This window comes from Primulina tabacum, chromosome 11, assembly GCF_025594145.1.
Source record: "Primulina tabacum isolate GXHZ01 chromosome 11, ASM2559414v2, whole genome shotgun sequence".
Taxonomy (NCBI): domain Eukaryota; kingdom Viridiplantae; phylum Streptophyta; class Magnoliopsida; order Lamiales; family Gesneriaceae; genus Primulina; species Primulina tabacum.
Genome location: NC_134560.1, coordinates 12,852,731 through 12,924,819, shown reverse-complemented (window position 1 = coordinate 12,924,819; position 72,089 = coordinate 12,852,731). Strand labels below are relative to the sequence as shown.

Sequence of the window (72,089 nt, the reverse complement as noted above, 5' to 3'; positions counted from 1 at the left end):
TAATGATTCCTCATCTCTGGCTCAGACTCCCACGTAGCTTCCTCCTCTGAATGGTTGAGCCATTTGACTTTCACTCGCTTAACTAGCTTGTTCCGAAGCTTCTTCTCCTGTCTGTCTAAGATCTGCACTGGTCTCTCCTCATAAGACAGGTTAGGAGTAAGCTGCAACGGCTCAAATTTCAAGACATGCGAAGGATTTGCCATGTAATTCCTCAGGATAGAGACGTGGAACACATTGTGTACTCCGGCCAGATTCGACGGAAGAGCCACACGATAAGCTAGAGTCCCAACTCTGTCGAGGATCTCAAACGGTCCAATGAATCTCGGACTGAGCTTCCCTTTCTTCCCAAATCGCATGACCCCCTTCATATGTGCCACCTTCACAAAGACATGGTCGCCAACGGCAAACTCTAGGTCTTTCCTCCTCTGATCCGCATAACTTTTCTGTCGACTCTGAGCAGTCCTCATCCTATCCCGGATCTTGATTACTACATCGGCAGCCTGCTGAATAATCTCCGGACCCAACTCTGATCTCTCCCCTACTTCGTCCCAATGAACAGGAGATCTGCACTTGCAACCATACAGTGCTTCATACGGAGCCATACCAATAGACGACTGAAAACTGTTGTTATAGGTGAACTCCACTAATGGCAAGTTCGACTCCCAACTCCCAGAGAAATCAATAACACAAGCGCGAAGAAGATCCTCCAAAATCTGAATAACTCGCTCCGACTGTCCATCTGTCTGCGGATGGAAAGCTGTGCTAAACAGCAACTTCGTACCCATAGTCTAATGCAAACTCTTCCAAAATGAGGAAGTGAATCTGGGATCTCTGTCAGATACGATAGAAACTAGAATACCATGAATTCGGACTATCTCCCGGATGTAAAACTCTGCATACTGAATCATGGTGAAAGTCGTTTTAATAGGCAACAAGTGCGCTGATTTGGTAAGACGATCTATAATCACTCAGATAGCGTTTGATCATCTGACTGACTTCGGCAATCCGGTCACGAAGTCCATGGTAACATTCTCCCACTTCCACTCGGGAATGGGAAGAGGCTTGAGCAAACCTGCTGGTCTCTGATGCTCCGCCTTCACTAACTGGCAAGTCAGACACTCAGATACAAACCGTCTGATGTCTTTCTTCATTCCTGGCCACCAATACAATAACAGCAGATCTCGGTACATATTCGTACTCCATGGATGAATAGAGTACGGCGACATGTGGGCCTCTGATAAAATATCTGCTCGGATAGAACCACTACTAGGAACCCACATCATGTCTCGGAATCTCACTATACCGTCGCTAACTGAATACAAGATACTGCCATTGGCTTCGTCTCTCTTCTTCCACTGTGTCAATTGCTCATCTGCTGGCTGACCACTGCGAATACGGTCAAGAATAGAGGACTGAATAGTCAAGGTAGATAGACGGGGAACTCTACCTTGAGGATATGACTCTAGATCAAACCTCTGCATCTCAAGCTGAAGAGGTCTCTGAATCGTCAAATGAGCCATCACTGCGACTTTTCTGCTCAATGCATCCGCAACTACATTAGCTTTACCCGGGTGGTAGCTAATGTCACAGTCATAATCCTTCACAAGCTCCAACCAATGCCTCTGACGCATGTTCAGCTCCTTCTGCGTAAAGAAATACTTGAGGCTCTTGTGGTCGGTAAAGATTTGGCACTTCTCTCCATACAAATAATGCCTCCAAATCTTCAGGGCAAATACTACGGCTGCCAACTCTAGATCATGGGTAGGGTAGTTCTTCTCATGGATTTTCAGCTGACGAGAAGCATACGCTATCACCTTCCCATGCTGCATCAATACTGCGCCCAAACCGAGCTTCGAAGCATCGGTATACAAAACAAAATCTCCGGGCCCTGACGGCATGGCCAAAACTGGTGCTGAGATAAGTGCTTGCTTCAAAGTATCGAAGCTCTTCTGACACTCCTCGCTCCACACAAATTTAGCATTCTTCTTGGTCAATGATGTGAGTGGAACGACAATAGAGGAGAATCCCTTAATGAACTTCCGATAATATCCTGCTAGCCCAAGAAAACTGCGGATCTTTGATGCATTCTGTGGCACAACCCAATCTCTGACTGCGGCAACTTTCGTTGGGTCTACCTCAATGCCACTGCTAGAAACAATGTGGCCTAAGAACGCTACCTTCTCTAACCAAAATTCGCACTTACTGAGCTTTGCGAATAACTTGTGCTTCTGCAAGGTCTGCAGCACTGTGGTCAGATGTCTGCTGTGATCCTCCTGATTCTTGGAGTAGACGAGAATGTCGTCTATAAATACTATCACAAACTGGTCAAGATACGGTTGAAATACGCGATTCATGAGATCCATGAAGATCGCTGGCGCATTCGTCAGACCGAACGACATTACAAGGAACTCATAGTGGCCATAACGAGTCCTAAAAGCAGTCTTGGAAACATCATCATCTTTAACCCTCAACTGGTGATAACCGGAACGCAGATCTATCTTGGAGAATACCGAAGCTCCCTGCAACTGATCAAATAGATCCTCAATCCACGGAAGTGGGTACTTGTTCTTCACTGTAACCATGTTCAATTCCCGGTAATCAATGCAAAGTCTCATCATGCCATCCTTCTTCTTCACAAATAAGACTGGCGCGCCCCATGGTGAAAAACTCGGGCGAATGAACTCCTTGTCAAAAAGTTCCTGAATCTGCTTCTTAAGCTCTGCCATCTCTGTCGGTGCTAGTCGGTACGGTGCTTTGGAGATTGGAGCCGTACCTGGCATGAGCTCAATAGAAAACTCCACCTCTCTCTCGGGTGGCAAACCAGAGACTTCCTCAGGAAAAACGTCTGGGAAATCTCTAACAATAGGAACATCTGCGGCTGACTGACTGGGCGCCTCGGGGACAGATATAAAAGTTGCTAAAAACGCCCGACACCCTCTATGCATGAGCTTCCTAGCCTTGAAATAAGGAATAATGCGCGGTAAGGGAAAGTACATGTCCGGCTCGAATAAGAACTGCGTCATTCCAGGCGGTCGGACTAGAACATATCTCCGCTGGAAGTCAATCAAAACTCTGTTCCGCAATAGCCAGTCCATCCCTAGGATGATGTCAAACTCTGGCATCGGTAACACGATCAGATCCGCATAAACGAGGTTGCCATGGATCTCAAGATCTATGTCTCGGATCACATTGGTAGCTGCCATCTCCTCACCAGAAGGCAATACTACTGAATAGGCTACATCTAGCCCAACGGTCTTGACCTTGAGGAAATTAGCAAAGACCTCCGAAATAAATGAGTCAGTGGCCCCTGAATCTATCAAGGCCTTCGTAGCTGAACCAGATATAAATATTCTCCCCGAAAGGTTGGAATACTAAGCTGAACCCAATAATCACAAGAACTAACTTATAGACATGCAAAAGTCAAAGTTCTTCTAACTTAAATTTCCAAAATAATACTGAGTAGAGCATGCAATCCTACGGCAATTCTATGTTCAAAAATCTTAACCCAATTCCCAAAACATTGAAATTCAAATATAAACTTAAAGCTGTAAGATACCTGTCATAAGCATGGTCTCCGGGTTTTTCTCTGTCGCATGCAAGGCAAAAACTCTGCCTTGGGTAGGCAGATTCCTCTGAGGGCACTGCAGAAGTAAGTGGTCTGGACTACCACACTTATAACACTTCCCTGAACCAAACATGCATGCTCCAGGATGGCGGCGTGAGCACTTAGGGCAAACTGGGTGCTCAAAAGTCCTCGGGGCTGGGCGTCCCCGCTGCTGCTGCTGACCTCTGTTTCTAGGTGGCCCGTGAAAAGGTCTCTTGTTCTGCTGCTGATGCTGCTGAGGAGGAGGGCGGTGCGGTACCTGGATTGGGCGCTTGCCCTGGCGATCCCGCTCAATGTCACGCTGGTCCTGCTCTGCAGCTAGAGCTCTGGAGACAGCAACCTCATAAGTAGTAGGGTCAGCTACCCTGCCATCACGGCGCAAGATTGGCCGTAGACCCACCAGGAAATGCATCAACTTGGCTTTAGCATCATTCGCGATCAGGGGCACAGAATGACAACCCCTCTCAAACTTACGGATGAACTCCGTAACAGTCATATTTCCCTGCCTCAGGCTCATGAACTCAGTGGTCAACCTGGTGCACACTTCCTCAGTAAAATATTTGGAGTAGAATATTTCCGTGAAGCGTGTCCAGCTCAGCGTAGCCAAGTTCAGGGCTACTGACGCTCCTTCCCACCATAAGCGGGCATTTCCTCCGAATAAGTAGGTGGCACATCGGACTCTGTCTGCATCTCCAAGCTCCATGAACTCGAAGATAACCTCGAGGGACTTGATCCAGCCCTCGGTAATCATGGGGTCCGTCGTTCCTGAAAACTCCTTAGGACGCATCTTCATGAATCTCTCATAGACAGCCTCGAGCTCTATCGGCCTGGTCGCCACAGCATGGTTCCCCGCAAACTGTGCGAAGAACTGAGTCATCCCAACTAGCATCTGGGCATTCATGTCAGGTGGAGGCGGAGGTGGTAAATCTCTCTCCTGCCTCTGCTCCTCCCTGTCCTCTTGGCGAGGCTCATCATTTCTAGTGCGCTCGAGAATGCGTCTAGGGGGCATACTGTTCCATACATAACCCATACATAACCACATGCATAATTTCATAATTTATTTAAATTTAAATACTGAACAATAAAAATCTGGACGTAAAACATTTCATGAAAACATGCTGTTAAATAATTCATGCTTTGAATAAAATGCGTAAATGTAAAACTTACAGACCGAAGACGTGACTTCAAGAGCTTCTCGTGGTCAGTACTAGTACAACCCTTTACAGAACCTTTGCTCTGATACCAGCTATAATGGTCCGAAAATTCGTGTTTGAAAATTTGCGGAAAAATAAAAAAAAATTTACTTTTTAAAATAAGCCTCATTCACAAAATAAACTGATAAATCAAGTTTAATGTTTAAAAATAGCAGCAGAAGAACTTATTGTTCGTAAAATAACAAGTTTAAAGTAATCCAACAACTGTTAAAATGTTTGAGCATAAAAATGGCGAATGCTGTAAATGAGGTACTCGGGTTCCACTACTGCCAACCCAAGCTAGCTCACTGGTCCCCGCCCTCGGTCCCAACATCATCAGTACCTACAACAATCAAGTCTAGTGAGTTTAAAGACTCAGCATGCATATATCGTAAATAACGAGTAAATAATATAATAAAATTACATGCAAGTGAAAATATCATGTCATGAGGCATAACGTAAAATATCGTGTCAAGATTAATTATAATACGTGCATAACTGAACTGAAAGTCATAGTGAAAATGTTTGCTCCTTGGAGCCCTGTAATGAAATAGCATGTAATAATTTTCTGGTAAGATTATGTTCTACGCAAGTGGCCCCTGCACTGAACTGAACTGACCGGTAACTGGCGACCGGGTGAAGTAATGAACGTCTGATCAGACTAATGCCACAGTATACTGGGTGGAACTGAACTGACCGGTAACTGATGACCGGATGATACAATGATCCCATGATAGTGAAATGGCCACAAACAATATCGCATAAATCTCATAAATGAATATTTTATATTTTTATGCACGTAATATAATTAAATGGCATGATGAAATATCCTGTATTATTTTACCACATGGATTGGATCGTTCCAAGGCTCGCTGCGACATAAATTTATCATGAAAATGTGCAAATGATTTTCTTGACCAAACTTTGTAATTGAATCCAAAAACGAGACAATTACGCCCAACGACTTTGTATTTAATCATTACTCCGTGCCAACCCAAACCAACACCGAACCATCATTTAGTCATGATTAAAATACACCTAAAATGATGCAAGTCGAAATTTTGGTGAATGGAGGCCAAAACATGAAATGCTCTTTCGAGAGTCAATTTGACACATCGCACCGTAATTTCTCGTACGACCAATAAATGATCCGAATCACAAACGGCCAAAAACATGACCTTCCCAACTTGATGAGGCACTGTCCAGTCCAAGGCCATAGGCTAGAAGCCAACCAAGAACTCGAACGAGCCTCTGAACCAACGCACCACTTGCTGTCCACAAAATACAGCAGCCGTGCCTTCGCTTCCTTGTGTCGTTTTCAAGACTATCGGCCATTGGGGCTTGCACCACCGACCAAAGCTCTTACCAACACCCTAGGGAATGATTTGAACCATGGATAAGGGCCCTAGGCCAGACACAATTCGCACCACACTCGAAACAAACCGAAAAGTCCCACCCGAGAGCACCCTTGCGTGCGTGTGGTGTTTTGCTTCGTTTGCTGTCTCGTGTCATTCCAGTGGCCATTTGATTAACCATGGCACAATCTAGACATCAAGAGGTAGGGTGTAAACCGTGACTAAGGGCCAGAGGCCAACCAAGATCCACACCACTCCCTAAAATCGAACAACACGTGAATTAAGGGGAAGGGGCCGAAAATCTGTTCTTGTTTCTTTTTTATTTGAAAACCGATTCACCATGGACCAAGCCTCAAAAGGGTGACTTGGTCACGTCTTAGACATGATAGGGAAGCGTTATAACCATGGCTATAGGCCCCTAAGGCAGCCAAGATCAGAAACTCCCTCCCTTGACAACAACTATACAAATCGAGACTCAAAGGGACACATTTGGGGTGTTGCTGTCGCATGCGAGTTTCCAGCATGTATGGGACTGAACGAATGGACCAAAATGGTCTTGACACACCCTAGTGCATGTCTATGAGTAGCCTTGGAAGCCTGGAATCGAACCAATACCTGAAACAATGAAAACAAGCCAACCCGTGAAGCATGAAATGGAAAGGAAACCGTGCAGAATTTATTTCTTGTTCTTGTTGCTGAAAGTTTCGGTTTTCTCCTTCATGATTGATGGCACACATGATGTTTTAAAATATTAATATGACTTGATTGAAGAGTCAATAAAAACATATACATGCCTTGGTTCGTTTTGAAAAGAAAACGAACGAAACGACGACGCGGCGCGGAGGAGGCATAGTAATCTTCTTGATCTTCCTTCTACTCGATTATTTTTCTCTAAATGCTCTCGGTTTTCCTCACTATTTTCTCACGAAAAATGTTCTGAAATGGTACTGAATTTCGGTGGTGAGGGAGAGGGGGAAATGGTTAGGAGAGTGAGGGAAGTTCCAATAATAAAGGGATTCAAATGGCATGACCAAGTCTTGCTCCCTTTTGAATTTGAAATGGTTTGATATCAAAATGATTGTTGGAGAGGGATGACCGATTCTTCATGCTAAACTAGGCTAGGATAATGATCTAATATTAATTAATGGAGTTTAATAGATGAAAGGATTATCATGTCAAGAAATAATAAAGAAAGGGTCAAAGGTGGTGAGTTGTCAAAGAATTATTTTCTCACTATGGGGTGGCCGAAAATTAGTCAAATAAGTGGAGGGGAAATATTGTTTAGTTAGTGTATTTTAAACCTTAAGAGCCTTATATATCCTTTAAATAATTTAGGGACTTAACACCTTAATTATGGAACCCAAATGAACTTATTTCCTACTTACCTCAAGTTACTTAAATAATTCCTTAAACCTCCTTTTTAACTTAAATTAACTTACTAGTTAGCTAAAATAAACTCTGTGAATGTTTTCTTAATTTTAAATTTTATCTCAAAACTCCAACTCCAGTCCGGCCTCACTGAATTACTGAAAAGATAAAAATTAAACTACTGCATAAAATAATTAACTTTAAAGAAAAGCATTTAAATACGCATGCAATAAAAATCATTTTAATTTAAAATACTAGAATTATGCATGGCTTATACGTAGTCTAATTTACGGGTTCTACAAACTTACCAAACGTGGACCAAAGATTAATAACGCCTAATTAAACCCTTTTCGACCCAAACCAAGCAAATTAGAACCTTTGAACCAGTCTAGACTTCTATTGAAGATTTCTGCACAAAACCCTTGCTTTATTTGGTTCGATCTTTGGCTTGCCTCGACTCCAGACCCTTATCCACCATGTCCAGACCGTAGCTTACCCTCCTAGGACCATGAATAACCCCTAAGGAACCTACTGGACCGAGCCTTTCACGCCTAGAAGTCGCAGCCTCGCAGCCGCGACCCTCCAAGCCATGTGAGGCCCTCTTTCATCACCCGATCGCCTAACCCCTCACACCTAGCATTGTGCAGCCTCCCTAGGTTCCTCACTCAACCCCCTAGTGTCCCTTGGTCGTGCCCTATCAGCAGAAAGAGCCACGAGCGCCTATGATGCCCCGGCCGAACCCTAACACATGCACCTTAATATTTTCGTTCAACCCTTCCCTAGCCCTTTCCAGCCTTTAGACGTGACTCATGTGAACCTTAACATGCTGGAAAATCGTCCCTCCAAGTTACCTACCATGGCAGCCCCCTTTTGCATCATTACGAAGAGTTTAGTTTCAAAAATACATGTTCTAATCATAATTTGGCATAAAAACGAAATTATTACAAAACCAACATGCTTTTCATGCAAACATGCATCAAACATATATTATGGTGTGATAGATGAGAAAAAGAGAATTAAGACGTTCCTTTGCGTTTATTAAGCACGAAAACGTTTTGGCGATTAGAAGGACGTCGACAGAGAGAACCTTGCTGAATTTTTACTCAAGAAAACGTGAATTCTTCCTTCCAAACTTTTCGTGTGTGTGTGTGTTTTTCTAGGAAAAGTCCTAGTGTTTGGAGGAGTGGGGTCTGGGTTTATGAGGTAAGGGGGAGGGTTTGTTAGCATTTTATTTTGACTAAAACTCATTGTTCAAGCTTGGGACTATTAACCAAGTATAATAGGTCCATTAGTTAATATTTAAAATATTTTTTTTAGGAAAGGTTATGAAAATATTAGCCGAGTTCTTGAAAATTTCATATTTTCGTCGAAAATCAAATACCGTTTAAAAATACGACTCATCGTATGGAAACACTTCGAAACACCTCATTTTCGAAAGTTTAATTTAAAATACACAACACATTTAACAATTAAAAATAATTATTTAATAAAAATATTTTCGCTTATATGGTCCCCGGTCTCCGTTACTCGATCGCGTCTCGAATAACCTTTTAAAACATAGTTTTATGCATTCATGTAGAAAAGTGTATTTTAAACATGTAAACATGCACACCATATTTAATTCATGCAATTAAAACATTTAATTAAAATACATAAAAAATTTGATAACTTGCATGCATGTGGTTCGCGAGGACCTTCAAATTTTCGGAACGTTACAAATTGTTTTATTGTTCTATAGTTCAATTTAATTTGATAAACTAAATTATAATTTTTATTTGATGCTTTGAAGCTTATGATGATTTGTGCCTAAAATAGGAAGAAACTCGACCTCAAAAATTCTTTTTAATTTTTTTAAATGTTGTTTCAAATTTTATCTTCAAATCCAAATTCAATCACATTTATTGTATTATAATCATTTCGTAAGAAGATTTACAGAACTAGTAACTATTTCTAAACATTATATTATATTATATTATATAAAGGGGTGTGATATTTTTAATGTAACTTCACCATCCACACAAGTGGGAATTGAATCAAAGGAAAAAAAATTACTATTGTGATCTAAATCATGTCTAGGGTGTAAACGAACCGAATCAAATCGAATATGACGAAATTTTTATGCTTGAATTCGGCTTGAATTCTTTCTATTCGATTTCGAGCTCGATTCGAACTTCAAAAATTATAAAAATTTTGGTTTTAATTCGATTAAAACTAAAGATCGGCTAGAAAGATTCGTAAATGTTCACGAACTATTCGAACTATTACTCAAAAATAAGTACTCGAAAGGCTCGAAATTTATTTATTTAATATATGTTGTATTAATAAAATATTAAGGCTCACGAGCGACTCGAGAACGATCGAAATTTGGCTCGAAAAAAGTTCGAACATGTTCGAGTTCAGCTCGAATTCGATAAGTTCGAATATGAATTAAATATTTTTCGAGCAGGCTTGAAAAGCTCGAGAACCGGTTTGGTTCGTTTGCACCCCTAAACATGTCATTTAAAATGAAAGCATTTAATACTTGAGTAGGTCTATTGTACAATGGTCTCATGAATCTATATTCATGAGACGACTAGACCCGGTTAATGCCTGCAGTAAAAAGCAATATTTTTGACATAAAAGTAATATTTTTCATGGTCGAACAAAAAATTTATCTCATAAGATTGACTCGTGAGACGGTCCCGCTTGAGTTTTGTGTTAATATTTATCCACATGATCCAGTTGTTCCACAATGTTGTTGTAAATTTGTTGGAACATTTCATGTTCGCAATCTTGATTTTGATGGTAACAAAACTTGTTATTTTGTTTCTAATGATTTACCTTAGTGCGCAGGTAGCTGGAACTGATCAGGCTTTGAACTGATCAGTTAAGCGAGGTCAAACTGAAGATATCGAGACGTAAACTGAAAACACCAACTGATCGACCAAACTGAATCAATTCAACTGACATATTAAAGAACAGTTCAACTGATTGTCCAGCTGATAGGTGGTTCAGCAGAAGACCTTCAGAAGCCCATCCAGCTGATGAAGAGCTCAACTGATGAAGAACTCAGCTGACCAGTTCAACTGAAAGAGTGAAATCAGTTCAACTGACGAGTCAACTGATTTCACCAGTCCAACTGAAGATAAGTTCAGATGACCAGTTAGGAACATCAGTTAGTGAAACGTCTACTAATTTTAAAAGTGCGGAAATATTTTTTTTTAAATCATACGTAAACATAAACGTATAAAAATCCTTAAAAATCATCACGTATTAAAATATTCATCTCATCTCAAATCTCATAAAACATAATGCGGAAAACTTGCGGTCCTCGGGTCGTGTCACCGTACCAGGTCTGCCTACTCAGAGTTCGGCACCTCCAGTCTCCTCATCATTAAGCTCACCTGCATCACACAAGCCTAGTGACTCTAAAGACTCAACACACCTGTATCAGTAATAACAAGTACATATATGTAGCACACAGCAGTGAAAAATAGCATAATCAACATACATTTCATGAGCTTAAAAACATGAACATAAGCGTGTCGTGTAAAATCGTAACGTGTCAAAACATGTCTCATCATGTTATCATATCGTATGCGTAACTGTGACCTGTCAAAACATGGTAATAGTATATATCATCGTATCAGCATATACGTGTTAAAATCTTAATTTGAATTCCGTTCATTAGCTGTGACTTTCGTATCATCATGTCAGTCGATGGATCCATCTACGTGTAACCACGGTACCAGGCGGCGGGGGACATCAACGACACTCTCACCCGTCAACTGATCCCGGGCCTATCATATCATCATATCATGTCAATGGAAATACGATCGTCGGGCTCCCTCTGGGGCCTTCTCCCGTAAACGGGCTCCCTTTGGGGCCTTCTCCCTCACGACAACTCCAATCATATAATCGTGTCATCGTGTTAGTCACAACTAAATCACTTCCTTCAAAACGTGTCATCATATTCATCACTTAAATAAAAGCATGCATATACATAATTTTTTTCTTTAAACCAAACATGCACTTTAATTATCATAATTTCATAAAAATCATAAACGTGATGCATAAACATTTAAAATATCAAAAATTTGTGCTCAGGACGCTGCCATGACCAAAATCTCACCTCGGGTGCTAAATGACCATTTTGCCCCTGGAAACCCAAAAATTACCGTTTTACCCATGGACCTCTAAAATTGACCCGAACCTTACCAAACTTTTTAAAATGTCCCAAAACATTTTTAAAAACATTCCTAGACGTAAAGTCGAGCCCATTACTAAACTTAATTGAATCATTTTAAAACTTGGACCGGGGTCCGATTTTAATTCGAATCGACTCGATAAATAATCGAAATTCTCCCAAATCTTTACCACGCCTTATCAACCCTTAAAAGGCCCTAACAACCTCAAAAATAAGCCCCCAAACCTCTCGGCAGGACCTGCAATGTGCTGGACTCAACTTCATACCCACACCCGTAATCCCCATGCAACACCAAAGTCACGTTTTCCTTCCTACCCCAAAACCATTCGAACCAGCCCTTGCTCAGCTTATCCTAGACCACCCTATGACTCCTCTGGACTCAAATAAAACATGACTCCAGCCCTCAAGAAGCCTACACGCTAAGCACAAACGCTAGGAGCCGAAACACCTCAACCGCCACTCTCTTGCACTTGATCCATTCGTGCTGTCCTAGGGTTCGACCAGCGGTGCTTAGGGTCCTTCCAGGTCAAGGTTCGGTCCCATCAGAGATAGGTTCAAGGCCTGAAACCGACCCTTCACTGCATACACTCCTCCCACCGCCGATCTCCCCAACCCCACGCGAGAAACCCACGCTACAGCCTCTCGAAATTTCTATTCCCAGCAACCACGATCGGTGTTGCCCCTACAAACCCATCATGACACCATTCTCAGCCACTTAATCAACACATCACAGCCGTCCCTTGCACAGATTACCGAAAACGTGAGTGGTTAAACAATGAAAGAATACATGACATGAGCAAAACCGAATGAAACTTCATGCTGTACGCTGGATCGAGCATTCCTTACCAAAATATTACACATATCAGCAATATATAACATGCGTGATGCAGAAATAATGGTACATGGTGTGCCTTAGAGAATAATCTTGGACGAATGGTTGAGAAACCACGGCCGAAGGGAGGAGGTTTTCGCTTGAAGTGGAAAATGGTGACACCGAAGGCTTGCAGCAGCAAAATCACGAGGATGGATTGTGAGTGGAGGAGGTGGGCGGCTGTTTAGTGGTAATTATGTTTAGGGTAGGCTTAGCATAATATTTAATTAGTTCATCAAAAGATTATGAACCTAAATTTGGTTTTAAAAGATATTAAAATGGGTTGGGGTCCATTTAGCTTAAAAGTAGGCTCGTTAAGTCCAAACACACTCCCGAAAAATATTTCGTGTTGGAAAGCTTTTGAAAATATTAGTCGAACCCTTAAAAAGTCACCCGATTCGATAAAATTCACGTACCGTTAAATATAAAATCATGCGGATAAAAATACCCAATAAAATTCCATTTTTAAAAACACCCTTAAAAACACCTTACATTAATTAATAAAAATTAATCATGTATTAAAATAATTTTCCTGAAAATTTTCGATCTCAGCTTCTCTTTCGGGCGTGAAATGCACCTAGAAACTCTAATGCATGAACTTATAAAATAACATGAAATAAATCTCTATCATGCAATAATTATGCATAAAATGTACAAAAATAATTATACACAAATTAATGAAATAAACATGTATTTAATGCTTTACAACAATTTAATAAAATACCAAAGAAATTTAATAACTTGCATGCACGTGGTTTACGTGGACCTTCAAATTTTCGAGATGTTACAGTTAGGGACCATTCAGTTGTAGATCAAGACAAGCTTGTTTTAGTGGACTCCAGCTACGCACAAAGATACAAATACATGTATAATCAAAGGTACAATAATGGAAGTTGCAGCAAAGATTAAAGCCGAAAGATTCCTGGAGGCATGTCAGAAAAGTCAAGACACATATACTAATGAACGCATTCAAAACTGCAACGATCACATGTGATGAGTCTTGAAATACGGTCTCAATGCCTCTAGATATACACGCTCAAGAGCATCAGCAAAGATAACAAGAGAGAGCACATACTAGAGTGTGTGAAGATAAAAATAAAGGGCACGTATATTGCATATCAACTTACAAGAAGCAATCAGTCCAGAGGGAACACTTCATTGTGTTATCAGATTAGTTTATAAACATATTTCTCTCAGTGTGTGAGAACACTTTCGGGTAGTTTTCAGAGATCAGTTTTCACACACATACACACCACAACTCAAATACAGTTTTGCATAAAGACAATAAACTTGTATATGTAGTCTTTCTCACATAGACGTTAAAAAAATATTGGCTGGAGGGTGCTGCCTTCAGTCTAGTCTAGGAGTTCAGTTAGGCAGTAGTGTAAGTCCTCAGTTGAGTGAGTTTGTACAAAGAGTTGTATAAATCAAAGTCTTCTAGTGAATCCTACCCGATGGGGTAGAAGGGGTGACGTAGGAGCAGTTGAAGTATCAGAATATCCATAAATATATCTTGTGTATTTTTCTGATTAACTGTTGTTTTCAAACTGTTTGGATCAGTTAGAGTATCTGTCAGTTCAGTTGTCACCATAATTGAACTGATGAATGCAAAAACTAATCTACCCTTTTTCAGTTATTCAATTACACAGGATATACAAAATATATCAGTGTTTCTTAACGAAGGATTATTTCGAGTGTTTTCCGCTTGAATTTAACTCCAAACTCGATCTAATTCATCGGTGTATACATTCCTAGAACACGAGCTATTGTAGCTCTTGGAGAATATTTTGTTTAAAGCACCTCAAAGTGCCATGCAAACAATCCTTCAAAATTACTAATATCTCACATGTGCGGCTCTAGAATCAAATTGACCCTTTTTACCCTTAATTAAAGATTGAAAAAAAATAAAAATAGAATTTATCACCCCTAACTGGGTAAACTAATCATGACATAGTAAATGGTAAAATGTATAAACAATCAAAATTAGAAAGTTGTTGCTAAAGGCCCCAACGAGCATTTAATGCATTGTATAATGGAGAGAGGTTGACAATACCAATCTGTCAGGAGACGGTACAAATGATCATTGGTAAAGTTTTCCAACTATTAGAATTTGTCGAGCATAAATATACAGGTTCAAAACTTCAAACGTACGAGATTATTAAAAGAAAAACGAATAAACACATACAAGTTTCAAGCTTTCATTATCTGCATCATACCAGATTTTGATCGGACTAATTCTTTCTAAGATATCAAGTTGTTCACATAGCACACGTTTATTTGTCCATATCATATAATCAAGGATCTTGTGATACTCAATCGTGTCTGGGCAAAGGCAAGTCCAAAATGATAAACTTTGTTCGGTCCGGCACGAGATATGAACATGATCAGCCATAAATCCAACTAGCCGGATTGTAAATTTTGAGAGCAAGGCCAAGCATATAGATTTAGTCTATGTTAAACCGGAGAGTTCTAAATCCAACTGGACATGGTAAAAATGCAGACAAAGTCAAGTTGTTCACACCAGCTTGAATTGTTCTCGAAGAAGCCAAATTCAACCAGACATTGCTCTATAAAAAAGAAACATAGTCATTACCACAATTTCAGGCCGATTCAAAAGAGATACAGACTGAATGGGAATTGAATGAACGATTTAAAAAACATCTAGTGAGATAGATAATATCACAAATTTTTGTAGAATTTCGCACTCTTTTGGATACACGCACTAGTAAGCTTTGTTAGGATAATTCAAGTGTGAGTCCCAAAAAGATTAATATGTTCGAGACCTTACTAGATGGGTACCGAAATGTCTATTTGATTGATTGCATGCCTTAAAGAAGCAGCTCATCCAAGAATCTATCTGGTATCTGGACAGTGGATATTCCGGAGCTATGACTGGTGATGTAAAGCTGCTATCTAAATTATTGACTAAAAAAGTCCAAGAATCACATTTGAGTATAACTCCAGGGTAAAGATGTGGGTAATGGTAAGATTATCCGTGAAAATCATTAAAATGTTTTATTAATTGAAAATTTGTGCTACAACTTGATTAGTATAAGACAAATATGTGACAATAAATATTCTATTGAATTCCAATGACACATATGCAAGTTTAAATCCCCAAATGGAGATGTTATGTTAGCTGGACTAAGAGAAGAAAACACTTACAAAGTCAGATTGAATTATGATAATGATTTTTTTGCATGGTAATAAGAACTGTTTATTACATAAACGACTTAATCACTTAAATTTCAAATCTATTGCAAATCTAAATAAAGAAGAATTGGTTTCTAGTTGGCCTAAATTGATTTCGCCAAATATAAAGTATGTTATGCATGTCAACAAAGAAAGCAGGTCAGATCAAAATTTAAGAACAAAAGAAGTAATTCCACAGCTCGATGTTTGGAACTTCTTCATATGGACTTATTTGGTCTAATATATGTGACGAGCTTAGGGGGAATGAAGCATTCCCTGGTGATAATCGATGATTTATCAAGATATGTCTGGGTCATATTCCTGAGTTTTAAAGATTAGATTGGTGCCCAACTTATCAATATCTTAAAGCGTCTTCAAAATGAAGGAATTCAAGAGTTCTATAGGAATTGAATTTACCAATAAACTCCTTGCAATCTATCTGGATTATAATGGAATAAAACATGAGTTTTTAGCCGCAAGATCACATCAGCAAAATGGTGTTTTCGAGAGAAGAATAGAACACTCAAAGAAATGGCTCGAACCATGGTAGCTAAATCTAGTATCTCTCAATGGTTTTGGGCAGAGGCTATAAACATTGCATGTTATATACAGAACAGATCGATGATCAACAAGAATCATGGAAAGACCCCCTACGAGAGCTGGAACTGCAAACAACCTGAAAACTTATACTTTAAAATATTTGGTTGTAAGTGTTGCATTCATAGTAATGGTAAAACACATTTAAATATCTTTGATGATACATTTGATGCTGGTGTGTTTGTAGGTTATTCATTTGTTAGTAAATCATATATAGTTTATAATTATAGAACTCTAACCTTTGAAGAATTTGTGCATATTGCATTTGATGAATCTTTCTTTTGTCATGATAATGAAATTAATAATATACATGATTTGAAAAAAATAATAAATGCTACTAACCTTGATTCAAACAGTGATGATAAGATAGATCTAAGAAGAACGGCTGGAGTCACTACTTACTTTTCAGGCGAACATGAAGAAACTACAGATAATCATGTCGCTAAAGAAGTTGAGCGGATGAATGATCATCAACCAGAAATCTTGTGTGGGTCTTTTGGTATCCCAAAGACTCGGGTTTCAATCTGGATAGTTATTCAAATGTAAATTATGCAGGTTGCAAAATTAACAAGTAAAACACCAATGGATCATGTCAATTTCTCAGAGATATACTGATATACCGGTTCAGCAAGAAGCAAACCTCAATTGCCACATCAAAGGCTCAAGCAGAATATCTAGCCGCATGTAGTTGTGTCCATGTTCTGTGGATTCAACAACAACTCAGATATTATGGCATCAACTCATCTGAACATCCAATATTTTGTGACAATAATTTCCATTGTAATTACCTACAATCATGTGTTGCGTTATCAGACGAAGCACATAGATATCATACATCATTTATCCGAGATTATGCGATGAAAAAAATTATCTGGCTAGATTATATATCTACAAATCAACAAGTCATTGATATCTTGACTAAACCATTAAAAGAGGCTAAGTTTTTTTTTTTACTTTCGTAATATTATTGTCTTAGTAAATTTATGTCTTAGTGAATTAAAATTAGATGCATAAATTTAGGGATAATTAAATTCAATCTGGCAAAAAAATATGTCAAGCTGGAAAGCAATTCTAACTGTTATGGCTGAAATTTGTGAAAACTTGACCTCATCATATATTTGACCACTTCTCTCACTAAAACATATTAATTTAAAATTTCATATATATTGCATAATCGATTGCTATTCACTTGATTTTATCTTGCGGATATATCAATCATCAAAAGTCACTTTTTGACTTTTCAAATTTTAATATCTAACATATGGACACGTGGACTGTCATGCCTATCAAATCAGATCGTATATATACTCATTATAAGTCACATTTTTTTTCTTTCGGAACACTTAGAAAACTTTCTACATTCTATATTTCTTTTTCTCTTGCACTCTAATCGTTCTGCATATCAACTCGATCTGTCCACATCAAACTTCAAAGCTCTATCACAATGACAAGCTACTCGAACAACACTCTTGTCATTCACTTTGCTTCAGTCTTGGACATGACTGATGAACCCATGGTCTACATGTTCGAGATGTTGGAAGCTTCAGGTCTACATAAGTTTATGGGTTGCAGCACCAAGATCTCTGAAACGTCTACTACTTGTTTTTTTTAAATGTACTAGAATTTAAACTTTCGGCCATATATATATAAATATATATATATATATATATATATGAATATACTTTGTACAATTTAAAATAAACTCACCAACTAATTATTTGAAAACCAAAAACGCAATTCAAAACATAAAATTGTAAATTATCAAACCAAACCTAAAACTAGTATTTTTCAAAATAAAGCATAAAATCTTAAATATCTCAAAACCACTCAAAAGCATAAAATCTTTAAAGTAATCTTAATGCGGAAAACTAGCAAAGGTCATCGAGTTATGTGAATCATCAGTCCAGCTAGTTCAACCGTCAAATCCTCCATCATCAACAACATCATGCTCACTGGTATCGATCAAACCTATTGAATCTATTGACTTAGCAAACTTTAACCATGATAGCAAGGAATACATATACATTCACAAACAATAGTGAAAGATATTTTTAATAAAATAATTTTTCATGAAATGCATAACTTTAAATATTTTTTCCTTTTATCATATCCTTTTTTTCTTTCATCATATACATATACTTTTTCCTTTTATTGAATTCAGATTGTTAATTGTGACTTTCGTATCATCTATAGTTTGATGGATACATCTACGTATAACCATGGTACCAGGCGGTGGGGACATCAACGACACTCTCACTCGTCAATTGAGCATTGGCCTTACGTATCATCATATTATCGTATTAGTCAAAATCAAGCTATCTCCTTCAATCTTTCATTATAATCATTACTTATAAAAACTCATGCATATATATCATTTTTCTTTTAAACCAAGCATGCAACACGTCTTTTAGCATTATCGTTTTTCATCATAAAATTCCATAAAATTTAAAAATAAACATTTTAGCATTCATTACAGCATTCAGGGTTCTGCCAGGATGTCTAACATTTTTCAGGTGTAAAATGATCGTTTTGCCCCTGAAACCCTAACTTTCTCAAATTACCATTGGACCCTAAAACGACGACCCAAATCCATCCAACTTAACATAACACCTTAAAATACACCTATAAATATTTCTTAGATATAAACTTAAGCTCCTCAACTAATTTCTCAATTCGTTTTAAAACTTAGACGTGCGATTCGATTTTAACCCGAATCGACTCAAAACTTTACCAAACTTGAACCATAGCTTATTAACAACTAACCATACCCTATACAACCCAAATCAAACCATTTATAACCCTTGAACAATCCTAGAACCTTGCTGGAAATTCTGCACTTATTTTTCAAAACCCTAGCTTGATCACACCTTCAACTCTTTCGTTCCTAGCCCTTGGCCGACCCAACTAGCCCCTATGACACCTTCCTAGGACCATGACCAATCCCCTTAGACCTACTTAGACCAGCAATAGCAAGCCATGCACGAGGACATGCATGGTTATCCCTACAAACTCACTTCCAAAACTAGGTTGTGTCCTAGCCGTGCGCCCGCTGCTCCTAGCCCTTCAAGCCTTCCGTGGACCACCATGACTCGATGCTAGGACCCTCATGAGCCCTGCTCCTTGCCTGGAAAGTACCCCGCATGACCCCTTCCTTTTTTTCCAAAAAAAACACAAGCCCTAGCCTTGTAAACCCAATTTTCGTTTAGCCTCTATTCCCTCATGTCCAGCCCTTATGCAGCCTTATCTAGGCTCCTAAACCCTCTGCAATTCATCTCTTCTAATAGAACTATCTTTGCAGCCCCTTTGTGCATCAATATCATGAGTTTAAAAAGATAAAAACTCTGGTTTTGTTCATATTTTTCCATAGAACGAAAATATAAGATAATGTATCATATTTTCATGCAAACATGTATCAATGCATATAATTTGGTATGAATGATGAGTGAAGGAAGATTAAGGCGTGTATTTGCATATTTTACGCACGAAAACAATTTAAGATGCGAAGAACGTAGATGGAGAGGGACGGGACTTGCTGTGTTTCCTTTCAAATCCATGTGAAAACCTTGAAGTGGCGTGCGTGTTCGTGTATGGCTGTTACCCTAAGAGTCCTAGTGCTTTATAAGGTGGTGTGCGTGAGTTTGTGTTGTGTAAAGTAGGGTTTTGGGACTTGTTTGATATACAAAATACATGATACAAGTTTAGGCCCAATAACCTAGGTATAATAGGCCCATCAGGCCCATTAGATAGTAAGAAAATTATTTTGCTTAGAAAAGTTTTCGAAATTATCCGTGTAACGTCCCGAAAATTTGAAGGTCCCCGTAAACCACATGCATGCAAGTTATTAAATTTCTTTTGTATTTTATTAAATTGTTTTAATGCATTAAATACATGTTTATTTCATTAATAAATGTTTTAAGCCATGATTTATTTAAAGTTCATGCATTAATAATTTAAGTTGCATTTCGCGCTCGAACGAGGAACGAAGACCGATGATATTCAGGAAAAATATTTTTATTGAATAATAATTTTTAATTAATTAATATGAAGTGTTTTAAGGGTATTTTTCCATAAATTGGCCTTGTATGGTATTTTTACCCGCCGGTGCATATTTTTAATCGATACACAAATTTTATCGAAACAGATTACTTTTTGAGGGCTCGGACAATATTTTCAAAAATGTACCAAAACGAAATATTTTTCAGAAGTGTTATTGGGCTTGATGAGTTGGTTTTATTATAATGGGCTCAAAAGCATTTTCAATCATTTTAAAAGTTAATTAAGGGCCCATTATTAATTTATTATATTATCTTAATCTAGTGTAATTAACCCTAATCCCCACCCATAAAGTCTCGGCCGCCCAACCCCTTCTTCAGCAACCTCTCTACGTAAATTTCAGCAGCAAGGTTGGTCCCTTCAATATTTTTCTCAAGCAAGTTCCTCCCCGCTCCTCCGGTTCTTCCCCGACATGCATCTCTTCGGGCTTTTGGTCATATAATCATCAAGACATGCTTGTATCTTCAATTTTCTCTTCATTCACGCCAATACTATGTTGGAATTTATGTGTGTGCTCGAAAATTAAAGGATCTTTCTTGTGGTTGTGTTTTTGTTACAAACTTGTCATGGAACTTGCATTTTTTGATTAAAACTCATGTGTTCTTGTATATGTGCAAGGGGCTGCCGGTTTTTGTGTTTCTAAGGTATGTACACGATGGTGAGAGGGTGTCAATAGGCTGGAGTCGACGGTTAGATGGGTTAAGCCGAGGGTCGATCGGTTTTTTTGTTGAAGTTTGTCGCAAAACACGTTACTCTCGGTTATTTTGAAGTCTGCGACTTATAGGTTGGTTTTTTGGAAATGTGTTCAACATATGCTTTGTAGCACACTCTGTAATCTTCGATTCGATAGCAAATTTGTGATTTTATGATAAGAAACAAGGGAGATATGATTTTTATCGTAAATCCGCGCAAGATTTGGAATTTATGTGTCACAAAACCCGTCACCCTCGGTTATTTTTAATTCTGCGACTTATAGATTGGTTTTCTGGAAATATGTTGTTGGAAACTAAATTTCAGTGATTTGACAAACTAAGCATCGAATTTATTGGACTAACTGATCAAGTTACCAGGCTTCGCAAATCGACTACCACTTGCCTAACTGATGATTAATGTGCTTAATATTAAAGGCAACTGATACCATCGCAACTGATTTACGCAACAGAATGAGCAGTCAACTGACTGATCAGTCGTAAACCTATCAATCGATATATTCAGCTGAAAACACTCAAGCTAGTATGTTTCAGCTAATCTCTCAGTTGTACATGTCATCAGTTGAGAACGACAACCGACAAATAGTACAACAGACTGCAACTAGTAGTGGAACGCTGCATTTCAGAGATTGCAGTGTACGAATGTCAGAGAATATTGACGTGGCAATCAACGGATATATGAATTCAAACGTTGTTTAATATTACCGTTGAGAGGAAAGCCTATAAATAGGTGAAGAGAGCAGCAGAGAAGACAATACGAAATACTATTCTATTCAAGCTTGCTGTTACTCTGCTAAAATCACAACTCGTATTCTAATATCGAAAGCTCACTCTTATCAGATATATCAGTAGCAATCAAGGCTACATTTACGAGCTTGTTAGCACTTTGAAATCTTTGTTAGATTCATTCAGTCGTGTTAAACTTCAGTCACGCACTGTAAAATTTTTTGTGAACTAAGAGTTTCAGTTTTGGCAGTGTTAAGTCCAAACTGAAGTGGGTCAGTACAACTATTGTATTCGATCAAAGTCTTTTAGTGGAAATCCTATCTTCGTGATAGAAGGGGTGACGTAGGAGTTATTCTATTTTCCGAACATCCAGAAACAAACCGTGTGCATTTTCATTTCAGTCATTACTTTCAGTTAGATGTTCTATCTCTCAGTCAGTTTACTTCCGCAACTGTTTTTCTCAGTTAAACTGATTGTTATCGATTGACGAGATACCGAGAATCAGTTTGTCACTAAACTGAACTCAACATTCGAAAAGAATACAAAATACGTGAGTGTTTATTCAACCCCCCTTCTAAACACTTACACCTTATAACCGATCCTTTCAAGTGGTATCAGAGCGGTTGTATCTCGTCTCAGAACATTTCTACTCAAACTGATTATCATGGCATCCTTCAACAAGATCCCAATGTTTTCCAGAGAAGACTTCGATGATTGGAAAATCAGGATGCATGCTCACTTAGCTGAACAAGACGATGATATGTGGTACGTCATCACTGACGGACCAATGAAGATTCTGAAAGCCAACACAGCAGTTGCAATCACCGATGGGGCACCTCATAGAATTGAAAAGCCCAGAGATGAATGGACTGCCGAGGACAAAAGAAAATAAAATTTGTATAATGTGGCAAATGATATACTGTACAAAACGCTGGATAAAATAACTTTCAGCAAGATCAAAATGTGTAAGACAGCTAAAGAGATTTGGGAAAAGCTGATCCAGCTTTGTGAAGGAAATGAACAAACCAAAGAGAATAAACTTTCTGTTGCTATTCAGAAGTTTGACAATATCAAGATGAAAATTGGAGAATCAATGCATGAGTATGATGAAAGAGTCAGTTGTATCATCAATGAACTTAATGGACTTGAAAAAGTGTATACCAACAAAGAAGTTGCCTTAAAAGTGATCAGAGGTCTTCCCAAGGAGTGGGACGTTAAAACCATGGAAATGAGGGAATCCAATGATCTAAACAAAGTTGAACTTCATGACCTATTTGCTGATCTGAAGGCCTATGAGTTTGAGCTGCAAACTCGAGAAGGAGAACCTTCTACTCCAGCAGCCACAACTGCCTTAGCTGCTGTCAGAACAAAACCAACTGGTTCAGTCGAGAAAGTTGCTGATCAACTGAGCAATGATGCTATGTCATTGTTCATCGAAAAATTTGGAAGGTTCATGAGGAAAAATCAAGGGAACTACCAGAAGTATTATCAGAGAAACAATTCTAAAGAAGAATCAAATGCTTGCTACAATTGTGGCAAACCCGGTCACTTCATTGCTGACTGTACCAAACCCAAGAAGGACAGTCAAGGCTCGACTGAAAGAAAGAAGAAGTCATATGAGCACAAAAGGAGACCCAAGGATGATAAGAAGTCTTTCAGGAAGAAGCATGAGGTACTCTTAGCTGAAGAAAGTAAATATAAATGGGCAGAAACTGACAGCGAAGAGTCAGAGCCAGAAACCTCATGCAGTTCCAGTGATGGTGAAGAGGAAGTGAAGTGTCTAATGGCTGGAGATACAGAAGTGGAGTCAAGCAGTCAACAAGTATTTGACTTCACCTCAACTGATTTCACTAGAGAAGAACTTATTTCAACTCTTCATGACATGGTTAATGAGTACCAAAAGTTTGCCTTATCTTTTGAAAAGGTCAGAGCAAAGCAAACTGATCCCATAGACAATAAAACTAAAATTGATGAATCAGTTGATGAGTTGAGTCTAAAAAGGGAGATTGCTGAGCTCAATACTGAAAGAAGCAGGAATCAATCAATGATTCAGAAGTTGATGCTTGAAAATTCAAAGCAAACTGAGCTTATTCAGGCTTGGAACAAATCATCTGCTGCATTAACTGATATACAAAACTCTCAGAAATCAGTTACTGATAAAACTGGTTTAGGGTTCAATATCCAATATGAAATGTCTTCCAATGATACTCAACCAAAACTGAATATGGTTAAAGGGAAATACATTCACTTTGTCAAATCAGTTATGGTACAAGAACAACCTGAGCCAAGTAAACTGGTTGAACAGCCTACTGAAAGTACGAACAAGGCTAGAAGATATGGTATTGGTTATAGCCCAAAATTTTTAACTGACTCACGCAGTCATTCGTCAAAAAGATTCAGCAGGAATTATTCAAATGGCTACTCCAATTACTATAACAACAAGCCAGTTCAGAAAAGATATCGGCTGAACAATCAGTTGAACAAAGCTAAATCACATGTTGTCTCACCTGCACACTACACACCTACTACACACAAATCGAGAAAGACCATCTGGAATACAGCAACTGGACAGTCAGTCAGACTAATCCAAGTCTGGATTCCTAAAGGACTAATCAGTGTAGGACCCAAATAAATAAGGGTACCAAAATCATATCTTGTGTGTGATTGCAGGTAACAGGTACAAGTAAGGAATCAATCTGATACTTGGATAGTGGATGCTCACGACACATGACGGGAGATGCAAACTTGTTATCTCAACTGATCAAGTACACTGGACCAAACATCAGTTTCATAGATAATTTCAAAGGTAAAACTGTGGGTAAGGGTAAGCTAATCCATGGTAACTTTATCATTAATGATGTTTTATTAGTTGAGAATCTTAAGTATAATCTGATTAGCATTAGTCAGTTATGCGATAATGGATTCTCAGTTCAGTTTGACAAACATTCGTGTTCAGTCAAAGACTCAACTGATGAGGTCATCCTAACTGGAAAACGGTGTGGAAACACTTACAAAGTCAGTTGGAATGATCAACCTTATGCACCAGTATGTTTTATTGCTTCAAAATCTTCTAAAAACTGGTTGTGGCATAAGAGATTAAACCACCTGAACTTTAAATCAATTGCATATTTGAGTAATCACGATCTTGTCACTGGTTTGCTCAAAATGGATTTTGCCAAAGATAAAATTTGTTCAGCATGTCAGTTTAGTAAACAAGTTAAATCTTCTTTTAAAAACAAGGGCATTAAATCTTCTTCCCGATGCTTAGAGCTGTTACATATGGATCTATTTGGTCCAATACAAGTCATGAGTTTAGGGGAAATGAAATACACCTTGGTGGTTGTGGATGATTTTTCAATATTTACTTGGGTTATTTTTCTAAAATCCAAAGACCAAACTGCTGCACAACTGATCAAGCTTTTCAAAAGACTATTAAATGAGAAATCAGTTGGAATTGATAGAATCAGATCCAATCGAGGAACTGAATTCATCAATCAAATTCTTTCAAATTTTTTAGAAAATGCTGGAATTAAGTATGAGCTCTCAGCAGCTAGAACTCCTCAGCAAAATGGTGTAGCTGAGAGGAGAAACCGGACCCTTAAAGAAGCTGCTAGAACAATGCTTGCTGATTCTGGCATTTCTCAAAGGTTTTGGGCAGAGGCAGTGAACACTACGTGTTACACTCAGAACAGATCGATGATTAATAAAAATCATTTAAAAACACCTTATGAGATCTGGAATGGACGAAAAAGTGTGGTTTCTTACTTCAAAATATTCGGCTGCAGATGTTTTATTCTTGACAATGGCAAAAATCATTTAAAAGCCTTTGATGCTAAATCTGCAGAGGGAATATTTTGGGATATTCATCAGTCAGCAAAGCTTATAGAGTGTTTAACAAAAGCACACTAAACGTTGAAGACTCTATACATGTTGTTTTTGATGAAATTGTACTAACTAACAAGCCAACTGATCCAGTTGAGCTAGTGGATAGATTTACATATATCAGTTTGGAGGATGATCATGAAGAAGAAAATCACATCAATCGAAACATCCTTCAAACACCAGAACCTGAAATTGTGGATCAATCAGTTGGACAGGAAGCTGTTCCTGATAATCAGTTGGCAGAGCCTATTGAGGGTATTCAATTACCAACTGATGCAACAACAACTGAAACTGAAGAAAACACCCAGTTGCAAACTGAAGGAGTTGCTGACTTGGATGCAACAAATGCTGAATACAGATGGAAGAAATCACATCCTCCAGAATTGTTAATAGGTAACCCATCTGATCCGGTGAGAACTAGAAATCAAATGCTCAACTTATTTATTCATTCAGCTTTCGTATCGCAATTGGAACCGAAGAAAACTGATGAAGCTCTTGCTGATCCAAACTGGACAAATGCAATGCAAGATGAGCTGAATCAGTTTACCCATAACAATGTCTGAAACCTAGCTCCAAAACCAGTTTCAAAAACTGTTATAGGTACAAAATGGGTGTACATGAATAAACTGAACGAAGATGGTTCAGTTGTGCGCAACAAGGCGAGACTGGTAGCGCAAGGATATAGGCAAGAAGAAGGAATTGACTACGATGAAACATATGCACCAGTTGCAAGACTGAAAGCTATAAGAATATTCCTTGCCTATGCTTCATTCAAGGATTTCAAAGTCTACCAGATGGATGTAAAGAGTGCTTTCCTAAATGGTCAGTTGCAAGAGGAAGTCTACGTTGAACAACCTCTAGGTTTCATCAATCACCTTTTTCCTGATCATGTCTACCATTTGAACAAAGCCTTATATGGTCTTAAACAAGCTCCAAGAGCTTGGTATGAAACTTTTTCAAAATTTCTAACTGATCACGATTTTTCTGTTGGATCAGTTGATAAGACATTGTTCAAATTTTCAAAGAATGATCATATTTTACTCGTTCAAATTTATGTTGATGACATTATATTTGGGTCAACTAACCCCAAATTATGCGAGAAGTTTGCTAAGTTGATGCAGGATAAATTTGAAATGAGCATGATGGGTGAACTGACATTTTTTCTTGGACTGCAAGTGAAGCAACTGGAGACAGACACTTTTATCAGTCAGACTAAATACACGAAGGAGTTGCTGAAGAAATTTGGCATGGAATCGTGTTCAGCTGCAAGTACTCCCATGAGCTCATCAGTTAAATTAGACACTGATCAAGGGGGAATATCAGTTGATGCGACACTTTACAGAGGTTTAATAGGTTCATTATTGTACCTAACTGCTAGTCGCCCTGGTATTGTATTTGCTGTCTGTATGTGTGCCAGATTTCAAGCAAACCCTAAGCAATCACATTTTTCAACTGCCAAACGTATTTTAAAATATTTGAAAGGCACTCAAAATGTTGGGTTATGGTATTCTAAAGACTCCTCTGTCAATCTAGTTGGCTATTCAGATGCAGATTATGAAGGATGTAAGCTTGATCGAAAAAGCACAAGTGGATCATGTCAGTTTCTAAGAGACAGACTGATCTCTTGGTTCAGCAAGAAGCAGACATCCATTGCTACTTCCACAACTAAAGCAGAATATCTTGCTGCTGGAAGTTGCTGTGCTCAACTGCTCTGAATTCAGCAACAACTGAGAGACTATGGAGTCATTGCCAAAGAATCGCCCATATTTTGTGACAACACAAGCACGATTGCTATCACCTACAATCCAGTTCTTCACTCTAGGACCAAGCACATAGATGTCAGGCATCACTTTATCAGAGATCATGCCTTGAAGAAGGACATAAGACTGGAATATGTCTCAACCAAACAACAAGCAGCTGACATCTTCACCAAACCGTTGCCCGAGAATAAGTTTTCTCACTTTCGCAATATACTTGGATTAATTGATTTATCATAATCAGTTTTACTGCTTATATGTCAGTTGTCAATTAATTTGTCTTATATATCAGTTCTTAACTTCTAACTGATGTCAGTTTGTTATTTGTCAACTATTATGTTCAGTCAGTGATTTATTTATCAACCGTTGAGACTAACTCGTCCAGGAAGATAAAAGACAAATATAAACTGATAAACATTTTATTCATCGAAAGAAATTAGCACGGAGTACATCGAAATATTCTTCTTCAACAGAAGACCTCCACTTGGTCAACCAACGGGTTAACTCTCCGGTGGAAGTCTTCAGGAAGTTATCAGAGTCAACTATACGCTCTAGGATCCTTCGTTCCTTCTGGAGCATTAGCTAGTAGACATATTCATCTTCGAAGAGGTCCACCGTATCAGCAACGTGCAAGCGTTCTCGATATTTACTTATTTTTGCCAACAGTTTGGGGGTGGTAGCCTCTCCACACTCATAGAGGAATTGGAGCCCTTGAAGCTACTCCCAGTATCGAAGAATTTTGTGGAAAACTTCATCTTCCATAGCAGTCTTCTGTTTCTCCAAAGCTGCGTCCATAAAAGCCTTGGCCATATCTGGAGTCTTCGAGCTACCTGCATCTGCCATTTTAGTTTTGATTGTTATTTGCTGATATGATTGAAACTAACCAAGTTATTTTTATTTATAGTCCAGGGTCAAGGAAGATAAAATGTCAAAGTCATTACGGCAGACGATTAACTTTCTAAGCATAAGATTTTATTTAATTCGTCTTGCTTAAATTCTCGTAATCTTTATATGCATTTATTAAGGGGGAATATTGGTTTAAAAGGTTAACTGAGAAGATAGCAGTTTGTAAATATTCAACTGAAGAGACATAGTTTTACAACTGATTGTTCAGCTGATTATTTCACTAATCTTCTCACATAAGTTAACACATTAACCATTTTTTTATTCCAAATTTAGTGACGTGACTGATTATCAAAGCATTAAATGCTATCTTTCAACAAATGATAGGTCGAGACGTGGATCCTTTTAATCCATGTATTTTCAACACACGCTTTTACCACACGTACACACGTCTTTTAAATCAAAATTTTCTGGACTAACACGTGTCCAAGAATTTAAACAGTCACGTACATAAGTACTTTGCCCGCTCCATTTTAGTTCTTCTGCCTTACGCTTACCTAAAACTCTCAGAGCAAAAGCAAATTCAAGCTTTCTTTGTCGCAGAAAATCATTTAGTTCTAATGGAAAATCAAATTCCCGCTCACATGTTGAATGTTATGGCTATCAATTTTGAATCAATTCTATCAGTCGGAGAAGCCGATGTCAAGAACGTCTTTCTGAAGCTAGAATCAGCTGGGCTGAGGACATTTTTGGGGCAATCTTCACAGGAGATCTACCCGAAGGAACTTCAGGATTTCTACTCTAATAGGAATATCAATTCTGATGGAAGCATCATCACTACTGTCAATGGTCAGTTGTTGACCATTTCTGAAGAATCGTTTGGAGAAATGTACTTATTGCCTTCTGATGGGCTGGCAAACCTTGCTGAAGTTAAGGCATCTGATGTCGAAGAGATGCAAACTCTAAAAATTTGCTGATGGACGGAAAATCAAGGTTTTCGATCCAAAGAAGGAACCGAAGCACGAAGTTCAGTTGCTGGCTGATATTGTAGCCAAGGGGCTATTAGCAAAGGCAGGATCATTTGCTGCACTAACCTTGGAGAAATTTCAAGCCATCACTGTTATTATGGCTGGTCGAAGACTGAACTGGAAGCACCTTATCTTCAATATCTTGAAGAATATGTTTCAATCCACCAAGCAGTCCAAAGGATTCGCAGTACAGCTAAGCTATTTGATGAATGCCAAAGGACTGGTGACTGATAATTCAGAGAGATCATCAAAATTCAAAGTCTTCAACGCCAAGAATGTACAACCACCCAAAAATAAACTGGACATCTCTCCTGATCAGTTTGTGAAGATCCAAAAGGAGATTGGGACGCAGCAGGATGCTCCCAAATCAGTAAAGAAGGAAAAAAACTTTGGCTCAACTGAAACCAATCAAGAGAAAACTGATCGTCAGTGGATCAGATTCTGAGGAAACACCTGTTCAGTTGATTAAAAAGAAACAAAGGACACAGAAAACCAAGCCAATAGCAATGTTGGCATCTTTCCCAGCTGATAGATTAAAGCAACCAGACGCTCAACAGCCTATTCAGGCTATTCCTTTAAAAGCCGTTCCAGCTGATGTTTCAGCTAAAGATCAGTTACCTCCACCAACTGATCCATCCAAAAAGGTCATCAGTACAGCTGGTAAAAAGAAGGAATCAGCAAAAGTTTCAGCTCCTTCGATCAATATCAATCGACCTACAATCCTTGCTCCTGCTCGACCCAAAGAATCAAAATTCAGGAACTAGTGGACGCTACTCACTCTGGATTGAGCATTCCACACATTCTTTTTGATGAGAAAGGCAAGGGCAAGTTGATCAAAGAGCCCAGGCCATCAAATGCAATTTAGACTCACATTGACCTTATATGGGAACAGGTCAACGCCTTTTCTGAATCCAAACTGAAAGTTTATAATGCTTGGACAAGTTTCAGAACTCACACTTTTGCCAAACAGTTGAAAAAAAAGTCAAAAATGAATACATTCATCACATTGGAAGCAACTATTCTCAAAATGGCCAAAGCTGCTACAATTGTTTCGGCATTGGAGAGAAAGAATTTATTTCTTTGACCAAATAAGAGCCAAAAAGTTGGGCCAACTCATTGAAAAGCTCAAAGGCAACTACATTCCTACAAGTCCAACTGCTTATAATGATCGTGCTATGCTCACTCAGTTGGACACAGTTTTTATTGCTCTGCAATCGCAGATAAAGTTTTGGGAAATTGATCAGGAATTAGTCATTTATGAAGACTCTTCCAAAGATGAAGAAGATGAATCGACTTCTCAGCACAAAGAGCCATCCCCAAAACAAGCTGCTGCTACAACAGTAGAGCCAATTCAGGATGTGCAACAATCTACTTCTGTTGCTGATCCTCAACCTTACTCGGACGCTGACTTGACACTTGCTTATATCGATGAAATCATTCAGTCAGTAGCCCAAGAACTTTAAACAAATGTGCCTTCAACTGAATCAGTTGATTTCCAACAGATCAAGCAGTTACAGATGCTCATATCCCTGTCTCTGCTGAACAAGATGTTCAAACTGATGTGCAAATTCACTCAACTGTTGAACCAAATGTAGAAAATGTTGTCACTGAGGAGGCTCAGTTGCATGTTGATGAACCGCAACAAGTTTCAGTTGACTCACAATCAGAACCACATGTCATTGATCCTCCAACTGAAACTTCCACAGATCATCAAATCAATCAGCAGGACAGTCCATCTGCTAATCCAAACCAATCTTCTTCTCCTCATATTCAACAAGAAGTCAGTATACAAGACATTACAGAGCTGACACATGCTGAAACAGAGGTTTCTGACCGGACTTTGGTGATATTTGATCAATCTACCAAGGAACAAGAACCAGGGCCATCTGGACCTGTATCTCCTCATCCATCCTCAGACATGGATTTAGTCCTCGAAGAGATTCAGGACATTCAGAACAACATGTCACAAATGATGAAAGAAATCAAGGAGATTCAAGGCACTCAGCTTGCTCAATCTCTGAAGCTGAACTCCTCCAGTGAATTCACATCAGAAAAACTGAAATCTATTCAAACAGCTGTGACCTCCATCTCTTTTGTGATCGACGAGCTTAAAAAGAACAGAGGCTTAGCTGAGAGTCTCTCCCTTGCTCAAGACTCAATCAGCAAGCGAGTAGAATCTAAGGAGACATCTTTCTCAAAGAAAATCGACTTGCTGCAAACCACTGTATTTATCTCTCAAAGTCGACGTGCTTGACAAAAAGGGGAAAGCAGCTAGATTGATGAAGGAATAAGAGAGGATACAACTGAAGAGACAACTATTATTAGTTGAAGATTATTTGATTTCTTTGTACGAATCTGTACACTAGAAAAATTATTTTATCTACAAGGATTCTCTACAAGGATTCTCTTTACTTCAGCTGATCAGTTTATTAAATTCCAAGTTTTGTCAATCACCAAAAAGGGGGAAATTGTTGGAAACTAAATTTCAGCGATTTGACAAACTAAGCATCGAATTTATTGGACTAACTGATCAAGTTACCAGGCTTTGCAAATCGACTATCACTTGCCTAAATGATGATTAATGTGCTTATTATTAAAGGCAACTGATACCATCGCAACTGATTTACGCAACTGAATGAGCAATCAACTGACTGATCAGTCGTAAATCTATCAGTCGATATATTCAGCCGAAAACACTCAAGCTAGTATCTTTCAGCTAATGTCTCAGTTGTACATGTCATCAGTTGAGAACGACAACCGAAAAATAGTACAACAGACAGCAACTAGTAGTGGAACGCTGCATTTCAGAGATTGCAGTGTACGAATGTCAGAGAATATTGACGTGGCAATCAACGGATATATGAATTCAAACGTTATTTAATATTAACGTTGAGAATGAAGCCTATAAATAGGTGAAGAGGGCAGCAGAGAAGACAATACGAACTACTATTCTATTCAAGCTTGCTGTTACTCTGCTAAAATCACAACTCGTATTCTAATATCGAAAACTCATTCTTATCAGATATATCAGTAGCAATCAAGGCTACATTTACGAGCTTGTTAGCACTTTGAAATCTTTGTTAGATTCATTCAGTCGTGTTAAACTTCAGTCACACACTGTAAAAGTTTTTGTGAACTAAGAGTTTCAGTTTTGGCAGTGTTAAGTCCAAACTGAAGTGGGTCAGTACAACTATTGTATTCGATCAAAGTCTTTTAGTGGAAATCCTATCTTCGTGATAGAAGGGGTGACGTAGGAGTTATTCTATTTTCCGAACATCCAGAAACAAACCGTGTGTATTTTCATTTCAGTCATTACTTTCAGTTAGATGTTCTATCTCTCAGTCAGTTTACTTCCGCAACTGTTTTTCTCAGTTAAACTGATTGTTATCGATTGACGAGATACCGAGAATCCGTTTGTCACTAAACTGAACTCAACATTCGAAAAGAATACAAAATACGTGAGTGTTTATTCAACCCCCCCTTCTAAACACTTATCACCTTATAACCGATCCTTTCATGTGTTCAACATATGATTTGTATAACTCTCTATTATCTTCGATTCGATAGTAAATTCGTAATTTTTTTGGTAAGAAACGAGGGAAATACAAATTTTATCGTAAAGTCGTACAAGCTGTGAAATTTCTGTTTCACAAAATCCGTCACCCTTGGTTATTTATTTTGTAATTTTCTGATAAGAAGTGAGAGAGATATGATTTTTATCGTAAAATCGCTCAAGCTGTGAAAATTGTGTGCATATGCTGGATATTTCCAGCAACCTTTGGGCTTGTTTTGTGGGTCATAAATGGTCTAGAATGGGTTGTTTATAGGCTGGTCATCTAGGTTTAATTCACGGTTTAAGTTGGAAAATTTTGGTTAAGTTTCGGGTTGATTCGGGCTAAAACGGGACTTCGGTCCAAGTTTTAAAATGAATCGGTTAAGTTTTGAAATGAGCTCGAGTTTACGTCTAAGAAGCACTTTTAAATATGTTTTGGGATGTTTTAAGGAGTTTGGTAAGCTTCGGATCAAATTTTAGAGGTCCAGGGGCAAAATGGTCATTTTGGGTTTCCAAGGGCAAAATGGTCATTTTGCACCCAGGGTGAGATTTTGGTCCTGACAGCGCCCTGAGCACCTTTTAACATGTTTTAAATATTTATGCATCATGTTTATGATTTTTTTATGAAATTATGATCAATACGATGCATGCTTGGATTTAAGAAAAAAGTTATGTATATGCATGTATTTATTAAATGGTGAATATGATGATGTTTTTGAAGGATGAGAATTGGTTGTGACTGACGATGTATATGTATACGATGACATGTGATATGATGAGCTAAGGCCAAGGCTTCAGTGGACGGGTAATGTCGTCGCTGATGTCCTTGCCGCCCGGTACCGTGGTTATACGTAGATGGATCCATCGAATAGAGCTGATAAGATAGAGTTGATACGAAAGTCACAACTAATGAACTGAGTTTAATTGAAAGAAATGTATACATATATGATGACATGAGATGACATGTTTTGAAACGATATGATTCTACACGACACGTTTATGTTCATGCTTGTAAGTTCGCGAAATATATGTTGAGTATGGTATATTTCACTGCTGTGTGCCATGTATATGTACTTGTTACTTTCGGTACAAGTGTGTTGAGTCTTTAGACTCACTAGGCATGTGTGATGCAGGTGAGCTTGATGGTGAGGGGACTGGAGGTGCCGAACTCAGAATAGGCAGACCTGGTGCGGTGACACTACACGATGACCACATGGTTTCCGCATTATGATTTATGAGATTTGAGAGGAGATGAACATTTTCATACATTGTTGATTTAAAGATTTTTATTCATTTATGTTTGCGTAAAAGTTTGGATGAGTGTGGTTAATCTAAACTGCCCTATTTTTACTATCAAATATTTAAGGTCATTTTTAAATGTTATATTTTTCTATAGAGTGCATGTATGCAAAACGTTTTCATAATTTTAAAAATATGAGCTTTAAAAAAAATATTAGCAGCATTTTAAAATAGTAGACGTTACAATCCGATTTTCCAAAAAGTCCATATTTTCGTCAAAACTCGAATACCGGTTTAAAATACGACTCGACGCAGAAAAACACCTTACAAGTTGTCATTTTCGAAAATACCATTTAAAATATACTATATGTTAAATAATTAAAAATAATCATTTAATAAAAATATTTTTCCTTTACGGTCCCCGTCTCCGTTCATCGATCACGTCTCGAATAACCTTTAAAACACAGTTTTATGCATTCTAATATATACCACGTTTTAAACATGTAAACATGCCTATCATATTCAATAAATGCAATTAAAATAATTTAATTAGACATTTTTCATTTTTCCTAGATTTGCATGCAATTGGATTACGTTATCGCATTTTGGACATTACAATCTCCATCCTAGTGCTCAACTAGTTCTTCGTCGATGAGAAGATGGATCATGGAATATAATTTTCACCATTCAAGGAATGAAACTCATTATCTCTCGGAAGCTCTTCGCTGATGCGTTTGATATTCCAGCTGCCAGTTTGGATAACTGTACAAATCTTCCAGATGGAAATGCTTCATATTGGATAACTGAGTTCTCTCTTTCAGGTACTCAGCTCTCGTATCCCACTTTTTTGAATAAAGATCTCAAGGCAGAATCCCATCTGCTTGCTTATCTGGTGAGCAAATCTTTGCTGAAAAAAGCTGGAGCCTTTGAGAAAATAACAACAGAGAACTTTATGGTCATGACGACCATTACGTCAAATATCAACGTTAACTGGTCATATATAATATTCAAAATCTTCTATGCTATGGTCAAGGGAGGATCTCAATGACATTTGTATGCTATTCCCATATGCTATTTTTTTGGAACAACACAACGTCAATCTCGTTGATGTTCCTAAGCTTCACACAGTTAAGACGATCAATTTCTCTGTCGCTGAAGCCTACAAGAAAAAGAATGTACCAACCAGGGTTGAGTTGTTGGCCATAAAATCAAACAAGGAGAAAAGGAAGAAGATAAAATCAAAAGAAATTCAAGCTGGCCAATACACCGACTCGAGAGACCAAGAGGAAATTGACTCTCTCTTCAGATTCCAACTCAATAATGACAGGGAAAAGATCCCTCTTACTGAAGTATTCAGTGTGACCAAGAAAGTGATTGAGCCTAAGCCAAAGCAAAATATCAAATTGACAAAATACGTATCAAAACCACTCGGACAGACACAAAATCTAACGTTCCTATCTCAAATCTGAGTGGAGTGAAGATTGTAGAAAGAGAAGAAGTGGCTACTAAGTCTGGCTTGCCAACCATCGACCCCGAGGCCAAGGGGAAGCACATTTTGATGGAGCCGCCGAAGTCTTGAATCAGTGAGACTTCACTGGATGATTCCACAATAAGTGTGAAAATTTTTATGCACACTGCCCAACAGACAGAGACGATGTTGCAATACGTAGAACCCGTTAAATCAGACTACGTATAAGCCATGTATAATTATTATTATTTAAATTAAAATAATTTTTATGCATGAGGATTTAAATTCTTTTCTTTAAATTTGTTGAGTCATTTTATGCAGTAGTTTAGTTGCATCTTTTCGGATTAATAAGCGAGGCCGGACTGGAGTTGGAGTATTAAGATAAAATTTAATGATAAGAAAATATTCATAGAATTTATTTAAGATAAAGAATAATTTATTTTAATGAAAAAGAATGTTTAGGGATTTAATTAATTAATTAGAGATAAGTAGTAAATAAGTTCCTTTATGTCCAATAATTTAATTAAAAGTCTAAATTAAAATGTTTGACCAATTGAGATAGATTAATTTAGGCTTATTTTATTTAAGAAATTGTAACTTAACATGTTAGTAATTTAATTTAAAGAATTAGACATGCATGCAAGAAAATTACCATCCTAAATTAAATTTACTATTTCACTAAAATACATAATTAGTGTTTAAAAATTTAAGAAGATAAAATTCAACATTTAAGCAATATTTTACCTCCAAATAAAAGCAAGATTTCGGCCATTCACCTTGTAGGATTTAATTAGTTTGACAACCCACCATTTTAATTCCTTTCCTTATCCCTTTCTTGGTAAATAATCCCTTCATTTTAATCACCAATAATTAATGATTTAAGCAATATTTCTACCTTAGTTGACAAGAGAAAATCGGTCATCTCTCATCCCATTAAACCTCCCTCAATCAAATAATATCATATCATTCCTTACCTAACAAACACTAGGATAGAAAGATTTTGGATCTTGCCATTCTATTCCATTTAATTAGTAGACTTTCCCTTCACTCCTAGCCATTCCCTCCATTCATTCTCTCGAAAATTCTGAGCATTTCAGCAAGAAAAATCGTGAGTCTCCTAGAGGAAATAAGAGAGAAATCAAACAAGAAAAGAGAACTCCGTCTCCGCCGCGCCGCGTTCGTCGTAATTGATTTGTTTTCGTTTCAAACAAATTTCAGGCATGTATATACGTTTCTTTTCTCTTCGATAAAGCCATATAAGTAATTTAAAACATAATATGATCATGTTTCATGGAGCATAAACCGAAAATTGACAGCAAGTGTTATAAAAATTCTTCACGGATTTTTGGCCTTCCTTGCACTTCACGTTTGGTATTGTTTTTGTGGTTTCAGGGTTTGGCTTGGTTCCAGGCATTCAAGGCTACTTATGGTCATGTTATAAGGTGTGTTAGTAAGGGATTAGTCTATTGGTTTGAGCACTTTCGTCCCAGCAAAACCATTTTTGACAGCAACTCTCCATGTTGCAATTTATGAGTCTCGATTTGCATGGTTTATTGCCTAAGGTGAGGGTTCGGATCTTGGCTGCCCTAGGGGTTGTATCCATGGTTAGAACCCCTCCTTAGCATGTCTAGGACGTGACCAAGATGACCTTTCATGGCTTGGTTCATGGTCCCATTGATTTTTAAAATAAACAAGACAAGTGCCTCTTCGATCCCCTTTCTTTTCCCTGCATGTGTAGTCTCGGTTTCGAGGTTGGTGTGGATCTTGGTTGGCTTTTTAGCCCTTAGCCATGGGTCACACAATGCCTCATGATGTCTAGATAATGCCATGGTCGATCACATGGCCACTGGAATGATCCACGACAGCAAAATAAGCAACATCCCCACGCGTGCCATGTGTGGTTCTCGGGTGAAGCTTGGGATCATCGTAGGTGTTGGCTTGGATTGTGGTTGGCCTAGGGCCCTTAGCCATGGTTCAAAACATACCTTAGGATGTTGGTAAGAGGCTCTGGTCGGTGGTTCAAGCCCCAATGGCAAATAGCCTCGTAAACGAAGCAAGAAAGCACAACAGTTGCTGCTGTATTTTTGACAGCAACTCTGCCTTCGGTTCAGAGGCTTGTTTCGAGTTCTTGGTTGGCTTTTAGCCTATAGCCTTGGACTGGACAGTACCTCATTGAGTTAGGAAGATCATTTTTTTGGCCATTTGTGATTTGATTAATTTTAGAGGTCGTACGAGAATTTACGGTGCGATGTGCCAAAGTGACTCTCGAAAGAGCGTTTCATGATTTTGGCCTCCATGCACAATTTTCGTGTACTACAGCCCTTGGTATTTATTTTCCAGTATTTTAGGCGTATTTTAATCATGACTAAACTATGACACCCCAGATTCGACGACTGTCCTCACTGTATCAAGACGGGTCTTTCCAGCGTGCTTATGTCCTCACTCACACGCACCTTGGGAAACCCATCCCAAAATTGCCCCAAGTCAAGCACGCTTAACTTTGGAGTTCTTATGTGATGAGCTACCGAAAAGAAGATGCACCTTCGTGATATGAGTAGTACAAATCAAATCTTTTAAGCCCTCTTCAACTGTACAATCCATTACATTGAACAGTCTCGGAATCCCTCTCATTCCCGTGTGGGTCGGTTCATTCACGTTCCCTCTACCTAGAAGCCTGCCAGGAGCCGCTCATTGTCCGTGCAACTGATGGCACCGGCGATCACCCCCCGCCCTCTTCGGCCCCGGGCCTCACATGCCCACCAGCTTTCGCTTTGTTCGTCCCCGAACCACACCGTACTAAGAGAGGTCGGCTCTGATACCAACTGTAACGAATCGTACTATTTAACTACTTTAAATTTGCGGAAAAATAAAAATTTTCTTAAATAAGTAGAAATTATCAAACTTCGTTAATAAATAATTGCACATCTAAAATATTTATAATAAAACAACTACCAACAAGTTGCGATAAGTAAACGTTTAAAACATTGAAAACACAACTCCTTAAAATCATAATAATTGAACATGCATAAAATCTTAGAACATGGGCGGTCCTCGGATTTAGCCTCCCGCTCAGTCCAAGCCAGCTCACTGATCCTCACCCCTCCTCTCCTCAAATGCATCCTCACCTGCATCGATCAAGTCTAGTGAGTCTAAAGACTCAACATGTATAAGCTGGGAGTAACGAGTAATACGTAATAAAATCACATGCAACTTTAAAATAGAGCGTACGTACTTGAAACTTGAACTTGCATACTTAAAAGCCTGAACGTAACATACTTGAAACTTTTGCATACATACATAAACATAGAAGTGCCATCATCATAAGACTTTTCTTAAACATGCTTGCATACTTGTACATACTTGAACATTCATAAACTTCATCATTTTGCGTAGAGGCATGTTTCAAAGCAAGTGACCCATACATAAATACGCCTGATCAGACTAAACCACAGTACTGGGCTGACAGGGAAGATCCACTGTCACATACATGAGATCCTTGTTCATGCTTTAACGGGTGGATTGGTCCCCGTTCATGCTTTAACGCTTCTCAATCCTGATCTAAACCCGTTCATGCTTTAACGGGGTGGAGAGGTCCTCGGCCACGTTCACCGACTTCCAAACCCATTCATAATTTGGTCACGAGACATTTAGCATACCTCAAAAACTTAAAATATTTTCTTTTGCACGTCGAACATACTTACTTGGCGTTGAGGGATTCATCGGATCTCGCTTGGGGCCGTTGCTGCAACATACTCACATGAGTTCAAACACTTATCTTTCATAGCTTAGACGTAGGTACTAGTTCTCACCACCGAAGTAAATAAATGGCTTATGACATTCTAAATCTCTCAGAACTTGACCTCGTTTAATAATCGTACTAAGCCATTATATAGAACCCCAAAACAAATCCTATATTTTTACATAAATAAATTTTAACCATCGTACTAAACCATGACATAGAACCCCGAAACAAATTCTAAAATTTTTTTTTTAAAGATGGGGTACACGGACCCCGTGTAGGGGTCCGGGTAGGCATGAAAATTTCATGTTTTCGAAGAAAAACGGACACGGACTCCTTGTCGGGGTCCGGGAAGGGGTCCGTGTAGCCTCTAGACGTGGAAATTCACTAACTTAATGATTCATTCTTCCAACCCAAGCCTAAGGACCATGAACCAACACCTCAAAACTCATCCTAGGATGCTATTACATTGATTCAAACCCGTACAAACACCCCAAACATCCCCAAGCATCGTCAAACAACTTCAATACACAATAACCCGTAATTCGACATCGTTTTGCTTCCTACGGCTTCTATTACATCCCAAGCCAATCTCGACCCAAACGAACCACCAAATAACACCTAAACACATCTCACAACATATCTAAATGTAGTAGCACAAGCCCGGCACTACCCAACGAAGCCTGCAACAAATAACTTCAAGAACATGATGAACATCATTTTCATAAGATCAAAGGTTTGAGCAGTCACACGAAAATAACCATAACTCACTCGTTTCTTGTCCGAAAATTACGAATGTTATATCAAATCGAAGGTATCAAAAAGTTCTACATTTTATATGTTGACAGTATTTTTAGAAAACGAACCGAAATTACACAGGAACCGAAATGACAGTAAAACGTCTTTTTGAGATCTAAAATACTTCAGAAATCGATTCAATGCATAATCGCTCAAACTTTGCTCATAATAATTAAACTTTTATGCATAACATACATCAAAATATCTACTATGACGAGATCGATGCATAAAACGAAAGATTATACATGCCTTTGGTCTTGAAACGTAGGAAATCTCGTAAATCTCGACGATCCGGACACGAGGAAGAAATTTGGAGCTTCTTGCTATTGTCTAATGGTAGAATAGATGGAAATGGAGCTCAAGAACACTTGAGGAGAGAAGGGAAATAAATGAGGGGAAATGGAGGAGAATTGATGGGAATGAATTTTCTTTCGGAGAAGACTTGGACAAAGTCTTGCAATTGGAGGCATGTGGAATGGATTGAGGGTAATTTAGGAATAATTTAAATATATTGATTAGGTTTAAACTAATTAATCAATATATGGTGTAGTCCAAATAAAATTTAGACTACTCGAGGCTTGAAAACAAATACATAAAATATTCCTAAATTTACAAAAGTTGCACCACAATTAAGGGAAAATAAAATATTAATTGTCATAGAATAAATACTCCATAATTTAAAAATTCCTTTTAAACTTAAATAAATATTTTTTTTTAAATTTAAATAAATGCACGTGTTTTACGTGTACTGATTTTGGGTTTTACAGTTTCTCCCCCACTTAAATAAATTTCGTCCTCGAAATTAAATCTTACCAAACAGTTCCGGATAGTGACTTTTCATATCTGCTTCGGTCTCCCAAGTGGCCTCCTCTACTGATTGATTCAGCCACCAGACTTTGACCAACTTGGTCACTTTGTTCCGAAGTCTCCGCTCTTGTCTGTCTAGAATTTGTATAGGTCTTTCCTCATACGACATATCTGGAGCCAACTGCAACGGCTCAAAACTCAAAACATGCGAAGAATTTGCAATATACTTCCTCAACATCGAAACGTGGAACACATTGTGCACTCCGGCCAAATTCGGTGGTAGGGCTACACGATAAGCTAGTGTCCCAACTCTGTCAAGAATTTCAAACGGTCCAATAAATCTCGGACTCAGCTTGCCTCTCTTCCCAAACCTCATAACACCTTTCATAGGTGTTATCTTTATGAATACGTAGTCTCCTACGGCAAACTCAAGATCTCTCCTCCTCTTGTCAGCATAACTCTTTTGACGACTCCGTGCGGTCTTCAACCTATCTCGGATCTTGACCACCACATCTGCAGTCTGCTGAACAATCTCTGGACCAAGTTCTGATCTCTCACCGACTTCATCCCAATGAATCGGCGATCTGCACTTCCTTCCATACAGTGCTTCATAGGTAGCCATACCTATAGAGGATTGAAAACTGTTATTGTAGGTAAACTCCACTAGAGGTAGCTTTGATTCCCAATTCCCATGGAAATCTCTCACACAGGCTCGTAACAGATCTTCCAATATATGAATCACTCGCTCAGACTGGCCATCTGTCTAAGGATGGAATGCAGTACTGAATAGCAACTTCGTCCCCATGGCTGCGTGTAAACTCTTCCAAAAGGACGAGGTTAATCTCGGGTCCCTGTCAGACACAATAGAAACTGAAATCCCATGCAAACGAACTATCTCCCGGATATAGAGCTCTGCATACTGAGTCATGGAGAAAGTCGTCTTTACCGATAAGAAATGTGCCGACTTAGTTAGTCGATTCACTATAACCCAAATGGCATTAGATCCTTTGACTGACCTCGGCAAACCAACCACGAAATCCATGGTGATATTCTCCTATTTCCACTCAGGAATAGGAAGTGGCTTAAGCATCCTTGCTAGCCTCTAATGCTCTGCCTTAACCTGTTGACAAGTGAGACATTCAGACACAAATCGACGGATGTCTCGCTTTATACCTGGCCACCAATAAAGCATCTGCAAATCCTTGTACATCTTGGTACCTCCTGGATGGATGGAATACCGAGATATATGCGCCTCTGACAAAATATACCCACATTCTCCCTCTGTATCTCACAATATCATCAGACACTGTGTAAAGTACACTGCCCTTGGTCTCATCCTTCAGTCTCCATTTCTGTAATTGTTCATCTGAAGGTTGTCCTTTACGGATTCGGTCCAGCAAAGAAGATTGGATTGTCAGATTAGACAGCTTGGGAGCTCTGTCCTTAAGATAAACTTCTAAGCCAAACCTCTGAATCTCTGACTGAAGAGGTCTCTGAACTGACAGCTGTGCTAAGATTGCTACCTTTCTGCTCAAAGCATCTGCCACAACAATAGCTTTCCCTGGATGGCAGCTAATTTCACAATCGTAGTCTTTTACCAATTCCAACCACCGTCTTTGTCTCATATTAAGCTCTTTCTGCGTGAAGAAATACTTGAGACTCTTGTGATCAGTGAATATCTGGCATTTCTCGCCGTACAAATAATGTCTCCAAATCTTCAACGCAAAGACCACGGCAGCTAACTCTAGATCATGAGTCGGATAATTCTTTTCATGCACTTTTAACTGTCTAGAAGCATAAGCTATAACCCGACCATGTTGCATCAAAACTGCGCCTAATCCAAGCTTAGATGCATCGGTGTACAACACAAAATTGCCTTGCCCTGATGGCATGGCTAAAACTGGCGCCGAAATAAGAGCTTGCTTCAAGGTATCGAAGCTCTTCTGACACTCTTCACTCCATACGAATTTGGCATTCTTCTTGGTCAATGAGATGAGTGGCACTGCTATCGAAAAAAATCCTTGAATAAACTTTCTGTAGTAACCTGCTAAGCCTAGGAAACTGCGGATCTCTGATGCATTTTTCGGCTCAACCCAATCCTTAACGGCTTCCATCTTTGCTGGATCCACCTCAATACCACTGCTAGATACTATATGACCCAAAAATGCTATTTTCTCCAACCAGAATTCACACTTACTGAATTTTGCATACAACTTGTGGCTCTGCAAAACCTGCAACACTGTTCTCAAATGCTGACTGTGCTACTCATGGCTCTTTGAGTATATAAGAATGTCGTCAATGAACACTATGACGAACTGATCTAAGTAGGGTTGAAATACTCGATTCATGAGGTACATAAAAATTGCTGGAGCATTCGTCAGTCCGAACGGCATTACTAAGAACTCGTAATGCCCATATCTGGTTTTGAAGACTGTCTTATGAACATCTGCATCTTTCACCTTTAGCTGGTGATACCCCGATCGAAGATCTATCTTAGAGAACACTGTAGCTCCCTCCAACTGATCGAACAAGTCCTCGATCCTTGAAAGTGGGTATTTATTCTTGATTGTTACCTTGTTCAGTTCTCGGTAATCGATACACAACCTCATGCTCCCATCCTTCTTCTTTACGAAGAGTACTGGTGCGCCCCATGGTGAGAAACTAGGGCGGATGAATTCTTTGTCTAGGAGCTCCTGAATCTGCTGCTTAAGCTCTAACATCTCTACTAGAGCTAAACGATACGGTGCCTTAGAGATTAGCACGGTTCCTGGCAAAAGATCAATGGCAAACTCCACCTCTCTCTCTGGTGGAAGGCCTGTGACGTCATCTGAAAAGACGTCAGAAAATTCTCTGACTACTGGTACATCAGATAATGACAGAGTGGTTACGTCAGGTGCAGAAACAACGCTGGCCAAGAAAGCCTGATAACCCTTGTGCATAAGTTTCCGCGCCTGCATGCAAGAGATCATGCGAGGGAAACTCCTCCATCTAGCTGGCTCAAAGAGAAACTGCTTCATGCCCAACGGTCTTACTAACACTGACCTCTTATGGAAATCAATAAGAACTCTGCTCTTCATCAGCCAGTCCATTCCCAAAATAATATCAAACTCTAGCATTGGCTGCACAATCAAATCGGCATACACTAGGTGGCCCTGCAGTTCCAGAACGATGTCTCTGACCACGCTAGTAGCTGTTAATTCTTCCCCTGATGGGACTGTCACTGTATAGCTCACATCGAGTCCAATAGACTTGACGTCTAGATGATCAGCGAATGTCTCCGAAATAAAAGAATGGGTGGCCCCTGAATCTATCAAGGCCTTTGTGGCTACTCTCTTTATGAAAATATTTCCTGAGAGACGTTGGTACAACAAAAAAACTTATATCCCAAAAATTCTAATCTTAACCTCAAGCACAGAAGAAAAATCTCTACCCAAGTCAACCAAAATACTACTAGCACACTAATAATCCAAAAAATCAAATTCAAAACATGAATGGCAAAATTAATACTGTGTTGAATTAAATAAGATACCAGTCAACAAGGTCGTGTCTGGGTTCGCCTCCTGAGCATGCATGGCGAACACCCTTCCCTGAGTCACCCTTCCCTGGGTCGGCTGCATCCACTGTGGGCAGTCCTTCAACATGTGGTCACTGGCTCCACATTTAAAGCATTTGCCCGATCCCCACAAACACTGTCCCGAATGTTGGCGATTACACTTCGGGCACACCGGGAAATTACCAGGCCTTTGAGGAGCCTTCTGCTGAGGGATAGGACCCTTGCCCTTCGGAGGTCCCTGAAATGGCCTCTTCCCCTGCTGTCCCTGGAAAGGTCTCTTAAACTGGGGTCGCTGCTATTGCTGCTGTTGAGGTGCCTGATAGGGCCTCTTGCCCTGTCTATCATTCTCGATGTCTCTTTGGTCCTGCTCTGCCGCCAAGGCTCTAGATACGCAATAGTATAGGAAGGCGGACCAGCAACCCTCACATCAAGGCGCAAGATCGGCCGTAACCCATCAATAAAATGCCTCAGCTTCTCCCGGGCATCATTTGCAATTAATGGCACGAAGTGACACCCCCTCTCAAACTTCCTCGCAAACTCTGCTACGCTGCTGTCTCCCTGTCGCAGCGTCATGAACTCCCTGGTCAGTCTGGATCGTACTTCATCAGTGAAGTACTTGGAGTAGAAAACTTCTTTAAATCCATTCACGTCAGTGTTTGCAAGTTCACTGACACTGATGCACTTTCCCACCAAAGCCTGGCGTCTCCTGACAGAAGAAATGTGGCACACCTGACTCTGTCTGCATCCTGCAGCTCCATGAAATCAAAAATCACCTCGATGGATTTAATCCATCCCTCAGCCACCATCGGGTCAGTAATCCCCGAGAACTCTTTAGGATCCATCCTCCTAAACCATTCATACACTGCCTCTGGTTTGGGCCTCGTCTCTGTGTCTACTACAGCATTGTTCCCCGCAAACTGTGTGAAGAACTGAGTCATACCTGCAAGCATCTGTGCCTGCATATCTGGCGGTGGGCGAGGAGGAGTGGCCCTCTCCCCATCACAAGCCTCTCTGTCCTCATCCCTTGCTCCACGGGCAACCAAACGTCTATGAGGCATAGCGTTCTAAAATTTACCCAACACATAACCCAGCATACAATAACCTAATATCAGTATCGTAGGATGCACGAAATTTAAATTTAAAACATGTACATGCTGAAATCGTGACTTGATGCTTACTAAATGAAAAATTTAAAACTTTAAAACTTACAGACTTGAGGTGTGACTTCGTGAGTTCTCGCAACTGGCAGAAGGCATAACCCTTTACAAGAACACCGCTCTGATACCAACTGTAACGCCCCAAATTCGACGACTGTCCTCACTGTATCAAGACGGGTCTTTCCAGCGTGCTTATGTCCTCACTCACACGCACCATGGGAAACTTCCCAGGAAGTCACCCATCCCAAAATTGCCCCAAGTCAAGCACGCTTAACTTTGGAGTTCTTATGTGATGAGCTACCGAAAAGAAGATGCACCTTCGTGATATGAGTAGTACAAATCAAATCTTTTATGCCCTCTTCAACTGTACAGTCCATTACATTGAACAGTCTCGGAATCCCTCTCATTCCCGTGTGGGTGAGTTCATTCATGTTCCCTCCACCTAGAAGCCTGCCAGGAGCCGCTCATTGTCCGTGCAACTGATGGCACCGGCGATCATCCCCCGCCCTCTTTGGCCCCGGGCCTCACATAAACGATGGTTCGATGTTGGTTCGGGTGGGTACGGCGTCATGGTTAGATACTAAGTTTGTTGGGCGTAATAGTCTCGTTTTTAGTTCGATTTTGAAGTGTTGGTCAAGTTAAGTTTATTTTCATGTTTCTCATGTTAGAATTAGGTCGTAGCAAGCCTGGGAACGATCCAACCCATTTGGTAAAAAAAAAAAATAAGACGGGATTTTTAATTATATTACGTGCATAAAATATAAAATGTTTATTTTGAGATATATGCGATATGTCTTGTGGCCACTTCACGCTTATGGGATTGCAGCTTATGGGATTATTACTTCACCCGGTGACTTACAACCGGTTCATGTTCATGTATGGGTACGGATATCCAGTCCAAGGGCTGTGATGATCCCTACCGCCCAGTATACTGTGGTTTAGTCTGATCAGACGTGCATGTTATGTTACGTTACGTTATGGGCCACTTGCGTAGAACATTATCCCAACAGAAAATTATGATATGCTATTTTATGACAGGGCTCTATCGAGCAAACATTTTTCGTACGATTATCAGTTATGCACGTATTTATAATTATTCATGGCACGATTTTCACGTTACGCTTTACGATATGATACTAGACTTGATTGTTGTAGGTACTGATGAGGTCGGGACCGAGGGCGGGGACCAGTGAGCTAGCTTGGGTCGGCAGTAGTAGGAACCCGAGGACCTCATGTTTCAGTTTATTAACTATTTTTATGCTCAAACTCATTTTGTCTTGTTGAAATATTTTTAAGTGATTGTTTTGAAACAGTATTTAATTCCGCTGCTATTTTGACATTTAAACCCTTTTTATCAGTTTATTTTATGAATGAAGCAAGTTATTTATTTTTAAAGAAAAATTTTAAATTATTCCGCAAATTTTCAAATACGAAATACGGGCCTCTACACAATAAGTCTACTTAAATTGAATGCATTGTCCATTTCAATTATTGTAAAGGTGAGGAGGTAAGAATATGAACTTCCTACAATTGAGGAAGAAGATTCCCAAGCCTCCCTTCATAAAGAAGAACTTCAACCTGGTGACCATCCAGACACTCCACAGACTCAAGCCAGAGATCCACAAACTATGACCGATGAGAAATCATCTGAGGAAGATTTGCAGACTCCAACCGCTCCTACTACTATTAGGCAGAGTCTACAGTCCCAATCTATGAACCAACCGTTGATCCACTGCCTTCATCTCCTCCAACGTATACAGTACATCAGATTGGTGAACTTATAGAGATGCCCCTTATCTCAGTTGATGAAATTGTAAAGTCTATGTTCCAATTTGACTTCGACCAATTGAAAATGGACCCTTCTTCTCATATGCCTATAGTTACTATGATCACTGAATAAGGTGTCTGATTTGAAACTGAGTTTCAGGTTAACATTGATGAACTAGATAATCAAGCCACCAGGGCTCAAGCTTCACCTGCTTTAATCCAGCCACCGAACCAACATAAGAAATTCTCGAGGGTTCTCCTCCTGCACGTCTAACCGGTGGAGAGGTCGTCATTCATACTGCTCCCATTCCTAAATAAAATCCTTTCGACATGTATAAGATTTGTTCTTCAACATATCAGGCCATCCAAGGTTCTGAACCTAATGAAAAATGTCACGAAGAATCTATGTCACAACAAGTATTGACTCAGTCGTCATATGTCTCTAAGTCCATCAGTAACTCGGAGATCAAGAATTTTTTCACATACTACGACATTTGACAACTTCAAATCACAAATTCTGAAGGATATCAGCATCATTGGACAACTCTTCAATGATCTCAGTTCTGAAAAGTTCAAGATGAAGGATTAATCAGCCAACATGAATGTTGAACTATTAGTAAAGATTACTCAAGTTAAAAATCATATAAACGCATGGCTTAATCATCTTCAGACCACCCTTGGTAGCAAACTGGGAAATTCTTCAGTTCATTTAGCGTGGTAATGCCAAAAAGGAGGAAACATATTACAAAAAACTAGAAGAAAAAATATAAAGAGAGCCAAGTATGAAGAAGCTAAGAAAACAAAAGAAGGAGAAGGCGGGAGGAAGAAGATATAAAAAGGAGAGACAGTGGGAGTGGCAGTGGCGTTCAAGTCTGATAAGATAATATTCTTTATTTTCTATGTAGGTGCAATATGTATTATTTGTTTTTATGCACATATATCAATAATTTTTCATTTACTCAATGAAATATATTTTCTTCAAACTATCTCTAACACTTAACTGTTCATTTTCAACTATTGTATTTATTCTTTCAACTTGGTTTGTGATCACATAAACTGGAGAAATTGTCAGGTTTAAAATTCCCTAAGTTTTGGCAATGACAAAAATACTATCGAGCTGTTTCAAGTCTAACTATTATTATCATGTAATTACAGGACTCAAGCTCTTGGACAAGTCAAACAACTTATTGTTCTATCAGAAGGTTAATCTGCAGACATAATCATAAGATCATCACTTCTATCTATTTCAAACTGAACCACTATATCAAATATATGCTCAGAGACCGACCGTTCAACTCTAACCGTCCAGACGTTAACTTATCAAGATGTATACATTAACTCAAGACGCTCAAAGTTTACAAGATAAAGTGTCAAGCACAATATCCTACAAATTCCCGACTGACAGAAATTTTTACTAAAATGTAAAAAGTCGATCAAATTTTCAAAAGCTAAGAGCCGAAGTCATAATAGCAAAAATGAATTTAATGAGCATTTAATGCATTGTACGATGAAGAAAGGTTAACAATACCAATTTGTCGGGAGATGATACAGATGATCATTGATAAAGTTTTCTGACCGTTGGAAGACTTCAAGTATAAATATGCAGATTCAGAACTTCAAAGCATACAAGATATTCAAGGAAAAACAAATAAACACACACAAGTTTCAAGTTTTAATTATCTGTATCATACAAGAATTCGAGCATACTAATTCTTTCTAAGATATCAAGCAGCTCACATAACACATATCTACATATCAGATAATCAAAGATTAACTTGTGCTACCCTACCAATTCTGGCCACTCAAAGTTGACTGTTGGAAAAATTATTTTCCTAGTGAAACAAGGGTTCTTAAACAAACCATAGTTTGTTTTGATTTATGCTAAGAGTTTCGACTTAGGCAATATGATAAGTTCTAGTCGAAGTGAGTTTGCAGAAAGATTGTATAAATAATAATCTTTTGGTAAATTCTTTCCTAAGTGGAAAGAATGATGTAAAATTATTTAGGTATATGAATGATAAAGATAAAAAATTGTATATTAATTAAATGTTTTATAATATAAATATATAGTTTTTGTTTTATTAAATGTTTAAATATTATATGTTTTATAATAAATTGTATAAAATATAAGTTGTTGTGTGATTATAAGTTTTTACTATTTTTTACAGATTCGATAAAACAAGAATAACCTTGACGTTGCAAATGGAATTAAGATGATTCTTGGACCTGTAGAAAGTTGATGTTAATAACTACAATATTGGTGGCAAGCATGAGATAAAAATCTTCTCACAAGTGGGATCAAATTAAGCAACAAATAAAGTTATCAAAGAAGTGACAGTTTTACGATGCTCTAGCATTTTAACCATATCTCTCAAATAACTTGGTCAAATGGTTAAAAAAATACCACAATTCAAACAACTCAGATATCTACATGTTTTGTTTTATGTGGAGAAGAAAATTCAGATGAAAAGATTTTCAAAAGTGATGTGTATTAAAACATTAATTTCTTGAAACACCAATGAAGACTTATGTGTAAAAAATAATATTTTATTTGTGGTTGTCTCCCCAAATTTGGCTATAAATAGAGGTGCATTGTAATGTATTAGGATATCCCTCATTTTATGAAAAACCTTTGAGTTCATAATATTTCTCTCGTTGTTTTTCTTTATTTCTTCATTTAAATATAATTAGCATGTTAAATTCATATTCAAAGTTTTACACTTTGAATAATGAGTAGCTAACTTCCCAAAGTTGAGATGAAAATGTGAAACTCTTGGCATGATAATAAGGTTATTAAAAAGTAAGAATCTATGTTTTATATTATTTAATCATTATTTATTTTTTATTTTATTTTTATTTCTTTAAGTATTATTATACTCTACTTATAAGTGGGAGTTTTGATTTATTGTTGCTATATGTTACACTAAATTCTTGGAACCATTTAAATGTTAGTTTGGCATTACCAACCATTTAAAGTGGATGCCTTGATTTATTATATATGATTATATCATAATATTAATTTCTTGGAACCATTTAAATGTTAGTTTGGTATTACCAACCATTTAAAGTGGATGCCTTGATTTATTATATATGAATATATCATAATATTAATTTCTTGGTACCATTTAAATGTTTGTTTGGTTTTACCTACCATTTAAAGTGGATGCCTTGATTTATTATATATTAATATCATACTATTAATTTCTTGGTACCATTTAAATGTTGTTTGGTTTTACCAACCATTTAAAGTGGGAACCTTGATTTAGTGTTTACAAATATATATATAGCACAATAAATACTTGACAACATTTATAAGTTTTGGTATATATATTATATACTTATAAGATAATAATATATAACATAATATAAATATGATTATTTAATATATATTGGAACCATTTTATTAAGTGGATTTCAATAATGTTCATTAGTGATAACTTTATTAAAATGCCAAGAGTGGATCCTTTAATCTCAACTACTTAAATTAAAATTTGAACAATTAAAAATTACCAATTAAAGATTCAAACCATTAAAAGAAAAAAAAACAAAAAGATATTGTAGTGGACTTATAATTACCTTAGCTTCCCGTTGGATACGATATTCGGATTTACTGAATTATACTACTTGTGGACAACCTGCTCTTGGGAGTGCAACAATCAAAGTCGCAACAAGTTTTTGGCGCCGTTGTCGGGGAAGTATAATTTAATTTCAAGTCTATTTAATTTTGTTTATAGTTTATTTTTCTTTATTTGAATTTTTATTGCTTTTGTGTGTTTTTATTCTTTTGTGTTTGCATTTGCATGAGTATTTGGTCACGTACACTTATTGGTCGACTCATTCGAAATAACCCTTTATTTTTACAAAACATGGCGGAAGAACCCATCCAAGAAAATAAAGATGAAATTCAATCTCAACATGATCATGATAGACGAAGAACACTTAGAGATCACATGAATCCTACACGTACTAGTGCACCTTCATGTCTAGTTTTTCCCCCTGATACATCTCATTTCAATTTTAAGCCTGGTATTATCCAACTTTTACCCAATTTTCATGGCTTAGATTCTGAAAATCTATAACATGCATTTACGAGAGTTTGAAGAAGTGTGAAACACATATAATGATCTAAATTGTAGCATGAAAACCATTCGACTTAAGCTTTTTCCTTTTTTTTTTAAAGATAAAGCTAAAACTTGGCTACAAAATCTTATATCGGGATCCATTCGAACTTGGGATGAATTGCAACAACAATTTTTGAAAAAGTTTTTTCCATCTCATAGAACAAATTCTTTCAAAAGGCAAATCATCACTTTCACACAAAAACAAGGGGAAACTTTTTATCAATGTTGGGATAGATACAAAGAATTGCTTAATCTTTGCCCACATCATGGTTTTGAAATTTGGAGAGTTGTTTCTCAATTTTATGAAGGCTTAACACCTAAAGATAGGCAAATTGTTGAATTTATGTGTAATGGAACATTTGAAGATAAAGATCCAAACGAGGCAATTGAGTATCTCGATTCATTAGCTGAAAATGCTCAAAATTGGGACACTATAGGTACAATCGAACCATCAAACAAGATTCAATCTCTCACATCTGGTGGAGGTATGTACACCCTCAAAGATGAACATGATCTCTAAGCTAGATTTACCTCTTTGGCAAGAAAAGTTGAGACACTTGAATTGAAAAAGAATGGTCAATTAAAATCTGTTCAAGAAATTGCGTGTCACATCTGTGATACAAGTGATCATTCTACAAAAGATTGTCCCACTTTTTCCTCTTTTAAAGAATGTCTCCATGAACAAGCCAATGTTTTGAACAATTTCAAAAGGCCAAATTTTGAACCATTTTCTCAAAATTACAATCCAGGTTGGCGAAATCATCCAAATTTTATTGGAGGAATGATAATGCTGCACAATTTTCACAACCACATTTCCAAAATCAACAAAATTTTCAAAATTATGCACACTATGTTCCTCCACCTAAAAGGAACTTGGAAGATATATTGAATTCTTTTATTGCAAAGCAAGAGTCTATCAATACTCAAACTGCTCAAACCATGACAGATTTGAAAGATACTCTTACTAAATTTGCATCTGCACTTAATGTTCATGAAAAAGGTAAATTTCCTTCACAACCACAGCCTAATCCCAAGGATCATCATTCAAAAACTGGAACTTCTGGAACTCAACTGATGGATCAGGTAAAATCTGTTATTACCCTTCGAAGTGGTAAGGTTGTGAAAAAATCCATTCTTGAACCTTGTGAAGATGATGATAAATCAACTCCAAAGGGTAAGGAAGTGGAACCCATAACTTGCGAAGAGGAGGTTCAACAGACAATGTCACCACCATTCCCTCATGCATTGAAAAATACAAAAAAATCAAATTTGAATTCTGATATATATGATATTTTTAAACAAGTAAAAGTTAATATTCCTTTAATAGATGCAATAAAACAGGTACCATCATATGCCAAATTTTTGAAAGACTTGTGCACTGTGAAAAAAAATTGAATGTGAAAAAGAAAGCATTTTTAGCCGAACAAGTAAGTGCAATCATTCAAAATAATAATACTTTGAAGTACAAAGACCCTGGTTGTCCTACTATTTCATGTATTATTGGAGAACGAAAGATTAAGAAAGCCTTGCTTGATCTTGGAGCTAGTGTGAATTTACTTCCATATTCAGTTTATCAAGAACTCAATCTAGGCGAGTTAAAATCTACTTCGGTAACAATTTTACTTGCCGATAGATCTGTTAAAGTGCCAAGAGGTATGGTAGAAGACGTGTTGGTCCAAGTTGATAACTTTGTATATCCTGTCGATTTCATAGTTTTAGATACACAACCTATCGAAGCTTGTAATGCAATTCCTGTAATTCTGGGTCATCCATTTTTAGCAACTTCTAATGCTCTTATAAAGTGCAGGAATGGAATAATGAAGTTTTCATTTGGTAAAATGACCTTGGAGCTTAATGATTTTAATCTTTGTAAGCAACCACATGACAAAGGAGATGAAAGTGAAGATGAAAATCTTATTGAAACTCTTGTGGAAGAAAACATTCAAGAAGGGAGTACTCGTGATCAATTAGATATTTGTTCAATTGAAACTGTTAAAGAAAATATTGAAATTGATCTTGATGATTTTATCAGGTATCACTCGTTACCAAGATCAAAGAAAGAATTTGAGGCAAAATATGATAACAAAGACGAACCACCCATATTGGAGTTAAAATCCTTGCCAGAAGAATTGAAGTATGCATTTCTTGGAGAAGATGAAACATATCTGGTGGTAATTTCTTCCAAACTAGCAAGTGATCAAGAAGGTAAATTAGTGGATATGCTTAAAAGACATAAAAATGCAATTGGTTGGACATTAAAAGATCTCAAGGGCATTAATCCACTAATTTGCACTCACAAAATTCACTTAGAAGAAAATGCAAAAACATCTCAACAACCACAAAGGAGATTAAATTCACACATGAAAGATATTGTGAAAACTGAAGTTCTCAAACTACTTGATGTTGAGATTATCTACCCTATTTTTGATAGTAAGTGGGTAAGCCCAATACAAGTAGTTCCAAAAAAATCTGGCATCACAGTGATAAAAAATGAAAAAGGTGAATTGTTAACAAGTCGAGTCCCATCTAGTTGGCAGATGTGTATTGATTATAGAAAATTAAATAACGCCACTAGAAAAGGTCATTTTCCATTACCATTTTTGGATAAAATTTTAGAAAGAGTAGCAGGTCATCCATACTACTGTTTTCTTGATGGATATTCAGGTTATTATCAAATTCCCATTGTACTCGAAGATCAAGATAAAACTACATTCACATGTCCTTTTGGAACATTTGCATTTAGAAGGATGCCATTTGGATTATGCAATGCCCCAGCAACGTTTCAAAGATGTATGCTAAGCATTTTTAGCGAAATGGTTGAAAATTATTTGGAGATTTTCATGGATGATTTAACTGCTTTTGGGAATACATTTGATAATTGTCTTGAAAATTTGGAAAAAGTTTTAAAAAGATGCGAGGAAAAAGGGCTTATTTTAAATTGAAAAAAATGTCATTACATGATTACTTCTGGGATTGTTTTGGACATGTCGTGTCATCTCATGGAATTGAAGTTGATAAAGCCAAAGTTGATGTCATTGCCAATTTACCCCTCCAAAAACCATTAAAGAAATTCGCTCATTTTTGGGACATGCTGGATTTTATAGGAGGTTTATAAAGGACTTTAGTTCAATCTCTAAACCCATTTGTAACCTCTTAACAAAAGACACTGTATTTGAGTGGACTCAAGAATGTCAAAATGCCTTTGATAAAATCGTTCGACATTTAACATCAGCTCCTATCATGCAACCTCCTGATTGGTCTTTACCATTTGAAATCATGTGCGATGTGAGTGATTATACAGTCAGTGCAGTACTGGGTCAAAGAAGAAACGGTAAGCCTTACGTGATATATTATGCAAGTAGAACTTTAAACAATGCTCAAATGAATTACTCCACAACTGAAAAAGAAATACTTGCTGTAATATTTGCATTAGATAAATTTCGTTCTTATTTGATTGGATCAACGACTATTGTGTTTACTAATCATTCTGCTATTAGATATTTGTTGACCAAACATGATGCAAAGCCACGACTGATACGATGGATTTTGTTGCTCCAAGAATTTGACATTGTGATCAAAGATAAAAGAGAAACCGAGAATGTCGTAGCCGATCATTTATCGAGACTAGTAAAAGGATCATCTTGTGAAATGATACCAATTAACGATAATTTTCCTGATGAACATTTATTTTCAGTTACTACTACACCTTGGTTTGCTAACATAGTAAATTTTCTTGTGACAGGAAAATGCCACCGCAATAGAGTTCCCAAGATAAAAGAAAATTTTTGAATGAGGTAAAAAACTTTTATTGGGATGATCCGTATCTGTTTAAGTATTGTCCAGATAAAATTTTTCGACGTTGCATACCCGACAATGAGGTAAGTAGTGTAATTAAATTTTGTCATTCAGAAGCATGCGGAGGACATTTTTCTTCAAAGAAAACGGCTGCAAAAATCTTGCAGTGTGGATTTTATTGGACCACTTTGTTTAAAGACACCCACGAAATCTACAAGATCTATGAAAATTGTAAAAATTGGGTGCGATTTAAAAAAGAAACATGATGCCTTTGAATCCTATCATTGAAATTGAAATCTTTGACTGTTGGGGAATTGATTTTATGGGACCTTTTCCACCATCGTTTGGATACTTGTATATTTTAGTTGCAGTTGATTATGTTTCCAAATGGATAGAGGCAATTCCATGTCGAACAAATGATCATAAAATCGTCATCAAATTTTTGAAAGAAAATATTTTTAGTAGATTTGGAATTCCTCGAGCCATGATAAGTGATGGGGGAACTCACTTTGTTAATAAACCATTTGCTTCATTAATGAAAAATATGATATTACTCACAAAGTAACTACTCCTTATCATCCTCAAACAAATGGACAAGTTGAATTAGCTAATAGGGAGATAAAGAAAATTTTGGAAAAAACTGTTAACTCAAATAGAAAAGATTAGTCTCTGCGACTTAATGATGCACTTTGGGCATATCGAACAGTTTTTAAAACATCATTGAATATGTCTCCCTATAAGTTGGTTTAAGGAAAACATTGTCATTTGCCTGTGAAATTGGAACATAAAGCTTATTGGGCGATCAAAACTTTTAATTCAAGCATGGATGATTGCAACAAACTGCGCAAATTGCAACTTAATGAACTTGATGAACTCGGAAATGATGAGTATGAGAATTCAAGGATTTATAAAGCAAAAGTCAAATCATTTCATAATAAAACAATTCTTAGAAAATCTTTTATGATTGGTAAAAAAGTTTTGCTTTATAATTCTCGACTTCACATATTCCCAGGAAAATTACGATCAAGATGGATAGGCCCATATGTTGTAAAGTATGTGTATCCTTATGGAGCTGTGGATATTGAAAATCCTAAAAATGGTGATGTTTTTAAAGTAAATGGACAAAGGTTTAAACCATTTTTAGACAATGAAATCTTTCAAGAAGAGTTTATTTCCCTTTCTGATCCCTAAATTTTTATGTTGCATTTAATTTGTTTGTTTTTATTTCAAGTTTCCTTAATCTTTTTATTTTCCCGGTTAAATGACGGATAACGGTACTCCGTAACTCTCATAGTCGGTTAAATCAGTTTTCCACAATTGCGGATACAAAAATAAAAAAAAATCATTTCTTTTCTTTTCAAAATGGATGAAAATCTCTTAAAATTTTTTAAATATTTTCCCTCTGTTTCTGAAAATGTTCTAAGAAAAATTTATGCAGGTAGGTGTGAAAGATTGAGATTGCTAATGAAAAAAGGAATTCCAGAAGATATTCGTCTTGTAATAGAAGCTAAGGTCCGAGTAAGAGGAGAAGTTCCACAATCATTGCTCATTCGGTATTTGCCTGGATTAGGAAAAAGCACTTATGCGAAAAAACGAAGGGCCAAAAGGTTAGGAGTTTGTCATAAGTGTGAAAGATGGACTTGTGACAAACGATGCAGATCTTTGGGATGTGTTTCCAATAACAGAGAAGATAAAATTGGTTTAATTAAGAATGGTCTGAGTAAGGAGTCTTTAGATAACATCTTATTGACTCTTGAGACGCATTCTAGTGGACATGTGCATATTGAACTTCTCCGTTTATGGAAACAATTTCAAGATGAGCGTCATAGTCTTGGGAATCCGACTAAAAAAGACCATGTTTGCCAATTTATAAGAAAAATTGGATGGGAATCATATTCTCGACTCATAGAAGGCGTTGAAGCCGTTTCTGGACGTAAAACCAGAGGAAAATTGTGAGCCACAATCACACTACTGTTTATATGTATGCGTGTCATTATTATTTTTACTGTTTATTCTGCTTACAGCTATGACCCGTAGTTTTGTCATGATAACATATTACCCCGATAAAATCTCTCATCTTTCTCTCTTTTTTCGCAGACCAAAAAGAAAGTAAAAACATGGTTGGATCTTCTGCACAAACATTGAAAAATATTTGTGTATTTTGTTGGTCGAGTCCTGGAAAAAATGAAGTATTTGTAGAAGCAGCGAATAATCTTGGAAAGATATTGGCTGAGAGAAAAATTCACTTGGTATATGGGGGAGGTAATATTGGGTTAATGAGATCTGTTTCAACATCTGCTCATCTTGGAGGTAGTCAGGTTTTGGGTATTATTCCTACAACTTTAGCTGAAGGAAATATTACAGGTGTTACGATTGGGGAGGAATTAAAAGTTTCTTCTATGTATGAAAGAATCACCAAAATGATTGAAAATTTTGATGCTTTTATCGCAGTACCAGGTGGTTTTGGTACATTAGAAGAAATTTTTCACACTGTTTCTTGGGCACAACTTAATATCCATAATAAACCTGTGGGCTTGTTGAATATCAATAATTATTATGACAGTTTGTTGACATTTCTTGATAAAGCTGTGGAACAGAATTTCATTTCAGAAAATTCACGATGGATGCTCATCGGTGCTTCGACTGCCGATCAATTAATTGATGATTTGGAAGCTTTTGTTCATAAGCCTGATCCGATGATAACAAATATCAATTGGTCGCAATCAAGCAGTAAGAAAAGAAAGTTGGATCATTGATTCAAAAATCGTGGATTGGTTTGCGTTTATTTCAGTTTGTTATCTTCAATAAAATTCCAGATGATATCTCTTTCATTATGTACTCTTTATTAATAGTTATTTTGACATTAGGGACAATGTCATATTCTGATTGGGGGGAGAACAAACTTAAAAATTTAAAAAAAATTTAAAAATTATTTTAAAATAAAAACATGTTTATTGTTTGTATCTTAGTAATTTTTGCAAAAATATCACACATTACATGTTTGAAAGGTCTGGATTAGAAATTGTAATAATCTATCTAAGGATGTTTAAATTTTTATTTGAAAAAAAGTCAATTTTAATATTTTGATCACTATCAAAATATGATTTATGAAATCTTTTTGAATGATTAACCATTGTGATAAAATCAGTTATTCAAGTATATGGCCCAAGATATACCTGATAAGAGTGCCAAAAATTTTTAAACTCACACATATTTTGTGAGTGAGTGGAGAGGATTGAGAAAACAGCTTGCGAGCCTTTATTGATCATCAGAGAGGCTATCTATTGTTTAGATCTTGAGTTCTTATTTTGAAAAAAAAAATTGATATTTCCTGAAAAAAAAAGAAAAAAAAAGAAAGATGTTGAAGATCTATGTAATTTTTAAGTTATATGCTGCGACCCATTTATCTCTCATAAAAATAGAAATAAAAAAAGAAAAAGAAAAAAGAAAGAAAGAGAGAAATACATTGTACAAATTAAATAAATATGTGGTCAAGAAGCATAAACTTAGTCTGATTCCATGATGTAAAAAAAAAGATCAGAAAAAAATATATAATAAGAACAACTGGATTTTGAATCAATGGATTTCTAATCTTTTGATTAGTTTGGCTCGTTTGTCTGTCTGCATTCTGTAAACCATTTTCCTGAGCATTTATCTGTATTCCAACTCTATGAGAGAAATCATTACCATAAATTGAAACATTTATTAACCTGTGAGGATATGACGTTGAGACTCTTACTAGGAATTTCTGAAGGCCATGTACATTTAACTACCTGAAAATAAGCTTTGAATTGATCAGTTCAGATTATTTCATAAATTATAATTATAATGATCTTGATATAACTTTGACAGTTTTCAAATTTAATTTAAACACTTGGATAGTTCTGATTACATTTCTATTTAAATTAATCAATATGTTTTTTGTTGCTATTAACGCTTAAATTGCTAGGGACTAGCAATAAGCTGGTTGGGGAGTGTGATAAAGATAAAAAATTGTATATTAATTAAATGTTTTATAATATAAATATATAGTTTTTGTTTTATTAAATGTTTAAATATTATATGTTTTATAATAAATTGTATAAAATATAAATTGTTGTGTAATTATAAGTTTTTACTATTTTTTACAGGTTCGATAAAACAAGAATAACCTTGACGTTGCAAATGGGATTAAGATGATTCTTGGACCTGTAGAAAGTTGATGTTAATATCTACAATATTGGTGGCAAGCATGAGATAAAAATCTTCTCACAAGTGGGATCAAATTAAGCAACAAATAAAGTTACCAAAGAAGTGACAGTTTTACCATGCTCTAGCATTTTGACCATATCTCTCAAATAACTTGGTCAAATGGTTAAAAAAAATACCACAATTCAAACAACTCAGATATCTACATGTTTTGTTTTATGTGGAGAAGAAAATTCGGATGGGAAGATTTTCAAAAGTGATGTGTATTAAAATATTAATTTCTTGGAACACCAATGAAGACTTATGTGTAAAAAATAATATTTTATTTGTGGTTGTCTCCCCAAATTTGGCTATAAATATGGGTGCATTGTAATGTATTAGGATATCTCTCATTTTATGAACAAACCTTTGAGTTAATAATATTTCTCTCTTTGTTTTTCTTTTATTTCTTTATTTAAATATAATTAGCATGTTAAATTCATATTCAAAGTTTTACACTTTGAATAATGAGTAGCTAACTTCCCAAAGTTGAGATGAAAATGTGAAACTTTTGGCATGATAATAAGGTTATTAAAAAGTAAGAATCTATGTTTTATATTATTTAATCATTATTTATTGTTTATGTTATTTTTATTTCTTTAAGTATTATTATACCCTACTTATAAGTGAGAGTTTTGATTTATTGTTGCTATATGTTACACTAAATTCTTGGAACCATTTAAATGTTAGTTTAGTATTATCAACCATTTAAAGTGGATGCCTTGATTTATTATATATGATTATATCATAATATTAATTTCTTGGAACCATTTAAATGTTAGTTTGATATTACGAACCATTTAAAGTGCATGCCTTGATTTATTATATATGAATATATCATAATATTAATTTCTTGGTACCATTTAAATGTTTATTTGGTTTTACCAACTATTTAAAGTGGATGCCTTGATTTATTATATATTAATATCATAATATTAATTTTTTGGTACCATTTAAATGTTTGTTTGGTTTTACCAACCATTTAAAGTGGGAACCTTGATTTAGTGTTTACAAATATATATATAGCAAAATAAATACTTGACAACATTTACAAGTTTTGATATATATTATATACTTATAAGATAATAATATATAACATAATATAAATATGATTATTTAATATATATTGGAACCACTTTATTAAGTGAATTTCAATAATGTTCATTAATGATAACTTTATTAAAATGCCAAGAGTGGATCCTTTAATCTCAACTACTTAAATTAAAATTTGAACAATTAAAAATTACCAATTAAAGATTCAAACCATTAAAAGAAAAAAAAAACAAAAAGATATTGTAGTGGACTTGTAATTACCTTAGCTTTCCTGTGGATACGATATTCGGACTCACCGAATTATACTACTTGTGGACAATCTGCTCTTGGGAGTGCAACAATCAAAGTCGCAACAATGAACATTCATATCTATTTGTTTTTTTATTTTATTTTGCAATTACCTTCTGTTCTTATGTTTTTAAAACTAAGTCCAGCCAAACCATTCTCTGTATTCAAAATTATTTTCAAGTGGTCCAATTAAATCTAGTAGTTCAAGAAAATGTTTTAGCAGTAAACAACAGTTAAAGTCAGCTCAAGTTTTCAAAGAAATTTTAAAGAGTTCTATAGGATCGAGCGTTTTCTGCTTTACCCAAAATTATAGATGTTGGTAATGGTGCAACTCAAATCTTTTAAATCGTACAACAACACAAGCGCCATGTTTTAATTGCTCTAACAAGCAGGGATAATTATTGCATCCCAAAAATATCATTCCCAATAATTATACTCCTTACAATCAATGAGAATCAAATTCATGACATTTGTACTGATGCCAATTGTAGGTCCAACTCTTTCCACTTTACCAAAAAATATAGTTGGTGGTAAAGATACAACTTAAATATTTAAAAATGAATAACAGTCCAAGAACCACGTTTCGATTGCTCTAATAATCATGGACAATTAGTGCACCTTAACAAATTCATTCCACCCCTACATTATTTTTCGATCCTAACACATGGAGTATTATTTTATGAAATTAATTATTAAAATTAATAAAATATGAGTATCTGAATAATAATTTAAAATTACTGATATTATGCAATGAATATATTTAAATTTTAAATATTATTATAGATAAAAAATGTTTATACCATTTGAGCTAACACTCAAAGGAGATTAGAAATCTTTTGCCGTCAAATTGATTTGTTTACCATTGCATTTGATGTATTGGTTGAGTGGAACTATTATTAATAAAAATGGAATATAATATTTTAAAAATCATGTATTAGTTTGTTATCAGATTTTAAAGAATAAATAAATAATAATTTTCAAAAAATAAAAATTCTTTTCATTTATTAGATGAATGAATTTTGATTAAAATATTTAGTTATTTTTAAGAGCATGTTAAAAAATATTTATACTAAAGTTATGATTAAGATACGTGATAATAATATCAATTTATGAACATTTAAATACAAAAAATTCCCGATGTAACTATCATTAGAGCACATGCTTAAAGGCTTATGATCATGTAGATAGTTGTGCAACTTAGGTATATAATTTGGTAAAACCCGCACGAACCGAAGCCAATACACATACCGTTTATGCTTTTTGGAAAGGCCCTCTCCGGAGCTCATCCCGAGGTACTAATCTCGTGCTGTCACCACAAGTACACTTGTAACATCGTAAAAATAACATTTTCATGTTCATTAATCTCAAACTCATAGAAATTTCATGCTAGTAAAAAGAATTAGCTATTTACAAGAAAAGTAAGAATGTCCCATATCTTTTCATAAAACATCATACTTTCATACTTAAAAAACAACTTTCGTGAATATATAAATTAGATCATCATACAGCATATATAGCTAGCGATCCATGTAAGCTACTCCCTACATTCCCGATGACATTTCATGCATTAAGCTAAGCACACGAGACCACGCTCGGACCCATACACCTGTGTCTTTGGATGTAACCCTTAAAAAAAGGAAAAAACTTTACTTCCTACCCACGCTCGGAGGCACGCTCACGGCGTGCCTCTGTGCCTGGTTGACCCTAAAAAATGTACTGTTCAACCCACGCTAGTAAGCACACGTTCTGCACTCGCGCAAGCTCTACCAATCTCAAAAATTGAATAATAATTTCCTTGTTCTCGTCGATAGGAAGTAATCCGAACTCCAAGAACACAATTCTAGCCTTTACTCGATTGAGCAATGTCAAAACTCATGAAAAAAATTGAAGGAAATTTTCACGTGGCTTGGGGAAGGGGGAGGCGGCTGGCATGAGAGAAGAAGAGTGAGGTTTTCTTTTCCTATCTTTGAACTCTTCTCTCTAAATCAAGTAAGCACGTATAAGACTAAAATAAACTAATTTAAAATTTCTTACACTTAAAAAAAGTAAAATACTACTTACTATTTTATAAAAACACATCTATAAACATATATATCTCACTATAAAATTTAAACACATAGATTTGTGTATTAAAAAATTTAAAATCTCTTGTGAGTGAATTTATAGATGTTGGATATTAAAATAAAAACATTAGTTTTTTTTTGTGAACTGATAATTGTGTCTAAAAAATTAGAGAATCTATTAAAATTAAGACTATAGAGATTTTTTTATTAAAAAAATTAACAAAAAAATTATGGTATTTATAATATTTTTGGATGAGAAGAAATATTATTATTCGAGTTTGGAATTCGATAACATTAAGAAAATTTAGTGTGAGAGAATCTATAATATATTTTAAAAAAATAATGAATTGGAATAAATTAAAAGTATATTTGATATAAATTAAATTAATTATATGAGATATCAACTTAAATTAAATAAAAAGATACGAGAATCCACACATTTGATGTCCTTCATGTAATTGGTAATTTCACGAGGAGTAGATCATTTGTGAGTGAGTCTTACAAATTTTTATCTGTGAGATGAGTAAAACTACCGATATTCGCAATAAAAAATAATATTTTAGAGTAATATTTTTTAATGGATACCTAAATAAAAAATCCATCTCACAAAATATAATATATGAAATTGTTTAACACAAATTTTTGCTTTGAGCAAAAAAAATAGAAGTTTCAAAGTTACATAATGCTCTCACGCAAGATTTTGTAGAGGCCGAGTTCTCAGCCCGATGGAGCAAAAAGAATAGAAGTCTCAAAGTTACAGAATGCCCATTCATTTCAGGTTATTTACCAAAATACCAAACTATATCTATGTATTTGTGCGTCCCACCCCTTCTCTCCATTTCCATCTGGTTCCTTGATTTTTCTCCAAGCAATAGAAGCAGCAAGACGATTCTTCTTTTCTTTATTCCTAAAAATTTTAATTTTAGAGAAAATTAGGGGAAAAAATGGCGAGACCTGATCAGGAAGCAATCGACACTTTTATGAGCATCACCGGCGTTTTGGAGGCCACGGCAATTCAGAAACTCGAGGCACGTTTCTAGTGATAATTATGTTATTGTTTGTCATTCTCATGTTGTGATTTTTTTTTCCTGCTGTTGTTAGTCGATTGTTGTTTGAATCATTTTTTCTTTCTTGGATTTGTGAAGAATATTTTTTGATTTATGATGCGAAGTTTTAATTTATTTTGTGGCACTGCGCAGTGCGTTGGCTGTTAGCAGCTAGGGTTCCTGATTTATGGAATTGAAAGAAATTATGGTTTTTATCTGTGGTTTAACTTCGGGTTTTCCTGTTCTTTTAAGATCCTAGTTACACGATATGGTTGGGATTGCAGTTTAGCGGATGGTTCTCACTTGTGTTTCCTGTTGACCAGTTCAGATTTGTGTAAGCTCGAACTTTTAGTAATCTATGTTTCTCATATTGTTTAAAAAACGATTTTGATCATTATTACAGTATGGATTGTCATCATAGTACTGATGGGTATGAAATTTTTTTGAATGAGTTGTTAGTTGTAGCTTATTGTGCTTGTTCTTTGAATTTTATAGCACCTGTGGCGGTGTGAAAATGCGTGTGTCAATAAGTGTATTACTTACACACTTTTGCCACTATGATTGGCATCATAGCACAGGATCAGTTATAATTTGTTTCTCAAGAAATCAATTGTTGAATTGCTACTTTCGCATTTACCGACCAGTAACAATGTGCATTTAGGGGTGTGACAATCTGTATTTTGGGGTGTGGGTGCTCTAATCTTAGATTCATAGTTTTGCCTTTTGCCATTGGTAAGGGATGAAACGAGAATAAAGCCAAAATCCTGTTCCACTCTGTTCCTCTATCTTAAAGTTCTTTTGTTTTGTTTTTTTTTCTTAAGTGTTCACGTGAAATGTGAGAAAATGCTGAAAATGGGATTTGAAGGCAAATACCCTGCAATAACCTACATGCACTTTTATGGATGTCTAAGTTGAGCTGCCATTCGTTTTTTTTTTTTTTAAATACTTTACCCTTTGCACGTATGTGGAGATCTAAATTGAGTTGTTCTTGCTATTAATCATTTTAATACCCATCTCTTCATTAATTTTTTGTTACATAGTAATATGCTGTAGTGTCAGTGCTACTTCACTTGTGTCATAAATCATTTTATATTTAGAATATTTTTTGTGGGAAAGTGAAAAAAAAGTGTGTGCATGCTAGCAAGTGTATCTGTTCATCTTTACAGGAAAAGCCAACAAGACATGCACCTTGGCCTGAGGTGAAGCAAGGCACTGTCTTTACGCCTATCATGTCAAGTCGCAACACTGTTATTTAAATATTAAAATGTTAATGCTCAACCCTCCTCTCTTTGAGTACACAGTCTCCCGATATTGCAGCTTGAGCCTTGGCTCCAAAGCACGTGTAACATATTCTCATAATGGCTATTTTTTCTTGTGAACCCATAGAAAAGGAGATTGTAGTTGATGTTTACCACGGCCGACCACAATTTTTTTCTTTTTTAAATGGAAATGGAAATTATTGTAAATCGTCTCAGATTCTTTATGATTACATGTTGTTTAACTCTTTGTCGAAGCATCCACAATCTTAATGCTAGTTACAATTGCTATCTTTCAGGACTGTAAGTTGACAATAGATCTCTGGTGTTTTAGTTTGATTATCAAGAAATAATTTTCATTTGCTTGTAGTGCGATAATCATGTTTATCAGAAAGGAATGATTTTTCTTGTTATTCTATTATGTGTATCTTATAATTTGTCATGGGTAAACATCAAACCATTTTGCTGATGGCCTCTCGTGGAACGTGTTCATGAACTTGTAATATTTTGTACTACCTGTGGTATTGATTGAATAGTTTTGTCATTTGTTGACCAGGAGCATGGTGGAAACCTTAATGAAGCTGTTAATGCACATTTCACTGAAGGGGATAGAAACATGTTAGTATTTTGACATGTCTTCTCAAATCTCTCCCTCAGTTATTTTGCATATTTTTGTTTTTATACTTCACATTTTGTAAGTCATCTGTGTTTCTGTACACTCAGAACTCAAGAGGTATCATTTACTGCTACATCAGAGGATGTTATGGACATAGATGATCCAACACCTGTTGAAGTTCCCAGACCATCTTCGTTGCTATTCCCTTCAGCAAGAGATTTGAATCCTTTCTCTCTCCTGGATCCTAACTATTCCAGAAATATTTTTGATAGTGATATTGGCATCGTGTCTCGGTTACCTTTTGTCTCACATCCAAGAAATGTGAGAGAGATTCCAATTGAAGTGAAGGACGGAGATGGGGAATCAAGGGATCCTCACAATGATCCTATCATAGAAGAAGTCACTGATACTGAACATGATTTGGGCAGAGAGATACATGGGACCATTATAATAGACGATGAAGATGATGAGAAGGATGTGAATACACCATCTATTGGTGCTTCTAGGTATGGGAAACACATTAGTTCTGTGAATGCTGGACCAAGTGCTCCTACTGTCATGGATGTACCCGACTATGACAATGATATAGAAGAGGAAATGATACGAGCTGCGATTGAAGCTTCAAAGCAGGATGCTAAGCTATCAAATCAACAACACGGCGAGCATCTTGTACGTAATATTTTGACACTTTATGTGCTTTTATCCTTTAACTTTGTGATCGTTTATTTTCCTGTATATGCTTTTCATATTGGTACAGGATCTCATGGAATCTAACCCTCGACCTGAGCAATCACGCCAAGAAGATACTGAGCTTGAACATGCAGTCTCTGTGTCATTGCTGGTATGCTCTTTTTTTTTTTTTTTGGGTGTCTGCACGCACAATTTGAAATGATGGCAATTACTCCATTTAAAATAATGTGAAAATGTAGACTGCAGAGCAAGAAAAGGCACTAAGGGAACTAGATGGGAATGCTGGAGCTTCAGAAGTAAGAGCTGAGAAACATTCTGGCATGGAGGAACCTGGAGAGGTAACATCCTCAAATGGAAGGTATGTTTTTCTGCCTTACGTCCTTGATTGACTTTTTTTCATATGTTTGTTGTGTTGAAGGTAGATTGACCCTTCAATTAGTGAAAACACATGTGAAAAAAAAAATATGTGGCATTCTCGTGAGAAGTAGGATACAATGTGCCAGGGGCATGAAATATAATATTATAGACTGCTGACTGCTGTTATATGTGAACTCTATGATTTAAAAATTTTGGCCGACAGTGTTGTGGTTAAAGATATTAACTGAGAGAAAGAGGTGAGGTATCAAGTTGTGATTAATATCTAAGAGAAAAATCAACTGTTAATGAAAATCAATGAAGCGCATGAGAAGTGGGTAGAAGTTACACTAGAAATTATTGATAGCAATATCAGATGGACGGCTTTTCATTTGAGCATTTTCTCTCTTTACTGTCAATTGAAATTCAAAGCTGCTTTTATCACGAGTCGTAATCTATTTTATCTGTTTTTGTATCATGTACTTGATCTGTAACAGTTCACTTCTTCTTCTCATTAACAACGTAGAACTATGTGTCCCTGCTGTTAAAATATACCCAATGCAAATTTTATGGCAGAAGTTACATCAACATTTAATCTGTAGGAAATCCCAGTTGGAGGTTGGAGGCTCATCCATCCAAGTGGATGCTGAAGATGTAGAAAATCCGCCGCTGGTTAGGCGAAGGAGGAGACGTGTATCTTCTGTTCCTGTTGAGACAAACAAAGATATTGAGAAAGCTGCGGCTAGCCCACCCTCAAGTCCTCGGGAGCACAATATTGTTAATCGTTCTCAGCGCAATGAAGATGACTTCGCTGCTGATGCGGTAAGTTCTATTTGTAGTTTAAACGCACTTACCGCTCAGTCATATGGAAAATGATGATTGTTTTATATGTTTGATATTTTGGAAGTGGGGTGGCATCTCATCTGAAGAACATGATGAAGCGGTGATGCTTGAAGCTGCAATGTTTGGTGGCATTCCTGAAGGAACTGGATATCATTTCCCTTATGTTCCTCAGATCAGCCAGAATGGTTTTGATAGAGCCATGGGGCCTTACTCAATGAATGTACCTCGTCCTCCATCGCCTTCGCTTACTGCTCAGAGATTGTTACGAGAACAACAGGTTTGCATCATTAGCTTGTACTGATTTCTAGGGTCAAAGCTTTTACTTTATCATAATTTTGGATGTTTTTATTGCAGGATGATGAATATTTTGCTTCATTACAAGCTGACAGGGAGAAAGAATTGAAGGCCAAGGAAGAAGCTGAAGCTGCTGTTGTCGAAGAGAAACGCAAGGAGGACAATTTGCGCAGTCAGCTGCTAGAGGAACAGGTATCTTGTAATGAAGATTATGGACTATGATGACAGTTGAAGCACTTGTCTAAACACCTATGCTGTTATTTCTTTTTTTGGAGTTGTCTCCATTATATAGATTCATATAGGATAAAAATATGACATATTATTTCCTTAGAAGTTGTCCATGGCTCGTGTGGATATATTCATGTGGTCATCCTTGGTGGTGTGTCAATTTGATTGTGGATGAACGAAACTTCAAGAAACTTAATCTGAGAGACAATTATGCTCTATTGGCTTAGTAAGTTTGAATTATTATTTTTGGATGAAATTAGTAAGTTTGAATTTGGTTTTATGAATTTGAGAAACCATATACCTTGTTGCAAAGGGTGATCATTCTATTGCTGTGGTTGTGAACTGACCTTTTGTTTGTTGTTTAAAAAAATCGAGCACGATTTCCAAGGATCTTTGAAGAAATATGTGTTGCATGCTTTTAGAAGAATCAAGTTACGGATTAAGGGTATCTAAATAGTTTATGTTTCCATTGACTAGGAAATTGAGAGACAATTAGCAGCAAAAGAAGCTTCCCTTCCTCAGGAACCAGCACAAGATGATGAAAATGCTGTCACACTGCTTGTGCGAATGCCTGATGGAAGCAGAAGAGGTCGGCGATTTCTCAAGTCGGACAAGCTACAGGTACATATTTGATGGACTGGGAATCATGTACGCTCTCCTGGGGGAGTACCCATTTTGAATATGAACATACTCGTGATTTATTCTTGAATTCTAAATTCAAGATATCCTAATTGTAATTTTAATGGCTCACAGGTGAGGGCATGTCATGTCCGTATGTAGAATACTTGTGTATGTTTTCTAGGATGTCCATATGTAGAATATTGTGTATGTTTCCTAGGATGGGGATTATATTCAACGTGGCTTAATTTTAATCGTAATGAGCTGACTCGGATTTTCTCAACTCCTTTTCAGTATCTTTTTGACTTCATTGATGTTGGCAGAGGGGTCAAACTTGGCAGTTACAGATTGGTAATACCTCCATCTATTCGTTTTGTTTACCCTGAGTTGTTTACTTTGAGTTAAATCAGGCTATTGTTGTTAACGTAAAAAATACACACGCTATAACATTCGAACATGACAAGATCATAACCCTATCTTATCTTAACAAGTTTACAAGTCTCTCTCTGGATTTGGATTGTGAACTTCATCTGTCATCATGCAAGTCTCTTATCATGCTGTCAAAGATTTTTTATTTACTATTATATACGAGTATTACTAAGGCAGTGCTTGCAATTGTTTAAAAAAAGTATAGACTTTTCCTTTACAAAGTTTTGCAAATTTATATAGGAAAGTCCATAATCTTTTTTTAAAACATTTGCACACACTACCTAAGACATCCAACAAGATATTATTGAAGTAAAAGTCCATAATAACTTTTTTTAAGCATTTAAAAACACTATCTGACTCATCCAACAAGAGACCCCTCAAATACCTGGTCATATGTCAAATGCACATTGCCAAAAATAACATTCAACCGAAAGATGAAGGATACAAAAATGATGAATTTGTTAGTTCACATTCAGATTATAACCCATATAAATATCCACATTCTTCTACTGTGTTTACGACTGTGTTTATATATGTATACCCTCGTGTCTGTGTATATACATAAGGTGTTGTCTTGATTACACAATATGATACGAGGTGCTGGTTCTGATCATTTGGGTATTATTTTGTTTCAGGTGAGACCGTATCCTCGACGTGCTTTTAGTGATGCGGAATGTACCTCAACTCTCAATGAGTTGGGTTTGACCAGTAAACAAGAAGCTTTGTACCTGGAGTTGATATAACACACACTTGTTTCATACAGTTTCTAAGAGTTTTCATCATAGACCTTCACAGGTTTGTTGCTTTTGGTAAATTATGATGTCGTTACAATCGTCTATTAACTTTATATGCATTAATACCTTTGGTACTCCAAAGTCGATCGACATACTGAATTGTGCTCGACATTTGCTAGTTGTGCTTGTATGGGTACTTGTCTATTCTTGGTCCGGTTAAGCATAAGGTTGGTTGTTGATTTGGGTTCAACCATTGGATTTTCCCAAGTAATTAACATCTATACAAGTCCAAAAGTCATGTAAGACGCCGGGCTAAGTAGTCTGAGTCTCTGCCATATAAAATCGCCGCGAATTGAATTGCAGAGGACTAGTTTCGGGTTTGTGTCTCATTGATTAATGGCTTATGATCTATACTCGATGGTAGGATATCGCTACAAGAAAACATGGCAATTAGCTATGACGAAAATCATCGCAAATTAATGATTGCATCGGTTCAAACAACGGAAAACAAAAACGTAAAGCAAAAAACCATCTCTAATGTCAGGGACGTTTTAATGCTCGAATACTGTTGTAAAAGATAGATGGCATTTGAGCATGAAGATGTGGGCGAAATTTGTTTAACCGGTAGCTAATTTTAGCAATGGTTTAATCCTTTGCTATTGGAGTCAACCGTTTAAAGTGTAATTATGCTAAATCTATCGATTGTTGTAAAAAAATCATAGCTAAATTTTGATTTCTTATTATTTTATAAATCGAAAAATTCACGTATAATCATAACGTTTATCACCTAAAAAACAATCAGTCACCTGACATTGGTGGCAATGGGTTTTCATCAACTTGTCGCTGTTGTCTGCCGACGGTGTTTTCTTTTACTTTTAAAATTTTGTCGCTAATGGGGTTGCAATCGTTGATTTGCAATGAATTTAGAGCTGTCGCCAATCGCTGAATTTTCTTGTAGTTTGAAGTAATGCAAAACTCAAAAGAGTGATAATTTTTAAGATCGCGAGGTAAAATATTTGGCTGTATTTAAATCGTGTTTGACGGATAAACACTGCTATTGTACTAACAGGTAGTACGAAATATTTTGCCAAGAATTGAGGTTGAAGTGTTGATCAGTAGTTTCAACATGTGACAAAAATATAACTCTGGATAGTTTTTTGTAAATATCAAATTGCGGTATTTATAAGAATTCAGGGGTGTATTCAATCTTGGAAATTTAATTACTTTTAAACTTAACTTTTTAAAAATTTATACAAAATTTTTGGTATCTAATATTTTCATAGATTTACAATGATTCTAATATAATTCTTTATGTACAAACCTTAAAACGCTAGGTATAGTTATAAAAACTCAAAAATTATTTTCTACCCACCCTAGAGATTTTGATAGACTTTTAATTGAATAAAATATCTTTCTCACTCATATATCTCTCTTCCTCATTCAAAGACGACGTTTTTCTCCTTTCTAAAGAGAAGTCGAGGGTTCCTCGAATTTCAGATATATGATTCCTTTCTTGAATCATTATTGATTTGATAAAAAAAATATATTATGATATTTATGTATATTTTTATGTGTTCCGTTCGTTGTTTGTTTCTATCTGTTTATGTGTATGTTCCAAATTTTTGCATATAATGTGATATGAAGAAGTCTGTACATCTGGCTTTAGGTGTTTATCGTTCGCATCAAATGGTGTGTGATAGATAAATAAAATTTTTACAAGATTGTTCTTGTAAGGACGCTTGAAGATTAGTTCCAAATTTATAGGTGTTTTCATAATTTATCGGTCAAATTTGTCAACCAAGACCAAAATGCTTATTAAAATAAATTAAATTGCATAAATTTTGAAGCAATGGAAGGGCACGTGGCCTGCCAATTTCCCTTCATCTCTATGCTCAAGTCCGAACCCAATAAAATAGAATTTGAAATTTGTTGATTTTTTTATTCTATTATTTATTTTATTTGTTTTTTTTATTTATAAAAACTGATTA

At 36.7% G+C, this 72,089-nt stretch overlaps 2 protein-coding genes and 1 non-coding gene across 4 annotated transcripts; 1 reads left to right on the top strand and 2 right to left on the bottom strand.

Annotated features, from left to right (window-relative positions):
- Positions 1 to 40,964: 40,964 nt before the first annotated feature.
- LOC142518278 (uncharacterized) lies at positions 40,965 to 44,586 on the bottom strand. Its single transcript, XM_075621023.1, has 2 exons — positions 44,499 to 44,586; positions 40,965 to 41,515 (listed from the first exon to the last, which is right to left on the bottom strand). The coding sequence occupies exons 1-2, from the start codon at positions 44,584 to 44,586 to the stop codon at positions 40,965 to 40,967; spliced, it is 639 nt and encodes a 212-aa protein (XP_075477138.1).
- A 7,145-nt stretch (positions 44,587 to 51,731) lies between these two features.
- Positions 51,732 to 51,840, bottom strand: LOC142519976 (small nucleolar RNA R71). The gene has a single exon (XR_012813858.1). It is a non-coding gene; the product is annotated as a small nucleolar RNA R71 (small nucleolar RNA).
- Positions 51,841 to 63,821: 11,981 nt separating this feature from the next.
- On the top strand, positions 63,822 to 70,253 carry LOC142518138 (plant UBX domain-containing protein 8-like). Of its 2 annotated transcripts, none has more exons than XM_075620834.1 (11): positions 63,822 to 64,021; positions 65,852 to 65,913; positions 66,019 to 66,580; positions 66,669 to 66,752; positions 66,841 to 66,959; positions 67,558 to 67,777; positions 67,863 to 68,075; positions 68,153 to 68,284; positions 68,798 to 68,941; positions 69,233 to 69,289; positions 70,003 to 70,253. In XM_075620834.1, exons 1-11 carry the CDS (start codon positions 63,938 to 63,940, stop codon positions 70,108 to 70,110), a joined length of 1,785 nt encoding a protein of 594 aa, XP_075476949.1. In that variant the 5' UTR covers positions 63,822 to 63,937; the 3' UTR covers positions 70,111 to 70,253. The 2 variants fall into 2 exon arrangements, with proteins under 2 accessions (XP_075476949.1, XP_075476950.1); XM_075620835.1 differs by having other exon boundaries at positions 63,846 to 64,032.
- Positions 70,254 to 72,089: the final 1,836 nt, after the last annotated feature.

Coding starts and splice junctions, on each gene's coding strand:
- LOC142518278 (XM_075621023.1), bottom strand. CDS start 44,586: ATGCAGCCGACCCAGGGAAGGGTGACTCAGGGAAGGGTGTTCGCCATG. Junction 41,516..44,498: donor AGACACGACCTTGTTGACTG/GTATCTTATTTA, acceptor GTGAGAGATCAG/AACTTGGTCCAGAGATTGTT.
- LOC142518138 (XM_075620834.1), top strand. CDS start 63,938: ATGGCGAGACCTGATCAGGAAGCAATCGACACTTTTATGAGCATCACC. Junction 65,914..66,018: donor ACTGAAGGGGATAGAAACAT/GTTAGTATTTTG, acceptor CTGTACACTCAG/AACTCAAGAGGTATCATTTA. Junction 67,778..67,862: donor ATGACTTCGCTGCTGATGCG/GTAAGTTCTATT, acceptor ATATTTTGGAAG/TGGGGTGGCATCTCATCTGA.